The sequence below is a fragment of the Triticum urartu genome, chromosome 2A (assembly GCF_056163025.1).
Source record: "Triticum urartu cultivar PI428250 chromosome 2A, HENAU_Tu73, whole genome shotgun sequence".
Taxonomy (NCBI): domain Eukaryota; kingdom Viridiplantae; phylum Streptophyta; class Magnoliopsida; order Poales; family Poaceae; genus Triticum; species Triticum urartu.
Window position 1 is genome coordinate 723,466,680 of NC_141874.1, and position 72,089 is coordinate 723,538,768.

A 72,089-nucleotide genomic window follows, 5' to 3' on the forward strand; every position below is an offset into this window, starting at 1 on the left:
AGCATCGCTACGATATGATCGAGGTGGATTATGGTGGAGGGGGGCACCGCACACGGCTAAGGGATCAATGATCAACTTGTTTGTTCTAGGGTGCCCCCCTGCCCCCGTATATAAAGGAGCAAGGGGGGAGGCCGGCCGGCCCCTGTAGGGCACGCCAGGAGGAGGAGTCCTCCTCCTAGTAGGAGTAGGACTCCCCTTTCCTACTCCTAGGAGGAGGAAAGGAAGGGGGAAGGGTAGAAGGAAGGAGAGGGAGGAAAGGGGGAAAGGGGGGCCTGCCCCCATAGTCCAATTCGGTTTGGGCTAGGGGGGCGCGCGCCCTACCTCCTCTCTTCCACCACTTGGCCCATTAGGCCCAATACTTCTCCCTCGTATTCCCGTAATTCTCCGGTACTCTGAAAAATACCCGAATCACTCGGAACCTTTCCGATGTCCGAATATAGTCATCCAATATATCGATCTTTACGTCTCAGCCATTTTGAGACTCCTCGTCATGTCCCCGATCTTATCCGGGACTCCGAACTATCTTCGGTACATCAAATCACTTAAACTCATAATACCGATCGTCACCGAACGTTAAGCGTGCGGACCCTACGGGTTCGAGAACTATGTAGACATGACCGAGACATGCCTCCGGTCAATAACCAATAGCGGAACCTGGATGCTCATATTGGTTCCTACATATTCTACGAAGATCTTTATCGGTCAAACCGCATAACAACATACGTTGTTCCCTTTGTCATCGGTATGTTACTTGCCCGAGATTTGATCGTCGGTATCTTAATACCTAGCTCAATCTCGTTATCGGCAAGTCTCTTTACTCGTTCCGTAATGCATCATCCCGCAACTAACTCATTAGTGACATTGCTTGCAAGGCTTATAGTGATGTGCATTACCGAGAGGGTCCAGAGATACCTCTCTGACAATCAGAGTGACAAATACTAATCTTGATCTATGACAACTCAACAAGTACCTTTGGAGACACCTGTAGAGCACCTTTATAATCACCCAGTTATGTTGTGACGTTTGGTATCACACAAAGTGTTCCTCCGATATTCAGGAGTTGCATAATCTCATAGTCATAGGATCATGTATAAGTTATGAAGAAAGCAATAGCAACAAACTAAACGATCAAATGCTAAGCTAACGGAATGGATCAAGTCAATCACATCATTCTCTAATGATGTGATCCCGTTAATCAAATGACAACTCATGTATATGGTTAGGAAACATAACCACCTTTGATTCAACAAGCTAGTCAAGTAGAGGCATACTAGTGATGCTCTGTTTGTCTATGTATTCACACATCACTACTACAAAAACAGCTATAGCCAATATGGACACTAATGGCGCACTGTACATGTGGTGCGCCATTACTAAATACTAATGGCGCACCATGTGTTGGTTCGCCATTAGTGTGCAAATACTAATGGCACACCACATCCACGGTGCGCCAAACTACTAATGGCGCACCACTCCCACGGTGCGCCATTAGTAATTATGTTTCAAAAAAATCAAAAAAATTTTAAACTACTAATGGCGCACCATCCCACGGAGTTAGTAATGACGCACCATCCCACGGTGCGCCATTAATAATTTGGCCCAAACATTCCCCCGAATGCACCCCCCTGGACCGCCTTTTCAGTTTCAAAAAAAATAAAAGAAAATGGTAGAAATGTCAAAAAATAAAAGAAAATAAGATTCCCATGTGATATGTGGTCTAGTTGTTAGCAAAATTTACAAACATGAATTTTCGACTTTTTGCAAAATCTCTCGAGAATTTGTAAAAATGGGCATAACTTTTGCATACGAACTCGGATGAAAAAGTTTTTTATATGAAAAATCATCTACTCAAAAAGTTACATCCAAATTTAACGGGAACCCCGTTAAACATTTTCAAAATCCTCAAAAACCTAACAGAAAAAAGATATGGGGATTTTAAGATCTGGAGAGGCAAAAAATTCAAAAAAAATCAAACTTACTAATGGCGCACCTGCCCATGGTGCGCCATTACTATCTTCCCGCCTTCAAAATTCAAAATAAATCAATAAAATAAAAAAAGTTACTAATGGCGCACCTGCCCATGGTGCGCCATTAGTATCTTCCCGCCTTCAAAATTCAAAATAAATAAAAAAATAAAAAAATAGTAATGGCGCACCTCCCACGGTGCGCCATTACTATGCCGTATATATGGCTGGGCGTGTCCTCTCCTCCTTACCTCTTCATTCTTCTCCTCCACTCCACCTCTCCTCCACTCCATCTCCTCCTCTCCTCCACTCCATCTTCCCTTCTCTCCTCCACCATACTACCCTCCTCCTCTCCGGCGACCTCCTCCTCCTCCTGTCCGGCGACCTCCTCCTCCTCTCCGGCGACATTCTCCTCCCTCCTCTCCTCCCCTTCCCTCCCCTCACGGTTTCTCCTCCCTCCTCTCCGGTGAGCTCCTCCTCCCTCCTCTCCGGTGAGCTCCTCCTCCCTCATCTCCGGTGAGCTCCTCCTCCCTCCTCTCCTCCCATCCCCTCATGGTTTCTCCTTCCTCCTCTCCGATGCTCCGGTGACCTCCTCCTCCTCTCCGGCGATGTAGGCGAGCGCCTCTCCGGTCACCTCCTCCTCCTCCTCTCCGGAGAACTCCTCTCGGGCAAAAGAACGTACAAGATCCAAAAACGGGAACAAAATTTGAAATAATATCGTGCAAAAAAACGAGCAAAAAAACAAGCAAAAAATGGGCAAAAAAATCGCGATCCAGATCCAAATTCAAAATTTAAAAATAACAATGGCGCAGGGTGGGGGTTAGATGGTGCGCCACTACTATTTTCCCGCCTTCAAAATTCAAAAATACTAATGGCGCACCGTGGTCTATACTAATGGCGCACCAGTGGCCTATACTAATGGCGCACTGTGGCCTATACTAATGGCGCACCAGTGGTGCGCCATTAGTATACCAGATACTAATGGCGCACCACTGGTGCGCCATTAGTAAAAAATACTAGTGGCGTGGTACTAGTGGCGCACCAGTAGTGCGCCATTAGTAGGCAAAATTGGTGCACCACTAGTAGGCCTTTTCCTAGTAGTGCATATACTAAGTTTCTGGTTAATACAATTCTAGCATGAATAATAAACATTTATCATGATATAAGGAAATAAATAATAACTTTATTATTGCCTCTAGGGCATATTTCCTTCAGTCTCCCACTTGCACTAGAGTCAATAATCTAGTTCACATCTTTATGTGATTAGTTCACATCTCCATGTGACTAATACCCAAAGGGTTTACTAGAGTCAATAATCTAGTTCACATCGCTATGTGATTAACACCCAAAGAGTGATCATGTTTTTCTTGTGAGAGAATTTTAGTCTGGGTCTGCAACATTCAGATCTGTATGTATTTCGCAAATTTCTATGTCTAGAATGCTCTGCACGGAGCTACTCTACCTAATTTCTCCCACTTTCAATATGTATCCAGATCAAGACTTAGAGTCATCTAGATCGATCTAAAAATCTTGCATCGACGTAACTCTTTACGACGAACTCTTTTTATCACCTCCATAACCGAGAAATATTTCCTTAGTCCTCTAAGGATAATTTTGACTGTTGTCCAGTGATCTATTCCTAGATGACTATTGTACTCCCTTGCCAGAATCATGCTAATGCATACAATAGGATTGTAAATAGCATAGCATACTTTATAGAACCTATGACTGGGGCATAGGGAATGAATTTTCATTCTCTTTCTATTTTCTGTTGTGGTCGGGTTTTGAGTCTTTACTCAACTTCACACCTTGCAACACAAGCAAGAAGTCCTTCTTTGACTGTTCCATTTTGAAATACATCAAAATCTTGTCAAGGTATGTACTCATTGAAAAAACTTATCAAGCGTCTTGATCTATCTCTATAGATCTTGATGCTCAATGTGTAAGCAGCTTCATCGAGGTCTTTCTTTGAAAAACTCTTTTCAAACACTCCTTTATGCTTTCCAAAAAATTCTACATTATTTCCGATCAACAATATGTCAATCACATATACTTATCAGAAATGTTGTAGTGCTCCCACTCACTTTCTTCTAAATACAGGCTTCACCGCAAGTCTGTATAAAACCATATGCTTTGATCACTTTTATCAAAGTATATATTCCAACTCCGAGATGTTTGCACCAGTCCATAGATGGATCGCTGGAGCTTGCACACTTTGTTAGCACCTTTAGGATCGACAAAACCTTCTGGTTGCATCATATACAACTCTTATTTAAGAAATCCATTAAGGAATGTAGTTTTGACATCCATTTGCCAGATTTCATAAAATGCAGCAACTGCTAACATGATTCGGATAGACTTTTAAGCATCGATACGAGTGAGAAAATCTCATCGTAGTCAACACCTTGAACTTGTCGAAAACATTTTGCAACAATTCGAGCTTTGTAGATAGTAACACTACTATCAGCGTCCGTCTTCCTCTTGAAGATCCATTTATTCTTAATGATTCACCGATCATCAGGCAAGTCAATCAAAGTCCATACTTTGTTCTCATACATGGATCCCATCTCAGATTTCATGGCCTCAAGCCATTTCATGGAATCTAGGCTCATCATCGCTCCCTCATAGTTCGTAGGTTCGTCATGGTCTAGTAACATGACTTCCAGAAAGGATTACCGTACTACTCTGGTGCAGACCATACTCTAGTTGTCCTATGAGGTTCGGTAGTAACTTGATCTGAAGTTTCATGATCATCATCATTAGCTTCCTCACTAATTGGTGTAGAGATCACTAGAACCGTTTTCTATGATGAACTACTTTCCAATTCGGGAGAAGGTACAATTACCTTATCAAGTTCTACTTTCCTCCTAGAGAAACTCCTTCTCTAGAAAGGATCCATTCTTAGCAACAAAATATCTTGCCTTCGTATCTGTGATAGAAGGTGTACCCAACTGTCTCCTTTGGGTATCCTATGAAGACACATTTTTTGATTTGGGTTTGAGCTTACCAGGTTGAAACATTTTCACATAAGCATCACAACCCCAAACTTTAAGAAACAGCAGCTTAGGTTTCTTGCCAAACCATAGTTCATACGGTGTCGTCTTAACAGATTAGATGGTGCCTTATTTAATGTGAATGTAGCTGTCTCTAATGCATAACCCCAAAACGATAGCGGCAAATCCGTAAGAGACATCATAGATTGTACTATATCCAATAAAGTACGGTTATGACGTTTGGGCACACCATTATGCTGTGGTGTTCCAGATGGCATGTATTTGTGAAACTATTCCACATTGTTTTGGTTGAAGACCAAACTCGTAACTCAAATATTCGTCTCCGCGGTCAAATCGTAGAAACTTTATTTTCTTGTTACGATGATTTTTCACTTCACTCTGAAATTCTTTGAACTTTTCAAATGTTTCAGACTTTATGTTTCATCAAGTAGATATACCCATATCTGCTCAAATCATCTGTGAAGGTCAGAAAATAACGATACCCGCCGTGAGCCTCAACACTCATCGGATCGCATGCATCAGTATGTATTATTTCCAATAAGTCAGTCGCTCGCTCCATTGTTCTGGAGAACGGAGTCTTAGTCATCTTGCCCATGAGGCATGGTTCGCAAGCATCAAGTGATTCATAATCAAGTGATTCCAAAAGCCCATCGGCATGGAGTTTCTTCATGCGCTTTAAAACAATATAACCTAAACGGCAGTGCCACAAATAAGTTGCACTATCATTATTAACTTTGCATCTTTTGGCTTCAGTATTATAAATATGTGTATCACTATGATCGAGATTCAACAAACCATTCACCTTGGGTGTATGACCACATAAGGTTTTATTCATGTAAACAGAATAACAATTATTCTTTGACTTAAATGAATAACTGTATTGTAATAAACATGATCCAATCATATTATGCTCAATGCAAACACCAAATAACATTTATTTTAGGTTCAACACTAATCCCGAAGGTAAAGGGAGTGTGCGATGGTGATCTTATCAACCTTGGAATTACTTCCAATACACATCGTCACCTCGCCCTCAACTAGTCTTTGTTTATTTTTCAACTCCCGTTTCGAGTTACTACTTTTAGCAACTGAACCAGTATAAAATACTGAGGGGTTTGCTATAAACACTAGTAAGGTACACATCAATAACATGTATATCAAATATACCTCTTTCACTTTGCCATCATTCTTATCCGCCAAGTATCTAGGGCAGTTCCACTTCCAGTGACCATTTCCTTACCAGTAGAAGCACTCAGTTTCAGGCTTGGGTCTAGCTTTGGGCTTCTTCATGGGAGTGGCAACTTGCTTGCCATTATTCTTGAAGTTCCCTTTCTTTCCCTTGCCCTTTTACTTGAAACTAGTGGTCTTGTCAACCATCAACACTTGATGCTTTTCTTGATTTCTACCTTCGTTGATTTCAGCATCACGAAGAGCTTGGGAATCATTTCCGTTATCCCTTACATATTATAGTTCATCATGAAGTTCTAGTAACTTGGTGATAGTGACTAGGGAACTCTGTCAATCACTATCTTATCTAGAAGATTAACTCCCACTTGATTCAAGAGACTGTAGTACCCAGACATTCTGAGCACATGCTCACTACCTGAGCTATTCTCCTCCATCTTGTAGGCAAAGTACTTGTCAGAGGTCTCATACCTATAGACATGGGCATGAGTCTGAAATACCAATTTTAACTCTTGGAATCCCGTTTTTGAAGACATCTCATATGCTCCATGGCGTTCAACATGTTTTTGAAGTCCCGGGTCTAAGCCGTAAAGCATGGTGCACTAAACTACCAAGTAGTCATCATACTAGCTTTGTCAAACGTTCATAACATCTGCATCTGCTCCTGCAATAGGTCTATCACCTAGCGGTGCATCAAAAATAAACGGGGAGCAACATCGCGAGCTATTGATCTACAACATAGTTATGCAAATACTATCAGGACTAAGTTCATGATAAATTAAAGTTCAATTAATCATATTACTTAAGAACTCCCACTTAGATAGACATCCCTCTAATCATCTAAATGACCACGTGATCCAAATCAACTAAACCATGTCCGATCATCACGTGGGATGGAGTAGTTTTCAATGGTGAACATCACTATGTTGATCATATCTACTATATGATTCACGCTCGACCTTTCGGTCTCCAATGTTCCGAGGCCATATCTACATATGCTAGGCTCATCAAGTTTAACCCGAGTATTTCTGCGTGTGCAAAACTGTCTTACACCCATTGTAGATGAACGTTGAGCTTATCACACCCGATCATCACGTGGTGTCTCGGCACGACGAACTTTGGCAACGGTGCATACTCAGGGAGAACACTTTTACCTTGAAATTTAGTGAGAGATCATCTTATAAAGCTACCGTCGAACTAAGCAAAATAAGATGTATAAAAGATAAACATCACATGCAATCAAAATATGTGACATGATATGGCCATCATCATTTTGTGCTTTTGATCTCCATCTCCAAAGTACTGTCATGATCTTCATTGTTACCGGCATGACACCATGATCTCCATTATCTTGATCTTTTATCAACGTGTTGTCACATGGTCGTCTCACCAGCTATTGCTTTTGCAACTATTGATATCGCATAGCGATAAAGTAAAGCAATTACATGGTACTTGCATCTTATGCAATAAAGAGACAACCATAAGGCTCCTGCCAGTTCCTGATAACTTTAACAAAACATGATCATCTCATACAATAATTTATATCTCATCACGTCTTGACCATATCACATCACAACATGCCCTGCAAAAACAAGTTAGACGTCCTCTACTTTGTTGTTGCAAGTTTTACGGGGCTGCTACGGGCTGAGCAAGAACCGTTCTTACCTACGCATCAAAACCACAACGATATTTTGTCAAGTTAGTGCTGTTTTAACCTTCACAAGGACCGGACGTAGCCACACTCGGTTCAACTAAAGTTGGAGAAACTGACACCCGCCAGCCACCTGTGTGCAAAGCATGTCGGTAGAACCAGTCTCGCGTAAGCGTACGCGTAATGTCGGTCCGGGCCACTTCATCCAACAATACCGTCCAACCAAAGTATGACATGCTGGTAAGCAGTATGACTTGTATCGCCCACAACTCATTTGTGTTCTACTCGTGCATATAACATCTACGCATAAACCTGGCTCGGGTGCCACTGTTGGGGAACGTAGTAGTTTCAAAAAAATTCCTACGCACACTCAGGATCATGGTGATGCATAGCAACGAGAGGGCAGAGTGTGTCCATGTACCCTCGTAGACCGAAAGCGGAAGCGTTAGCACAACGTGGTTGATGTAGTCGTACGTCTTCACGATCTGACCGATCCAAGTACCGAATGCACGGCACCTCCGAGTTCAGCACACGTTCAACTCGATGACGTCCTACGAACTTCGATCCAGCAGAGCTTCAAGGGAGAGTTCCATCAGCACGACAGCGTGATGACGGTGATGATGTTGCTACCGACGTAGGGCTTCGCCTAAGCACCGCTACGATATGATCGAGGTGGATTATGGTGGAGGGGGCACCGCACACGCCTAATGGATCAATGATCAACTTGTGTGTTCTAGGGTGCCCCTGCCCCCGTATATAAAGGAGCAAGGGGGGAGGCTGGCCGGCCCCTGTTGGGTGCACCAGGAGGAGGAGTCCTCCTCCTAGTAGGAGTAGGACTCCCCTTTCCTACTCCTACTAGGAGGAGGAAAGGAAGGGGGAAGGGGAGAAGGAAGGAGAGGGAGGAAAGGAGGAAAGGGGGTCGGCCCCCCTAGTCCAATTCGGTTTGGGCTAGGGGCCGCGCGCCCTGCCTCCTCTCTTCCACCACTTGGCCCATTAGGCCCAATACTTCTCCCTCGTATTCCCGTAATTCTCCGGTACTCTGAAAAATACCCGAATCACTCAGAACCTTTCCGATGTCCGAATATAGTCGTCCAATATATCGATCTTTACGTCTCAGCCATTTCGAGACTCCTCGTCATGTCCCCGATCTTATACGGGACTCCAAACTACCTTCGGTACATCAAATCACTTAAACTCATAATACCGATCGTCACCGAACATTAAGCGTGCGGACCCTACGGGTTCGAGAACTATGTAGACATGACCGAGACATGCCTCCGGTCAATAACCAATAGCGGAACCTGAATGCTCATATTGGTTCCTACATATTCTACGAAGATCTTTATCAGTCAAACCGCATAACAACATACGTTGTTCCCTATGTCATCGGTATGTTACTTGCCCGGGATTCGATCGTCGGTATCTTAGTACCTAGCTCAATCTCGTTACCGGCAAGTCTCTTTATTCGTTCCGTAATGCATCATCCCGCAACTAACTCATTAGTCACAATGCTTGCAAGGCTTATAGTGATGTGCATTACCGAGAGGGCCCAGAGATACCTCTCTGACAATCGGAGTGACAAATCATAATCTTGATTTATGCCAACTCAACAAGTACCATTGGAGACACCTGTAGAGAATCTTTATAATCATCCAGTTACATTGTGACGTTTGGTAGCACACAAAGTGTTCCTCCGGTATTCGGAAGTTGCATAATCTCATAGTCATAGGAACATGTATAAGTTATGAAGAAAGCAATAGCAAAAAACTAAACGATCAAATGCTAAGCTAACGGAATGGGTCAAGTCAATCACATCATTCTCTAATGATGTGATCCCGTTAATCAAATGACAACTCATGTCTATGGTTAGGAAACATAACCACCTTTGATTCAACGAGCTAGTCAAGTAGAGGCATACTAGTGACGCTCTGTTTGTCTATGTATTCACACATGTACTAAGTTTCCGGTTAATACAATTCTAGCATGAATAATAAACATTTATCATGATATAAGAAAATAAATAATAACTTTATTATTGCCTCTAGGGCATATTTCCTTTAGCCGGCACTTTCCAACACCCTTGTTTTCAACCTCTAGTTGGGAGGCCTTCTTCTCTTGCCCTTTGCTGGCAAGGCAGTGGCCGAAGATGGTGGCTAATGCATCTCCGGCGAGGTCGCCGGATGTTGCATGACCCGGTTGCATTTTTGTTTCTTTTTCTGGGGTCTTGTATGTAAAACGGGAGGACTTGGTTGTAATTTTATTTTGTGGTCCTCCATGCAGTGTTGTACTAAAACTTTTGTAAGTTACTAGCAAATATGCCCCTGCATTGCAATGGGAGAAAACGGCCCTCACATGCCATTACCCATTGACCGTGGCTAAAGACCTCACCCTCATGCCCATAACATACTAAGCATGACTAATACCTCATCCTCAGGTCCACATCCTCCATTTTAATATAACACCAGACACATGTTTTCGCTTGTCGTCCTCGTCGCCGGTGATAGTAGTACCAGTTATCACCAACCAAGGTTGGCCAGGTCCAATGCTGGATTGTTGAGCTGCCTTTGTGTCCAGCAAAGATCGAGCGTTGAACAAAGTGTTTTTTTTACCATCTAGCTAATATAATAGGGAAAAACACTGCACATTGTACATGTCTGTGCCATCAGGTTAATTGAGTACTTTGTGTCAGATAGACCATGAAATCTTATTTGGATTCTTCATGCATTTTGACGAGAGTCACTGGGCCGAGTGAGACTGGACGTATGTGAAGACGCGACAGAGAAAAAGATACGTTCCATATACCTAGTTTAATAAGTTGAACTAAAACAATGCATCAGGTGGGCATATTTCAAAAATTCGCCAAGTTTTATTAATAGATATAGATTAAAACAATTTAGCTATAGTACCTCCCAATTTCAAAAAAATGTTTACCTTTTCAAATTTAAAGTTCAAAAAATATTTATGTTTTGAAAATGTTTGCAAATTCGAAAAATAATCACAACAGTACCTCCTAGTTTTAATAAATTATTTCTGTTTTAAAAAATACTCAGGTTTCAAAAAAATAAAAAGAGAAATATTGTTCTTAAAAAATGTCCGTGTTTAAATTTTTTTATTAACAACTTTACAAAAAAATTGCGTTCTAAAATATATTCACTTTTTCAAAAAAGTAACTGGTTCTCTTAGTATCTGACGCGATCGTGAGCTTATTTTAAAATTTTGCGCTGCATATTAAACAGCAAGGCTGGTTTGTTCTATTGGCTAGCAGTCTGATCACTCTGGCGTGAGCGGCTGGCTTCAATTCCTTGCGCAGCACTATTTTTTCTTGGATTTTTTTCTTGCGGGCTGTTGGTACGCTAATGGGTCGGCCCATTGCGGCTTTGTGGTACTGTGATTTACGAAAATTATCTGGGTCACAGCGTAAACAAAAAAAAGTGAAGAAACAATCCTCCCTTTAATATTGGAAAAGGCTTACCTTCAACCGACCGATAACGCATGCGCGTCTGTCGGCTCCACGTCCGTCGGATCGTCTGTTCATCAGATGGATGAGAGCGTCCCCCGCCTCCGTGTCACACGCAGTAGTTTTCTGAAACTTACCTATTGTTTCAGAACACACTCATGCAACTGGATAACGCCCCTGCAGCTCAGTTGACTCATGTGGCTAGGACGACTCCGTGGCTGGGAGGGCGACGACGTTGGGATCTGGGAGGGCGCAGGGGTGGCGGTGGTGCAGGGTGTGGGGCGACCGGAGCGCATCCACCGCGGTGGCGACGACGACGACTTCGGCATCGGCAGTGGCTGGCGGCGACACAAGCAGGTACGACCACATGTGCGAGGCAACGATGTTGCAGAATCAGAAATCAATTGTTCGACCCCCTCGACGAATCTAGCACCTACTCACTTGTTTTCTTGCCTTTTATCCCCTCGATCTCGTCTCTCTCCCCACGATGCTCTAGCACTTCCTCCCTTCAACCTGCTTCTAAAATAATCCACGACCCAAGCTCCAGCCATGGCGGATGGGGATGTCAATTTGCTTCCCAAATCATCCACAGCCCAAGCTTCAATCATAGCGAACGGTGGTGTTGATCTGTTTCTCAAATCATCCACGGGCCAAGCTCCAGCGATGGTGAACGGTGGTGTCAATTTGCTTCCCAGATTATCCACAATCCAAGCTCTAGCCATGACGGAAGGAGAAGGTAGAAGATATTTGTTTCTTCAACAAAGCTCTTTTGCAAAAGGGCCCTATTGCAGCATAAAAAACTCATAAAAATGGTTCTATAACAATACCTTTGTCGCAAAAATGTTCTACAACGAGACCCTTTTAGAAAAAATCGAAAAAATGAGCTTTTCTGCAACAAGATCTTTGTTGCGAAAAAAATTATACAACGAGCCCTTTGTTCGCAGAAAAACTCGTAAAAATGATTCTTCAACAAGACCTTTATTGTGAAAATTTCCTACAACGAGACCTTTGTTGCAAAAAAACTCATAAAGATGATTCTACAACAAGACCTTTGTTGTGAAAAAATACTGAAACAAGACCTCTCTTGCAAAAAAAAAATCTGTAACAAGACCTCAGCTGCAGAAAATACCGTAACAACGCACTTGTTGCAAAGATGACTTGTCACGTAGGTAGATCAGACGGCATACACAGCTCCATCCAATGGTCAGGAAGCCGGCGGATCTTTTTATATTATCTGCCGGTGGACGCTACGCCCATAAATTATAGTCTAGACACAGGGTAATAGTTGGATAACAGAAGAAACAGTTGGGCATCTTAGATAACTGATGGATACACAAACACTTACACTATATAAGTTAATAGCCCTCTACACTGGGGTAACATACCCCTCCAGCACAAGATCCAGCTTATCCATGGCAAGAAGGGACCAAGCAACAACGATCTGAACCGTCGAGTTACCAACTGTACATAAACACTTGGTTGTTTGGCATTGCTTCACAGGGAAGTCAACCTCAACATTATGTAGATATTCAAGGCCAGATTCTGAGTAGGCTTGAATGACCACTTTCAGCGTTTGCTCTAGTTGCACTGAAACAACATTTCTTGACAGATTTACGTAACCATCAGACTGTTTCTCCATTTCCTCAACCTTACAGTTAACTAACACGACTTCCGTAGGTGTAGTTGGAACAAGATCTTCATCAGGAGATAAGTAGCAAGAAACCCGGCATCCATATTGAAAAGGCCACTCCCCTTCAACAACACGGACACCCACGATAGTGGCCTGGACCGCTCTAGTAAGGCGCCCAACACTTAACTCTAACATACCACAGCAGCTGCTGATCCTGGGGTTGGCATACTGCTGCATGGAATAGTAATTATAGGTAGAAGAGAACAATACTGTATCTTTGGTATCTGCTCCAGCATACATAATTCTAAGCTCAACTTCAAATTTAACCGTGTCCGCAGCCACAATTGCACGAGAAGGGCCAGTCAAGAGCAAAAAAGGATCCTGCAAGCATTGTTATCATCATTATCATTATCATTACTCTACTTAATCAAAACAGACTAATCAACAAGATAACATGCATGACGAGAAAGCAAAGGAGGATGAAGATACTAGCAGATTCAAATTTACATGTCAAGGCTAGCTGCTAGACGTATCAATCTGGGATGATGAGTTATGTAAACTTTGATGTGTATTATAGATAGAGGTTGCTAGACTGACAGGTTTGTGTAAACAAGAAGTAGAAGGCACGAAGAAACAGATTCATCAAGGAAAAACAACCAGGCGATGGCTGCACCACATGCTGTAACTCACTACTGATCAGTTGATCGAAAAGTCTCACTACAGATATATGCCACGTATGAACAAACAGCAAGCCTTCTCAATTCTCTGTTTAAAAAGAAGAGGACAGAGGTAGATTTATTAATACTTCAAATTACCACAGTTTCGGGAATACTCCTGTTTGTTTAACTATGGTTTTCCTTGGATCCCAAGATCTCAAAGTATTTCAAACTATAGTTTTTTCAGAAACCATGGTATTCTCAGAAAAACTCAAAAAATACTTTGTATCCAAACAGGGCCTTAGTGTTATTAATGCATACCGCTTCAGTGACTTCTTGGCAGTTTGCCCTTGACCGGGAGAAGAGAAGGTTGCGGTTGCAGTCCACGGTGTCTCGTGCAGCAACCACCCCGTACACACGGAGCGGCCAGCGCAAGTTGGCATGCACATTCACAATTTTGATGGAGAAGATCTGCAGGGCTGGACCGGCAACAGCAGCGTGTGGAAAGATACCAGGCGTGGAGTGCGTAAATTGCATAGGGCTCAACGTGGCTGCAGAACCAAATTAAGTCAAATGAATTACTAAACTAAGTCAAGTAAAATATTTGATTATACAAGGAAAAGCTGGGAATGTTCTGATTGCACTGATTGAGATATGTGTAGTCAATTGAACTACCTAAGGTAAGCACAGCTAGCTAGAAGAAAGAAACTTACTTATGTCATCAAACGAACCACATCCTGCTATCTGACTGCCCCATATAGATTTCCAGGCGGCATGGTAAGAACTAAGATCATCCAAATTCACTCGCTTAGCAACAATTGGATCATCTACAATCTCTTTCTGTAAGGGTTCACATGAACGCTTTATATAATCCGAGATAGCCACAAATGTTTCGGATAAAATACGGAGCTTCTTGAGCTTGTCCAACCTGATGGGGATACTGGATTTCCTCAGTATAGATGCAAAAGATTGTATCCGATATGCATATTCGTGACACTCATGCAAAAGAAAATGAAGTGCTTCCTTCTGGCTGAGAACAAGATAGGGCAAGCTTACCCCGAGCAAGTTGATTGCATCTGAGTCAATGTTCTGGACAGACAACTTGGACATCTCTATCATCTCGGGTGGCAACTGCTGTGGAGCGTAAATCCCTCCTTTTTTCCTTTGCCTCTCTAGATAAGCCTTCTTTCCGGCGATCGTCTCCAACCCTCGTGATTCGATCTGTCTCTCCAGGGCGGTGATCTCCCTCCTCTGGATAATAATATGGCGACAAAGAGCGTCGGCAAGGCTTTCATTATCTATGCTATGGAACGTGGCCTCCCTCCTTTTGATCTCGGTTTTGGTACTGCTGGGGAACGTGACCTCCCTCTTATTGCGGACAACGTACATGGTCCGCCCCATATCCTTCTTCGACCGGATCTCCATCTCCTCCCTATATTTCCTCTCCATCGTCCGAAATCTCCGAACCAAATTCATATCTCCCGAATTCACTATCTCTTCCCCGAAGTCCCCATCCAGCTTCTGAAATTTCCGAACCCAATCCATCTCCTTTCCGGATTCCATCTTCAACTTCATCTCCTTCTCGTATACTCTCTCTATCTTCCGGAGTTCCCCGACCAGAATCATCTCCCTCACCTTCTCCTTGCCGGATCCCTTCCCCTTCTCCTTGCCGGATGCCCTCTCTATCTCCCCGAATTCCATCTCCGTCTCCTTGCAACCGGCCGTCGTTCTCGGGTTGAGATGGGGTCTGAGGCTAAACAGGCAGGGAAACTCGCCGCCGCCGCCGCCTAGATTTTCTCTTTTTGTTGAGGTGGTTGAGGGGAGCCGCCGTCTAGGTTTTATCCGAACGCCCGCCCGGGTAAGGGTACCTATTATACTCTCGACTCACGCTCGGCCCGGGACAGCCCAATAGATCCGGACGCACCTCCAATCGCACTACTTTTTTTCTTTCAAACCCCTCAAAAAAAATACTTTTTTCTTTCAAACATGGGAAGAGACCGGAAAGTCCCAGAGCTGCCATTATCTTTATTTTTATCTTTACCTAATATTAAGGGAAAAGATTAGCATCAACCGACTAATCAAGGCGCTGCATCCGCCGCTTGATGCGCCATTGGATCAATTAAAATAACCAACCTTATCTTTTCCAGCGTCGTTCTCCTCCTCACACATATTCCTTCCCAAAATCAAGCTCCCTCTCTCTCTTCCCAAGTCAGCTTCTAGCAACAGCATCACCCAGTCCTAGGATGGCCTCGCGGCTCACACGGGCACCGGTGGCCGGAGCGCCGAGGACGAGACGGTAGTTGTGCCTCTTGCAACATCAATCTCGCCGCTGTCCTGAGACAAGTTTCTGCAACAACCGCGTTGTTGCGGAACAATGGCGAACGACGACTGTGCAGTGCGGAACGCACTAAGAGAAGTTGCAATTTTTTAAACATGAGTCTTGTTGCAGAAAATTAGCCGCGGCGGTAGATGTTGTTGCAATTTTTGTAACAAGGATCATGTTGCAGAAATTAGGGAAGAAAGGGTTTTGCAACATGGGTCTTGTCGCAAGAAATTAGAGAGAAGTTTTTGCAACAAGTGTCTTGTTACAGAAAATTATATAAGTGGAGATTTTGCAACAAGAGTCTTGTTGCAGAAATACAAGGTTCATCGGATGGCTCATGAGACGGTGGATTTTGCGCCGAAGGACTAGTTCGCCCCGCAGACCGGGGAATCTGTTTCCGAAACCGAGGTGTTGTTGCAGGACGTAAGGAGGTGGTCATGCGCGCACGGTGGTTAGATCCGACGGCTATCGGGACGCTGATCCAATGAAGCTTCATGCGACGGATGTTTTCGCCGGCCGACGCGTAGCGGCTCCCATAATTTATAGGTTGTTGTGTTATGTGGAATATTTAAATTGTGATATGGTCCCCCCCCCCCCCCTTGTGCATGCATTCTCGTTAATGGGACAGCTATTTCCCATTGCTTGATAAAAGAAATCGAAGTTATTTTGAATTATTTTTTGTCCCGTTGGCCCCTTTGTTGCTTTCGGATGCCATCAAATTTGGTGCTTATCAGGAAGATGTTTCTGAAACCAACAAACACAGTTATCTGTGTCATGTAAAATGGACTGGAATAGGAACATACATACATAAATATGCTCTTTTCTTAGGTGATTATTTTGAGGAAAGCATGATTATTATGTAAAATATTGTTCAGGGCAGTCTTGTAAAAATTGCACCAAATTTTGAATCGTCTTTTTCTTGTACAACTTTTCTATTACCATTGTCATGAGCCAAACAAACAGCGATGTGTACATGTCTGTCTAACATACATGCCTCCATGATCTCAACTGCTCTGAGTTGCGAGAAGCGTGAGCCATCAGCCATATCACCAAGCATAGGCAAGCCTAAATGCAGAAAGGGAGACGCTTGTTATGATGTGCATTGTTTTTTTTAGATCTCAATTTGAGGATCACTTGATTGGCGGCGGCCACACCCCGATCCCCTTTCTCTATTCTTCTCCTACCTTTGTCCCTGGGCTCTGTCTCCTGTGATTCTCGCCCTGTACCTGAAATTGCTACTACCTGAGAGTGTAATCGGAAGGAAGTAAGGTGTTAACAGGGTTCCAGTGGAAGGGAAATCTATGGAGCGGCGCATGACTCCTAGGAAGAAGACGAAAGGACGACGTTTTGGCAAGGGTAGACTCCAGGTTCTCTCTACTCTCTATAGTGGTGGTGTTGGCCGGTCTCTGGTTCAGCAGAGTTGTAATTGTAACTTCAGGAGGGTGAAGAAGTCACCCTGTTTTGTTTTTTTTTGCGGGAAAGGACACCCTGCCTTCTGAACGCACTAGAGCAAGAAAAAAAATAATGTCACCCCTTGTTCTGCTGTGAATCGAATAGTGTGGGATGCTTCACACACACAGCTTCAGAACCTAGATGGACGTGGCACCAAGCAGCGATCGATCGGTTGAAGACATTGTCAAAAACGAAACAAGGCCTTGATCCACTCGCCTCATCATGTATACGTAGGCGTCCACGCGTGAGGAGGTCCCATGGTGGGATGTGTGGACATCCTGCCCAGTTGTCAATAAAAAAGAAACAGAAAAAACAGTAGCACGCCTTCGCCTGTCGCTAGAAGCACGCCTCTGTGACAGGCCTGACTATGGGATTCAGGGAACGAGCACACAGGGAAACTCAGCATGACACAGCGATTAGCTAATCCCGGAGGAATGCTTTACTCGAATTGAGAGATTACAGAAGAAAGTTATGCCGGCCAGAGATAAGATGCTTCTGCCATTCTACACACACGAACTCGCTCCCAGCTATTCTCTCAGGAGCTCGTGTAGGAGCGCATCCATGAACGAGAGGATGAGCTCGTCTCCCGGCGACGGCGGAGCGGGCGCGGCGGTCGAGCGCCAGCGGCGGAGAGGCCCTCATCTCCTCGGCCACCGAGGTCCCTGCGCGAGACCCGCTGCCGATCGACGCCGATGAGGGATCGGCTACGCGGAGACCGCGGAGGAGATTTCCGGTGGCGGGGAGGTTTTGGGAGGGACAGAGTGAGGAATCGGATGAGGAAGAGGGGGGATTGAGGAAGGGTTCGGTAGAGATTCTGGAGAAGAGGCGCGGCGCTTCGGTGAGGGTGAGACTGCCTTTTGTGCCGCCGGTTCCCATCACGGAGGTGCGATGGCGCCATCGGGTCAAGCGATGGGCGCCAGGGGCGGTGACCTCGTCACCACGGCCGCGTCCACAACCATTCAGGTCAGGGGCGCGCTACAGAGAACCATCAATTCCTAATCCGCCAACACTTGCGGGCTTTATTTTGCAGGGGTTTCTGCAGCGGGATTCCGCCATTGATGACGTCACAGGTGAAGCGGGGGACGAGTTTTTTTTCGAAAACTACTGGGCCTAGTGCTATTTCTCCCCACTGGGCCTCGAGGGAAGCCAAGCCCAAGCCACTTTGCTCGCTACAGTCGATACTTCAAGGACGACACAGTGCAGAACCGCGCAATAGCACCGGTTCGTAACGCCCTTTAGTCCTGGTTCATTAACCGGCACTAAAGTGTGGGCACTAAAGGTCCTTCTTTAGTACCGGTTCAGCATGAACCAATGCTAAAGGGCAACCATGTGGCACGAGCCAGCTCCGCGGGCAGGGAGCCCTTTAGTACCGGTTGGTGACACCAACCGGTATTAAAAGGTTGGGGGTTTTGGGTTTACAATTTCTTTTTCATTTAATTTTGTGTTTTCCATTTAATTCTTTTTTGTTTGCTGGTATTTTACGATACTACATATTGTACACGTTATGCATATATATAAATAGAATTTCTAGTAGAATCGATCGTGTGTGTGTATATATATATATATGTATATATGTATATACACTAGTACAAATTCCCGTGCGTTGCATCGGGCGAAATATTAAGTATAAATTGCTCCACGTGCCATTATGCAATATTTTTGTAATAGAATTTTTGCAAACTTCAAAAATAAGGTCAATGTAACCACTGAGTGTAGCAATTAGATCTTGACACACCGCGGTCTAGCAGTGTTCGTGCAACAAAACTGTAATGACTCAAATTACTATCTTTCTCTAAAAGAAACAGAACAAGGCAACTTGCAAAAAGTAAGGCTTGACAATGTTTTTATCTGTGGGAATGACCGGCCCTGTTTGTCCTTTCTAGGTTGCGACACCGGGACGACCCACTACAAATTATGGAATGCTGCTAGTAATTACAAATACTTTTTAACAGAAATTCTGTCTCATAAGACCACACGTAGCTGAGTGCCTGAGTCAAGCATAAAAGGACATCTCAAACCAGGTCTGTCCAAAATGTCCATTCATGCCCATGTAGCCATATCACACATCAACAAAAGTTCATCCAAATAGAGCTCAGCAAGAAATGCACATATAATGGCAAACATGGAAACATGAAACGGAAGTACATGACTATAGAATCTATCAAAGAAAAGAAAATACAGCCCTGATGGGGAAACCAGTTCATACTGTTGCACTCCAAAAAAATATTGAAGAAAACCGAGAAGGTCAGCCTCTAGCAAACTTTTAAAGATAAATCAGACTAAAGAGTTATCACTTAGACTCTATCCAAATTGGAGATAAAAGATGTAGTGAACAGTAAGGAAATTTTGTGGTGTGTGCGATTAGACATGCCTAACTTTAAGCTTAAATTAGAATTCATGCATGCGAAATAACATCTCTATGCAACATGCACGTACTATTTCTGATACCTTGCTCTAAAGTGTATTAAATTAGCAACGGACAATGGCTGCACATGTATTGGTTAGGGGTCATCACAGATTGGAAGGAGGTCTACAACAGTACCTTGCTCTGAAGTGTATTTGCTAGGATTTTGATTTGGATCTGAAGTGTATTTGCTAGGATTTTGATTTGGATAGGTACAAGATCAAGGAGGTCCTTACAGGGGCAGTGGAGAGGTGGATGAATACCTGCGCTGGACCGAGCTGGGTACCCAAACATGGCGAGTGGACTTGGACCGAGCTGGGTACCCAAACATGGCGAGTGGACTGGGACCAAAGCAGCGCGCCGTCCGGGATCCGGGTCCTCTCCTCCGACTTAACCTCTTCATGAAAGAAAGAAAGAAAGAAAATACCTTGGACCCAAAGAAGCTGAGTATGCACGGCAAGATGTATAGCAATCCCTGAGAAGATACGAAACCTCGCCCATTGCTTAATCTCGTGCCAACCAGACGTACAAACAGAGTACACGGAACCAGCATACACATACGCTCTTCATAGCATACAAAAACAGAAGTACCAATTCCAAGAAAATCTTGTAGTACAGTCTATCAGAACACAACATATACACGCATGTAGACCATGATCATCACTAAAAACAGGCCACTCCGGCTGGCAAAGAAGTGGCAGCAAAGCTCCCGACAGTACACTTGTCGTCGTCAGGCTTTTCTTTCTATACTTAACATGTAGACCTCAGAGTCATTTACTTATCCATAAGGTACAGTCTCTTGCGATCATCATATGCGTATCCAGAGTAGCTATTTTGCTGATGAGAGAGCCCCCGCCATCTAGGGTAGGACGCAAGAAGACATCTACCTCTGTCACGGACTCACGGTATCTTTTTCTTCGTCGTCATACACCAGAGCTTGGCTGAAAGACTGCAGTGCAGCGATGAGGACAGAGGAAGCTTCTTCTGTGTCCATGGGATCATCATCTTCAGTTTCTGATTCATCCTGTGACAAAGAGGATTTCAGTGCATGCAAGAAAAACTATGCAAGGCTCCAGATTCTGATGATACAACATCAATTTACTTAAGCTCTTACACGGGCAGTGAAGGTCAAGGTGAACCTAAGGAAATATCATAGTCGGCAAAAAAAAGTTGAAAGAAGACGATCAAATTAAAATCATGTAACTAAATACATAGAAGAATCTTCTTATAAATAAATCACGAAACCAATATTTTGTCCGATATTCAAAGAGCTATGTTTGATTGACTCTTCTATATTGTACAATGCTCTATGGCAACAGATAAATGAGAGCCAAAAGAGTATTATTAAAATTGCATGCATGCCTTATCATTCTTGAGAAAATTTGTAGCTCATGCCTCATGACATTTAGAAGAAAATTTTGGATAACATGTAGGTGCTATCACTTTGCAGAAGGTACCACAAAACATATAATCGCACAACAATGGTTCACATGATTACAGAAAAATTGAGAGAGAGAGAGAGAAGCAGCAACTGGTTGGAGTTTGAGAAGAACTGCAGCAACGGGTTTGAGAAGAGCTTCAGAAGAAGTGCAGCAGCAGCAGCTCTAGGAGAGATGGGACAGCCACAGCCAGCAATGAGCAGAGAGGAGAGGCAGCAGAGCCAAGGCAAGACTACTACGGAACCTACGACTAAGTCGAACTATATACTTTTACGATTGATGGGCATACTCGCGACTTCACCCATAATAATTCAAAAAAAGTTGAATCCTTCATTTTTCAAATTTGAGCATTGGCGCATATCCACTGTATGGATTAGTCATATTATCAGGTTGGATCAGTATATTACTCAACCTTCATGAATATTTTCCTTTTGCTTTCTTTTCGGTGTTTTCTTTCTATCTCTCCCACAACCCCCTGCATCCTCTTTTATGTCTCCGCTACAGTTGAGTAATACATGGTTCAGGCCGGCGTAAGCCCGCCGTAGACGAGTCAAAAAAATTAGTAAATTTGTCACATATACACAGTTTGTCGAACCAATTCCAATAATGATCAATAGACATGCATATATCTGGAAAAAAAAGGAACACACATGCGTACAGTGGAAGTGTCTCAAGGGCCAAACTATTGTGGAAACTATCATAGCAGAAATCATATTTTTCTTAATTTGGACTAAAAGGGGATGTACAAATTCTTAAATCTGTAGAAAATTATAGATTCATAAAATTCACTAAGTGATTATGTAGAGAATTATAGATTCATCAAATTCTTAAATCAGTATTTTCATAAAACAACATCTGTTAATTTGGAACTATTTGATGTTGATTGTTCGTAAGCCCATTTAGTTAGAGAAGGTTCTCAATCGGATACCATCCCGCTTTCATTCAATTAGGTTCAGCAAATTCCTGTTATTACCTTGACAGTGCCCACTGCTGGACAGAGTTAATATTTTTGGCAAGAAATCTCTGTCATAAATGAGTCCAAATTTATCTATATGTATTATGTATGTCCCCAATAATAGAAAAACATTCTGGTCCTCTTCCTCTCTAGCAAATCTTCATCAGTGACGGGGATATGCCAATAACCTTTCTCCGATTTCTAAGTTTCAGAGGTAAAGGGTGAAACAATTAGAAAGTCAACAAAGGGCTAGATGAATCTGATTGAAGAACAAAAGACAACAGAATATCTTGTTGTGCATAAATCATCAATTATATGTCCAATTAGTACTGTCCAGTTAAAGGTCCAAGCAAGAATCATAGATCTTACAACTGTACTTCCGAAAAGAACCATTCAATGTCAGATTTTTATCATTGATAAATGTCAGAATCTCATATCATACAGTGATAATCCTCCTAGATTAGGATTATACCAAATTAGTGAATGAATAAAATAACTACAATTTGGAGCTTCAAGTAAAACAAACAGTTAACTTAATTCTCTAGTCGACGGCTATGTTGGTACCTGAAGAATCATTCTGCCCCTGCTGTTAGTTCAGCACCTTGGTCCCTCATTCTTGGCGCAGCATCCGATCCCAAATCTCCAACCTGGTAGCGAATTCTGGTCAACAAATAGTAGCATGGAATACTTCTACAACTAACTTAGAATCAGACAAGACATGCTTACCATGTTGGCGTATATGACACTGGAACCACTCATGCAACCATTGTCTAGATGCGTCTCTTTAGGTTCAAAACTCTGAATTTTAGAGATGCACTTCTCTGAAAGCATAAAGATGCCATATCAGACTCAACACTTGGCTCAACAAATCATACAGTTCGGTGCAAATATTTATACTACTTTCATGTGCAAATCAAAGTGAGAGTAGTATATTGGCAATCCATATTTCAGATGGAAACGGGGAAAACAGAAGTGTGATTTTAGAGGTGAATACCTTATCCTCCAGCTCATGGATAAAATAGCCGCAGTCAGATGCGTGCTAGGCGACAGCCTCCTGCTCAGAGGTCGTGGCTCTTCTTCCACCTCCCTCTGCGCCCGTTGATCTAGATGGAACAGGGAGTGCCGCATCCTCGTGCGACAGATCGATTGACCCGACTCCCGCCTCTTCCTCGACCTCTTTGCTGCGTGGGCGGCAAGACGACGACGTGCAAGAGAGGAGTTGGGGAAGAAAGAAAGAAGGAGCGGCAGAGGAGGCATGCGGCTCCCGAGCTCAGCGCCGCCTCCCCGCCATGGCCACCGCCCCCTGCAAGCTTGCAGCGCCGTGGTCCGTGGCTTCGACGCCGGCGAACTCCTCGCCCCGGCCGACTCTCCATTTTCTCCTCCTTCATCTCCATGTGCGCCTCCCGCCTCGCTGCTGCCGCTTGATGCCGCGCCCGAGCGCAGCGCTGCCTCGACGCCTCGCTGCTGCATCCCGGGAGCGCAGCGCCGCATCCCCGCCTCGCTGCCGCGAACTGATGCGGCGCCCTCGCGGCCGCATCTCCCAAGCCCAGCGCCGTCTCCCGCGAGCCCACTCGGAGTTGTCGCCGCCGTGAAGGGCGCCGCCCGCCGCGCTGGAAAGGAACGTATGGATAAGATAGAAGAAAGGACTGCGGGTTGATTTCTTACAAACGTAGTTTTTTTTTTGTAAAATCAAAATGTTTTCTCAGATCCACTTAAAAATAGGGACCGCGGGTTGAATTCCCGAAAACAAAAGGACTTTTCTACAAAATTGCTAACAACGTACGACTTTATTACTCGGGAAATATATATAAATATATATATATATATAGGACACCAGTTTGGGACACCTAGGTGCCTGGGCATCTTGCCTATCCATCGTTAGATCGTGTTTAGCGACAGATTTGGAAATCAATGTAAATGATTTAATTACTAGTTAATTTGGCAGGCTTTAATTCTTTAACTGTCCCATGCATGCATATCACATCATAGAAAAGGAAGGTGATTAAAATACCATAGTGAATAAAAATCAACATTTATTACCTTCTTATATATCACTTATTAATTCGTAGAATAAATCACTACGTATGTAAAATACACATGTATATTACGTAACTTCAGCAGTAGGTATACACATATCCACCATCTAATTGGGTATACACATACACATACCCGTACATGTACCTTTTTTTCAAGACAGGCACATATATACATAATTTTGTTAGTTGATATATGCATACCTGCGTATGTACATAATTTCGTTACGGGTATATGCATACCCGCATCTGTACATAATTTCTTTGGTAGGTATACGCATACCCGCGTATGTATATAATTTCCTTTTTTGCAGGGGTATGTATATAATTTTGTTCGTAGGTATATGTATACCCATGTATGTACATAATTTTGTTAGTTGGTATATACATATCTGCTACGTATATAATTTCTTTAATACCTAAAAACCTAGAATAAATCATTGGATATATACGTATCCGTGTATATACATAATTTCATTAGTAGGTATATATACCATGGGTATATTTATATTATTTGGAGTCGGCGCACAATTTGTTGATATAGATAATAAAAAAAAATTGTCATGAATATCTCAGAATAGTATCAACTTTTATGTATACATTTATTCATATGTGCGTAGAAAAAATGCACAGGCCGACGAGTCACATTGTGCGTACATATTATATCTGTTTCCTTTTTATTCTGCCATTCTCTCTCCATCAATTAATGTGTGTTTTAATTCTATTCAAATCAATAAATACAAATGGGTGGACATGCGAGCTATTAAATGCTAGGTGCCTGGGCACCTAGGTGCCCCAACAATTTACCTATATATATATATATATATATATATATATATATATATATATATATATAGGACAGGGCTATTCTGTTACTAGTAACAGAATATTATTCTGTTACCATCAGGCCCTTATAGAGGCCGATCCATTTTGCACAATCTGGTGCTTCTATGATGTGGCACGAAACAGAGAAAAAGCCCACCCACTCCCCACAGCCTCCCCGCCACTTCCACCCACCGCTGGCTCCACCCCCTACTCCCACCCGCCGCCGGGCCCAGCCTCCCTGCTTCCACGCGCCGCCAACTTCGCCCCTGCTTCTACCCGTCGTTGGCGTCGCCCCTCTGCTTCCACCGTGCCACCAGCCTGCCTCCGCGCTGCTCCCACCGGAGCGCCGCCCCCGTGCTTCCACCACGCCGCCTGGCCAACCTCCCCGCTGCTTCCACCGTGCTGCCGCCCCGCACACAACCTCCTGGTTGCCGGCCGCATTGGCGTCGCCGCTGCTTCACAAGCCTCTGTCGCCCCCATCTCCTCTTGATCTCGTCATCAATCCCCAACCACTCTCTGCAGTCACTGGCTCTAGCCGCCACCCTGTTTCCCATCTCCCCCGGCTCCAGTCTACCAGCAAACCACCTACACGCACAGCCGCAGGTCGCCGGTGTGACCCACTTCTTCTGCCGCAGCGTCCCTGATGTCCATCTCCAGCGTGACAACCACCAACCAGACTTGCCCTCCGTTCACCGCTGCCACCCCGGATCGTTCAACAACACAGTGCCAAGCCGTTCGATGCCGCAGCTCGGGAGGTGCCCATCTCAACCTTTCCACACCTCCCCCTGGATGTTCATGCTCCTCTGGTATATATTCAGTTCATATTGTAGCTATGGTCATTCTATTATGATTTTTAGCTCATCTTATGTGATTTCTTTCTTCAGTCCCAAGTGGCAAATTTGTTCTGCAGCATATGGTATCATTGAGCTGCACTTGTTTGTACTGTCCCTCTTCCCCTGCTCCTCAAGCGGCACTGCTGTATTGTGCTTGTTGTTCGACAGGTATTTGTCTTAATGCCTAGAGAAGAGACTTGTTTTCTGTACTAAACTCATTATTAGTTTGGTTTGTGTTATTTTGTAAATTCATGAAAAAACATAAGATAGTTGGGTGCGTGCGCAAAAATATCATCAGTACATGTTTCAAAATTATGTAAGTTTAGATATATCACCTAAAAAAGTTCAAAGAAAAATTATGCAAGTTCAATTTGTGTGCTGCTACAAATTTGCACTTCTTGTCCAGTCGTACTAGTACTGATGAATAACAAGTTACTGACAGTTATTAATGAATGAAAAATGTAGGGGTTGAAGTAAACCCTCTCGATATAACTATTACTAATATATGTGCTCTGCCTGCACATTTTTCAATACCGAAGAATAACCCTAGGGAGAAGTTCATGTTTAGAAAGTTGGTAGGTTCATACATAGAAACTTAACAAATATTGTCCATTTTAGTATTGATCGAGTATCATATATGCGTCAGTTCTAAATACTTTGTTCATTGTGATTAGAGATAATACAAAAAGCATATCCTTCAGTTCTGCAGATATTTTACAACTTCTCCGAACATGCGTCCACCGACATGCTCGGCGCCGTCCACAACTTCATCGTGTGAGAGCTTCTGCTCTAGATCATCTTCCTCCATGGTCCCTGCACGCCGTGACGACCAGGTCTGCAACCGGAACTACAACATAGTGTTCTTGGAACCAAACTGAAGCAATGCAATGAGAAGTACAAAAATTTGGGCTGATGTACCTTGTCCTATACCCACTTCTTTGCCTGGATGTAGGAATCTGATAGACAAAACAAGGTGTGTCCCTCTACATATTCAAGAGGAAAATTTGATTGCTGAAAATGCTTGTGTTTATACAATCTAATTTTGCTATATGTTTCTTATTTTAATTCAGTCCAGTATCTAATTTTAGTTCAGTTCAATTATCATTTTGGTTTAAGTTCAAGCCAATTCTTATTTTATTTTATCTTCTTGTGCTTCCATCGATTCCGTGGTCTAGGGCGGCTATCGTGGTGTTAATTTGTGTCTTCTAACTTGTGCAATTTGATTTCTTGGCACTCTGTCTTGTCCATGTGTGGCATTAATCAACCGTCTAAAGGAGAAAGGTGTTCTACATGAAATTCATCCATTTGTCAGTGCGAGTTTATTTTTTTTTCAGGTCTAAGTTCAACTATGGTTTTGTTTGGACTTGCAAGATTCAGTTGACAACCACTACTGTGCAATGATATTATGGTACTATCAACATAAACATAGAGCCTCCACCTATGGCGACGCGCCATGGCTCCTCCTCCCACCTCCCACGACGCGCTGCAGGGGGGTCACCGGCGGAGGGCGGAGCGTCAGCAACAACCACTTCTGCCCCATCCTGCTCCTCCTCATCGCATGACCGTCTCCTTCGGCGCCCTGCACCTCGACGTCGAGCACTGCCCTCACATGAGAGATCGGATGGACAAGGTGCTCCTGCCACCTTCTTCCCCGTTGATCCAGCTCCTGTTCCCCGCCGACAGCAGGAGACAGGAGGTCACCTCCAGCGTTGCTGGTGGCGTGAAGGCCGTCAAATGGTAAATTTCTGACCCTTGTAACCTCAGGTACTACTACAAAGCAGAAAGGATCTCTGTAAGTTAGTTAATAGCACCATGCCGTGCCTCTTGTGCTGCAAGACTTCTAGTTCTTCAACTAAAAAAGTAAACGTTTCGCTTGGCATGCTTTCTGGATGAGGTATTACATGATATCAGTCCCAAAAAAGTATAGATTTCTTCTATTGTCAGTTCAATTTTCTCTAGTATGCATGTTTGTTTGCTTTTTATCATGATATATAGGAAGATGCTGGTAGCTCTAGTACCTATACTACAACAGTTCATTGACAAAAAATATATCAGTTCAACACATACTTGGAAAAAAGCTCAATACTAAGTGTTCTCTGCCTATCCTTACATTTGCTAGTCTTCACCATGTTCAGATAGTGCCTAGAAGAAGTTAACTCATGCATTTCCATAAAACTGTGTACTGATAAATCAGAACTCGTGCATTTCCATCAAATTCTGTAAGTTTCGTGTGTGCGCTTCTACAAATCTGAAATACTTTTCCAATTATACTAGTACCGATGCAATTACCTAAAAACGTTGAAGAAAAATTCTATAAGTTTGGTGTGTGTGCTGCTACAAATCTAAACTTCTTGTCCAGTCATTCTAGTACTGATGAAGATCGAGTTGACTGAAATAATGTAGTCGATTCCTGAGACCCTTACTAGTCCTATATATATAAGTTGTGCCTGATAGCCATACATGAATTTTCTCTTTGTTGCCCACTTGTTTTTGTAAAATTCTTTGAACTTATTTAGGCGATATATTTGGACCTTTGCCTCGTCAGTACAACAGCATGCTACCCAGCCGGTCATGAGAAGAGCTACGTGCAGGCCCCTTGTGCTCTGTCCTCGATCCGCCTCAGTCATCTCCCTCTCATCCTCTCTCTGCTCTGTGTGTGTGCAGGGAGTGGGAGCAGATAGAGCGGGGGAGTGGGATGCCCTTCCATGGTGAATTCATAGGCATCTTCCATGGAGATTGTGAGCTTTGCTTGAGGATTTATGTTGTTGGTCTGTCCACTATAGTTCGATATTACTCTGTAATTTCAGATATATCACCTAAATAAGTAATGATTTGCAGCGAATTTCTTCAAAATCCTTTAAAGTTTAGATATATCACCTAAATATCGTCAGTGCAAGTTTCAAAATTCCGCAAGTTTCTATATATCATAAAGAAAAATCGATGAGTCACCATCCGCTTTATATTCATGTTCTCTGTAGCACAAGTAGCAATGGGGCTGACTGAGAGTGATCCCTGAACCATTTCATTAAAGGCCATGGTTTCCAATAATGCCAATGCTAATCCCTCAACCATCCTGTCCTCTATACAGATTGAGAGATTAACATATCAATGGAAGTTTGTTCTCAAAACTGAAATTGTTCTGCATGTACTAACAAATTAGTTGTTAATTATTGGAGTGTTTCGTTCTTGCAGAATAAAAATATTATGTATGCATTGCTTCTTGGCCCAGCTGAGAGAACCCTCGTGTTAAAAAGTATAAAAGTAGTTTTGAAGCAATTCCCAGTGTCTTTAGAAGCATTCATGGTTAAAAAGCAATGACTACCTCCTCCGTTCGAGTTGAGCACTGTTCATCGTCCAAGTTGAGCACTAGGTGTCGTCCAAGTTCAAAGAGGGTTGTATGCAAGTACAGAATTTTGTTTTAGTGAGAAAATGCGGCGTGTTCACAATATTCTGTATGATTCATTTGTTCAATCTTAGAACTTAGCGATATTCAGTATATTTTTCTATGATGAAGGCACACATGAAGTCATGTGCAATGGTTATACCCCTAGTGTTTGAAAGATTCGTATTTTGTTTCTTCAAATGTGTTGTGCGCCTGTTTGATGAGGTAAAACAAAGTAAAATAGTGAAAATGGCATTAAAGACACTTGGAAGTACAAATGTAAAAATAAATAAGTTCTAATTCTCGACAGGTAGGAAGTTTGGAGAAGAAAACATATAAGTTTTAAAAAGAAGGGAATGGTAAAAATGTAAGTCCGTTCAACTATATAAACCATAAAGGTACGATGGTGATTACACCGTCAGTAAAGATAAGGATGAGAAAGAAAATTAAAAAATAAAACTAAAAGAACATCGAGTGATTATTTTTTAAGAAGTACAAACTCTCTAGTACCATAAGTACCATAAAATTAAAATTAAAAATTGCATTTGTTCTTACTCAAGGGACAATAAATTTGCAAAAAAAAATTGTACCAGTAAATGTTCGGAGGAAAAAAGCAACTTAATAAATGGAAAAAACGATAAGTTCACCACTACAAAAGTTGTATGTTCAAACATGACGTCTCAGATAAGTTTGGAAAAAAGCTCAAACAAAAGAAAAACCCACGGAAATTCAAATGGTAAAAGTCCAAGTTGCAAAACGCGAGAAGTTCAAAACATCATTGCAAAAAAAATGAGTTCAAAAAAAGAAACACACAAAACATATTGTTTTAAAATAAATATCATTCAGCTCAATGATATAAACCATGCAAGTTCGAGGACTATGATACCGTAAACCATCGAAAAGTTACGAGAAAAAGGCGTACCCAAAAAAGTGTAAATTTTAGTCTACGAAACACGCTCAGCACAAACACATATGGACATCAGTTCCAGTACTCTGTTTTTTCTGACAGGAAAGCAACACGAAGGGTCTCACCATATTTCAAATTAGTCTTCACCAGTTGCGAATTTGAGGAAACCTTCAACATGACTAAGTTTCATATTTCGATAGCTCTGTGTAGACGTTGAACTGAAATCTTTGACCTCTATGAAAGTTTTGCATTTGACAATTCTTTGTGAAATTTTGTTGCACACCTACCATGAAAGTTTCCCTGAATATGAGCTGCCATTTTATAGCTCGTATGGTGCTCAGTCTCATGTCAAATACAGTAGTAACTACCGTTAGCCCCTGATCAAATAATACTACTATAGTAGCTCCACCAGCAACAACATAGTGCGGGATAATTAATTAGCAACGGAATCTGCTCAGCTCCCATTTCATGTTCCATTTTAGGTTCATGAATTTTGGAACAGTCCTTCCTGTAAATTGCACTTTAAGCACAGAAGATTCAGCTTCAGCCGCTCTTTAGATTCTGCCATATGTTGCCAACTCTATGGTTCCTGCTAGCAACACTAGCCTAGAACCTCGTCTTGGCATCTTACATAAGATAAATGAACAAATTCAGACATGCCGTGAGATGGCCAAGATTATGGTGCAGGCTCTAGTTCATGCAGAACTAGATGACCTTTCCTGTATTGTGCAAAAAAGACAGAGCATAGAGACTGATCTTTGAGAGACGTCAAGGATGGGCACATGGGCAACATGGCTACAGTTGCCGCCGACTGAGGTGAACCTGGACGGACGGTGGTGGTGGTGGCCACCGCCCCCTCCCACTCCGGCGGGACCTGCTCTGCCCTTCCCTTCCTAAGATGGCAAGGTAAACGAAATCAGTTGAGTGGTCACTCAATCCTTTCAACCACATCACAGATCGGCGCCTTGCCACTAGTACAAAGGGGAAGGAGGAGGAGGAGGGGAGCGGAACACGGCGACTCCACCAGCAGCTCGACCCGCCCCCCGGCTGGAGATGGCGGCCTCCCCCTCCACCCTCGCGCTCTCCCCCACCACGCGGGTATTCCTTGTGCCTTCGCTTGAGTTCTCTCTGCTGATTTCTCGCTTGGTGCTACTTGTAGGTGGTAGCTTCTTCGTCCGTGCTGCTGGCGCTGAGGCGGACGCCGGCGCCGCGCGTGGCCGCCTTCTCCTCCGGCCAGCTCTGCGCGTGCTCTTGGGGCGCGCTGCGCCCTCTACGGCCGGAGCTCGCCGCGAACCCTCCTCGCCCCGGCGCCGCCCGCTGCAGGGCGCCTCTGCTCCAGCTTAGCGCATGTACGCACCCACGCCACACTTCTCTCCACCATACGAGCTCCAGTGGCAGCGCCGCCGCCGTCGCCCGCGCCCCGGCGCCCATCACCGCGACTGGGGTATGGCCTGGGTTGCCAGGAGGGAGGCAGGCGGGTGGAGGGATCCGCCACAAGTAGCTGGCTCAACAGGGAGAGAGAGAGGAGGGGGCTCTTATTTGCTCTTTTAATAAAAAATGATCAGTTCAACGAAATGACGGAATCAGTACAACCGCTCGGATTCATCAGTTCAAGAAGGGTAACAGAATAGCCCAGATATATATATATATATATATATATATATATATATATATATATATATATATATATATATATATATATATATATTAGATCACTTTCCAAAGTTTTTATGCATGCATGAGATCATCCACGACAATTTATTGCTTGCCATAAACATCACACGACATTTGCTCATTGTCAATTGATTCATTTCCTAAAGAAGATGCATGTTACATCATCCATGTGCGCATTCTTTTATAGGCTACTTTGAATCTCCGTAAACTGCCAACATAAAATTAAATACATGAGCATTGTTATGTGTATGGCGTATTATTGTATGATTTTGGTATGACGGTTAAAATCAATCATCATTTTTTCTATTTCCAAGGTATTGAATACGCACAAATATATCTAAATACAGTGGGTATGTCATATCCAAGGCATTGGAAACTACAAAATTAAGGAAATGTAACATACCCATATATCACATTCCAAAAATCGCATACCCATTTTTTGTTAAAAACATATAGCCATGAACGTGACATACTCAAGTCCCTGCGAAAGAAGGTTATTTTTTTAAAGATATGCCAAATTTGACAGTAACCAATATATATTTGTAAGTGCATACTCAAGTCGTCGAAAAAAATGCATATACAAAAAAAATAACTTGTTGTTCCCTCTATAGTTTTGCACGCTATTTTAGGTTCGTTCAAAAACATTTTGAACACTTATACCTCCTGTTAACTCCCTCTATAGAAAAATCGTGTCTACATATATACCCTAGAAATTTTTGACTACATATACATACCTAGTGATTTATTCAAGGTATCAGATACCGGTGAATTACATGACCCTAGGTGCCTATATAACACTCTATTGGTATACCCTATGTACGTTCTTACGTAGTTTCTAATGATTTACTTTTCAAGGTATCTGAACATGTCACATTTTCCAAGACTAATTTCCCTTTACAAATTAAGGTGACCAAATAATACGAAACATCAACCTAATATTATTTTTAGTTTTTGGGTATGTACGATGCATGCAGATATCCACACTCGATATTTTTTACGTACATACACCTAAGATATCATGCTCACACACTCTTTTTGAATACACATATATGCTTTGGAGAGATACCCATAAATGATATACTTTGAATTGGTACATGCCCAAAATAATTATACTATTTTTTAATACAAGTATATGCCTTAAACACATACTCGTAAACGATATTGGAGACATACCCAAAAATGATATACTTTAAATAAGGACACGCTCAAAATATACATGAGTATTTTCCATGAAACCATACCAATTGGAAACATACCTTTATATCCACAATTATGATATACCTATTAGTACACTGTTCTGGCAAGAAATGACTTTCTACTGTAGCCAAAAAAGTGCACACACCATGGGACGTGCATGGCATTCAAAACATTGAATATTATTGAATGATTTTCTCTATCGTCTCTAATGTGAGCATTAATTGTCTAGCAATAATTCTTTCCTAATAAAAAGTGTGTCCATATTAGGTAATAATCAGCTATTATTCTTTCCTAGTAAAAAGGTCACCAATAAATTCTAGCATTGTTTCACCTGCACACATCTCATTGTAATCCAACGGTTTTTAGGCAAGGTGCCCAGGCACCTAGGTGTCCCAAATGGACGTCCTATATATATACAATAACCACCATTAATTAATTCACACATATATACACACATGTATATATATACAATTAGCTAGCTATATACAATTTCTCCTAATTGGTGCCTTCGGAGCCAGTGGCATTAGCCTAATTGATGCCTTCGGAGCACGATGACAATTGGAAGTGGTTCATGGGGGCGGTAGCGGGTAATAGTATTCTCCTTTGGGATCTATGACCTGGTCGAGCAAAAATCCCGTTATTTTCTCTTGAATTGCTTCTATGCGCTCCTCTGCTAGGAGCTGCTCCCGCACCTCTTTGAACTGTTAAAAAGGAGATCAATATGCATGTGTATTAGTTGTGTGACTAGATATCGATAATGGTGTAAAAATTGTGAATACTATTCTGACAAACGTACCCACTCCTGTCTTTGGGATCTGCTCCTTTCGGACGCCATCATGCGAATGTTCTCGCAAACATAGGCACACAGATTATTCCCCGGCGTCTGCTTCAGGGCCTTTACGAGAATGGAATTTGATCAGATAGTAATTAATCAAGCATGATAATTAAAGAGATGGCAGCTAGCTAGCTAGTACTACTTAATTACTCACCTTAGGTCGATACCATTTCAGCTTTCGTTTCCATTAGCCTGGAGTGACTCTGATGAACTTTGCCCAAGCCCTGCCCGCCGACAAAGAAAATGAATAAAGGGGTTATTAAATAGTTCATATCAGGAAATGACGAACTAAATAGGCCAAGATATAGTTAATAATGATTGAAATTACCTGTTGACTATCCCAAACAAGATGATGTAGTCACTTTTTTAAGTAGTGAGTCCAGTATTTCAACTGTTCCTTCCTTAACTTTAATGATTAACAAGATCCAGTGAAATCTGCATGCACACATGTTTGCATGTCTTAATTAAGCGGGCATATGTAAGCAAAAACATGTAGCTAGCTAGTAGGCAAAAATAGAATTTGTAGTACAAGACGGTGTGACTCACTCGAAGTTGTAAGGAAGTAGTATATCTTCATTGGTATTGAGGCGCTTGAAGAACTCTAGCATGCTTTCCTCTACACTTTTTTCATAATATGGATCTAATTTCCATGTGTATTCATTAATGGTATTTGGGTCAATGAACCCAATGCCATAGCGTCCACCTTTTTTCATTTCATAAATCTTCATCCTGCATAATACCATAGAAAAGAATATAGTGAGGATAATTACAGGTAATGATTGATCAAAATGATCACTACAGCTAGCTTGAGACTTAAATTACAGAAAGAAATCACTTACAGACAATAGCAAGTAGATTTGTCGAGTGCGTCTTGATTGTATAACTGAAATAGTTCTGAATACTCAACGGACACAGCTTTCTCATGGTAGTAATGATCCTTCTTGACATTCCCATGAGGGACTCTCGATTGGAAATCTTGGTAATGTCCATGTACGATTGATGCAATTCATACATTCTCGTTGGGAGCTTCTTGACCTCGTCTGGCTCGACCAAAGGTTGGCCCCGAACATATTTCCGTTTTATTTCCTCCTCTCTAAGCTGAGACATGGGCTCGATGTTGAGGAGTTGTCCAACAGTGATCATGAGCCTTTCAGCCTGCTCAATATGCTCCTCGGTTATTACCACATCTCCCAGCCCGAGAACGTTAATGGTTTGCCCACAATAATATTGGGCGCGCGTACTCTCATGTGTTGTTGGCACAACAAGCGGGGGGGGGGGGGGGGGTTGATTGCGCCGCCTGTTCTCCCAGCTGGGGAACGGTTTTACCGCTCCTTTTGCCAGCTGATTTGCTCGAGCTCGAGCTCGCCTCTTTCTGTAGATGTGCTCGATTTAACTTCCTGAGGTGGCGCTCATAGTCTGTGTCAACAGGCTTGGGAGCTGGTGGTCTAGCCATACGAATGAAGTGGTCAATCTTTTACTCAGGCACTTTCTCCCTTGGCGGCGGTTGCGGTTTCGGTGCAAAATGGGCTTCCACCTCAGCCTTCGATATGGCTGCGTTTTCCTCCTCGGACTTGTCGTAAGGCCTCTGCGGAAGAGGAGCGAGGCTGCTTGGACCATATTGAAATCGCTTGCCTCCGCCTGTAACTCTAGTACTACCTTGACTTGTACCGCTACGCACCATAGCTAAGGCGGCTCTCTTCCGTGATTGCCGAGGCGGCAAAGACGGCTGACGTGGCTGAGTTGGAGGAGGAGGAGTGGCCTGAAGTTGTGCCGGACTTGGAGGAGGAGTGGCCTGACGCTTTGCCAGACTTGGAGGAGGAGGAGTGGCCTGAAGCTGTGCCGGACTTGGAGGAGGAGTGGCCTGACGCGTTGGTGGACTTGGAGGAGCGGGAGTCTGCTGACTCGGTGGCAGACTTCGACGAGGAGTCGGATGACGCGGTGTCGGTGGCCTTCGAAAGATGATGCAATCCTTTCTCCATAGGATGATATGATGGTTGGCCTCTCCCAGTGTGTGCTCCTCGTCACCTCCAGGAATGTCAAGCTCTAGCCCCGAATATTGGTCCACCACCTCATCAACCAAGACACGAGCATGGCCCGCTGGAATCGGGTTGCAATGGAAGGTTGCCTCGGGGGGATTTGTAAAAGCAACGGCGTCCACCACCTTCATGGATATGTTCTTCATTTTGAAGTGTAGCTCGCAGTTACTGTTCTCCATGATGTCATCCACTGGGTATCTATCCAGCATTGCGTCGCCCGGGGCGGAACCCACGCTGCTTCTCGGCATGGATGGGACGGTGCTATCCAATGCTGGATCATCCGCTAGCTGCTGCAGCTGCTGAGACCCCCTTTGCTGGCTAAGTGAGTCGATCTGCTCCTGCTGCTGCTAGAATTTGACTGCCAAGTCCGCATGCACTGATTCTAGGCCTTGAAGGCGTTCATAGTCCAGCTTCCTTTGCTCCTCCTCCATCTTCCTATTCTTCTCCTCTGCAATCTTCTTTCTCGCACGGGTTCTGTAGTCGGCGTTCCAGTCCGAAAACCCCTCATACCACGGAATAGCGCCCTTGCCTCGTGTTCTTCCCGGGTGTTCAGGATTTCCAAAGGCACACGTAAGCTCGTCGTTCTCTCTGTTGGGCTCGAACACCCCCGATCGAGCCTCTTCTATTGCAACAAGTAGCTTATCTTCTACTTCGTCCAGACATGCCTTCTTCGAAACTTTGCCTTTCTTCGGGTCCAACTCCCCCCATGCGCATAGAACCAAGTCCTGCACCTGGGGGCCAGCTCAATGTTTCTGGAGTGACACCTGCATCCTCCATCTCTTTCTCAGACTTATCCCACTTAGGCATTGCCACCGCGTAGCCACCTGGCCCCAGCTTATGGAACTTATCCTTTTTTGCGGCATTGGCCTTGTTTATTCTCGACCGTTCCTTAGATGATTCTGATTCCTTGAATTTCATGAAATCGTCCCAATGAGCACTTTTCTTCTCTAGTGTTCCCTTGAATACTAGAGTCTTCTTTCCTCCCTTGACGTACTTGTCCCATACACGATTCTTGTGGTTGTTGAATGCAACCGCCATCTTCCTAAGAGCAGCGTCCTTGACTTTCTCCACATCTGCATCTGTGAAATGATCTGGTAGGGTGAAATGTTCCATGAGCGTTTCCCAAAGCAGAAGTTTTTGTCGACGTCGACAAAAGTCAGATCTGGACGTGGCTTTGCTAGCTCTCTCCATGCTTGAAGGGAGACCGGGAGTTGGTCCTTCACAAGAACTCCGCACTGACGAATGAACTTGTTCGCAATCTTCTTAGGCGCTAATGGTTCGCCATTAGGTTTGATGGCCTCGATATTGTACTTTATGCCCTCCTTCAACTTTTTTGTTCGGGCCTCGTTTCCTGTTGCCTGAAGATTTGCTCGATCCGGATGGCTGAAAGAAGAAAGATCGATTCGTTAATATATCTTCAAGTCATTTAAAACATGTGATGATCACCAGATGCCTGCTTATATAAATATATATACCTCGCTAGTCTTTGTTGTTTCAAGATCAACATTTTCTTCGTCAACATCATAATCATAGTTCATGACTTCATCAATTCGGTCGTCGCGATCGAATATCATATCACCCTCCCTGGTGTTGTTTAGAAATTTGGAGCCGTCATAATCTTCTTCATTCTGATCATCATCTAGCCCGCGAGGATGGCGTATGATATCGAACAGGGTCTCTTCTCCCTCTCTGCCGGTATTGTCCGCCATAGCTTTTATTTAACTAATCCACAAGAAATATAAAACAATTTAGTATTCAAATTACAATGCATGGATGCAATCAATTAATAAGGAAAAACTGAATCAATCATAGTACATAATAAACATAATCGAATATAATCTCAAATACATCTTCTCGAATAATAGATATAATATCGAATACATCGTCTCGAATAATATATATAATCTCGAATAAATCATCTCGAATATTATATATCGAATACATCACTAGCTAGCTAGCTATCTAGCAGCTAATAAAGATTGAATACTAAAGAGTAATCTAGGCCACTCGCGGTTCCTGAGGCACGGGCGGTGGACAACCAAAGTGAAGGAACCATCAGTGGATCATAGCTTGGGTGATCTCCCCAAAGAACCTGCCAGGTATTGGAGAACCTGACGTCCATAGCAGCCATGTAGCGATGGACGTGCTCGTCCTCCTCCCTGACACGGCGACGTACCACCTCCGGCGGGGCCGGCTCCCTCCACACCAAAAGTGGCCCACGCGGACGCCACCAAAGGAGATGAGGGTCGACGACGGGACCCGGGGCCAGGTTCCTCACCAAGCGTCGCGCCCCTGAAGGTAGCACCTCCCAGTGCCAGCCCGGCGGAGCCCCGTCCTAGACATGGGTCCTCTGAAGCAGGACGTCGTCGCGAACGGGTCGACGGCGAGGATGCGGGCCGGGCATCATCGACAACAAATACTATATGCAAATGTAACACTAATTATGCTATCATTGCATATGTCAAAATTCTATATGCTATTTCATACTAATTAAGCATCTAACACTAAAAACAAAAAAACAACTTCTATACATCCATTAAAAAACAGAAAAACAACATTATATAAAAAATTCCATACTAATTAAACACCAATTATATCCATCTAACATGCATTCATACATATATACTAGTGAAAAAATAATAATCTAAGAAATCTAAACTAATTAAACATACAAAATAAGTATATACTAATTAACTTAAGGAAATGTGTGTGTGTGTGTGTGTCTGTGTTCATCATGCTTGTGTGTGTATGGGCTCGGGGAGGGCAGCGCCCATGGTGGCCGCCGGGGGCGAGGGAGAGGGGTTAGAGGGGGAGAGCTCACAGAGGGGCGACGACGACGGCGAGGCGACGCCCGGGGCGGCGACGGGCCGGGGTGTGACGGGGGCGGCGACGCGGGGACGGGCCCGGGGTGGCGACGGGGACGGGGACGGCGACGGGGATGAGGGCGGCGACGGGGATGGGGGCGACGACGACAACGGCGCGCGACGGGGGCGGCGCAGGACGGGGGCGGCGACGGCGTCGATCGATCGGGGCGGGCGATGCTTCAATGGGGAAATAGAGGAAGAAGCAGAGGAAGAATGAAATTTTTCGAAGTGATATATATATATAGAAGGCACCTTTAGTACCAGTTGGAGCCACCAACTGGTACTATAGGCCTGTTTTGGCCAGGCCAAGCGGCGGGAAGGGCAGGCATTTACTACCGGGTGGTGGCTCCAACCGGTACTAAAGACCCCCCCTTTAGTACCGGTTGATGCCACGACCCGGTACTAAAGGGGTGCGCTGCCAGGCGAGGGGCGCAGAAGTTTAGTCCCACCTCGCTAGCCGAAGGGCGCTCGCACCTGCTTATAAGCCCCGCCGCCGCTGCTGTCTCGAGCTCCTCTCTAAAGCAGGCCTTCTGGGCCTACCTCTGCTACTCTGCCCTATGGGGCCTATTGGGCTTGTGGTCCTGCATCCTGGCCCAACAACAGGTTGGGTTTCTTGTCGTATGTAGGCCGCTGTGGCCCGGTAGGCGGGCTTTTTTTCATTTAGTTTTTTCTTTTCTGCTTTATTTATTTTGTTTTATTTATTTTTAGTTGTTTTTTTCTGTATTTAGAGTTTCTTTGTGAATATTTTTGATAGTTTTTAGAAACTTTCAGTTAGTGCCGGTAGTTTTTAAATTTGAATAGTTTAAATTTTGAATTATTTGAAATTTGTGTGAATCACTAGTTTGTGAATAACTTAACTTTAAAAATACATTTTCAGTGATTCTTTTTTATTATGTTTAATATTAGTGTGTTTTATCATTATATTCAATTTGGTAATGCTTAGGTTATTTAAAAAATGAAATGCCTTTTTAGCTGAAAAAATCAGTAAAGGCATGAAAGAATTTGTTTGCACATAAAATTTCTTCGCGTTTCAAATGCCAAAACATATAACTACCTTAACTATTACAGAGATTCCCTCCTGGGTGTGAAACACAGAAGAAAGTGATGATAGTGAAGCCGATCACATCCCAGATCTTTGGGTGTGAAACTTTTTCTTCGCATGTGTCCCTTTGCGCCGTAACCATGGAAAATCTTCATCATTTAACGGGATGCTCGGGTCAATATTCACTGTGAATGGAGCAATTTCATCAAACTTTTCATAACCTCCTGACATGTCTGTCTTGTCATCCACTCCCACGATGTTTCTCTTCCCAGAAAGAACTATGTGCCGCTTTGGCTCATCGTACGATGCATTCGCTTCCTTATCTTTTCTTTTTTTCGGCTTGGTGGATATGTCCTTCACATAGAAAACCTGTGCCACATCATTGGCTAGGACGAATGGTTCGTCTGCATACGCAAGATTGTTGAGATCCACTGTTGTCATTCCGTACTGCGGGTCTTCCGTTACCCCGCCTCGTTTCATATTGACCCATTTGCACCGAAACAAAGGGACCTTCAAACCACGTCGACAGTCAAGTTCCCATATGTCCTGTATATAACCATAATATGTTTCCTTTCCCGTCTTGGTTTCTGCATCAAAGCGGACACCACTGTTTTGTTTGGTGCTCTTCTTATCTTGGGCGATCGTGTAAAATGTATTACCATTTATCTCGTACCCTTTGAAAGTCATTATATTCGAAGATGGTAACTGGGACAGCAAGTACAAGTCATCTTCAATAGAGGCGTCATGCATGGTACGTGTCTGCAACCAGCTGGCGAAACTCCTGGTTTGTTCATGTGTAATCCAGTCATCAGACCACTCCGGGTGTTTGGAGCGTAGCAAATTCTTGTGTTCATTGATATACGGAGCCACCAAGGCGGAATTCTGTAGAACTGTGTAGTGTGATTCAGTGAGAGAATGTCCGTCCATACATATTATTTGTTCCCCTCCTAGCGTGCCTTTTCCATCCAGTCTGCCCTTATGCCGCGATTCAGGAACACCAATCGGCTTAAGGTCAGGAATAAAGTCAATACAAAACTCAATGACCTCCTCATTTTCATGGCCCTTGGAGATGCCTCCTTCTGGCCTAGCACGGTTATGAACATATTTCTTTAAGACTCCCATGAACCTCTCAAAGGGGAACATATTGTGTAGAAATACAGGACCCAAAACGTTAATCTCTTCGCATAGGTGAACTAGGACGTGCGTCATGATGTTGAAGAAGGATGGTGGGAACACCAACTCGAAACTGACAAGACATTGCACCAAATCATTCTCTAACCTTGGTATGATTTCTGGATCGATTACCTTCTGAGAGATTGCATTAAGGAATGCACATAGCTTCACAATGGCTAATAGAACGTTTTCCGGTAGAAGCCCCCTCAATGCAACTGGAAGCAGTTGCGTCATAATCACGTGGCAGTCATGAGACTTTAGGTTCTGGAACTTTTTCTCTGCCATGTTTATTATTCCCTTTATATTCGACGAGAAGCCAGACGGTACCTTAATACTGAGCAGGCATTCAAAGAAGATTTCCTTGTCTTCTTTGGTAAGAGCATAGCTTGCATGACCCTGATGTATGCCGTCTTTTCCGTGCATACGTTGCTGGTCCTCCCGTGCCTCAGGTGTATCTTTTGTCTTCCCATACACGCCCAAGAAGCCAAGCAGGGTCACACAAAGATTCTTCGTCACGTGCATCACGTCGATTGCGGGGCGGACCTCTAGGTCTTTCCAATAGGGCAGGTCCCAAAATATATATTTCTTCTTCCACATGGGTGCGCGTCCGTCAGTGTCATTCGGAACAGGTTGTCCACCAGGACCCTTTCCAAAGACCACCTTCAAATCCTTGACCATATCATGTACATCAGCACCAGTACGGTGGCGAGGCTTCATCCGGTGATCCGCCTCACCTTTGAAATGCTTGCCTTTCTTTCTTACGGGATGCCTGCTCGGAAGAAATCGACGACGTCCCAGGTACACATTCTTCTTACAATTAGCCAAATATATACTGTCGGTATCGTCCAAACAGTGCGTGCATGCTCGGTATCCCTTGTTTGTCTGTCCTGAAAGGTTACTGAGAGCAGGCCAATCATTGATGGTCATGAACAGCAACGCCTTTAGGTTAAATTCTTCCCCCACGTGCTCATCCCACGCACGTACACCTGTTCCATTCCACAGTTGTAAGAGTTCTTCAACTAATGGCCTTAGGTACACATCAATGTCGTTGCCGGGTTGCTTAGGGCCTTGGATGAGCACTGGTGTCGGTGTGAAAACCGGAAGATCTCGGGTAGGTGGTCCCGAACTGTGCGTCTAAGGCGGATGGTAACAGGAGGCAGGGGACACAATGTTTTACCCAGGTTCGGGCCCTCTTAATGGAGGTAAAACACTACGTCCTGCTTGATTAATATTGATGATATGGGTAGTACAAGAGTAGATCTACCACGAGATCAGAGAGGCTAAACCCTAGAAGCTAGCCTATGGTATGATTGTATGTTGTCCTACGGACTAAAACCCTCCGGTTTATATAAACACCGGAGAAGTTAGGGTTACACAAGGTAGGTTACAAAGGAGGAGATATACATATCCGTATTGCCTAGCTTGCCTTCCATGCCAAGTAGAGTCCCATCCGGACACGAGACAAAGTCTTCAATCTTGTATCTTCATAGTCTAACAGTCCGGCCAATGGATATAGTCCGGCTGTCCGGAGACCCCCTAATCCAGGACTCCCTCAGTAGCCCCTGAACCAGGCTTTCAATGACGATGAGTCCGGCGCGCAGTGTTGTCTTCGGCATTGCAAGGCGGGTTCCTCCTCCGAATACACCACGGAAGAATTTGAATATAAGGATAGTGTCCAACCCTGCAAAATAAGTTCCACATACCACCGTAGAGAGAATAATATTTCCACAAATCCAATTTGCTGACTTGTTTTGGCAACACGACATTATGTCATGGCCCAGTGATTATTCGACCCGTTTCTTTTAACTAGCCCCACACATAACTCGAGGAAGTTTTCTGACACGTCTTGTCAAAGCAGAGATCGTGTCCCCTTATCACAGGATTCTCATCAATACGGGTGTGGGTAACCCAACCGCGTCTAGGACTCCTAGATTATAGGCAAGTCCCAAACGGCCACGGAGAGGACGCTTGATATTCACCCTCTTTATAAAGGGCCAAGGCTTTCACTTTTTTCCCTCCCGTGCTCAATCGAATCCTTCCCCCGCCTCGAGTTCTAACACCCAAAGCTCAGGTCAGGTGCTCCGGATCTTCAACCATGTCCGGATCCAGCCTTCAAGGCCAATGGATGCCCTCCTCCATTACGGAAGAGGATATCAAGAAGTTGAGGGAGGCCAGATACCTGACCGCCGAGGTTTCACATCGGTTGCCTGCCCGAGGGCAGGTCGTCCCTACTCCTGAACCCAACGAGGACGTTGTGTTCATCTCCCACTTCCTCCGAGGTCTAGGCCTCGCTCTGGATCCCTTCGTAAGGGGTTTGATGTTCTATTACGGACTAGACTTCCATGATGTCGCCCCGGACTCCTTTCTTCACATCTCGGCATTTATTGTCGTGTGTGAGGCTTTCCTCCGCATTACCCCTCACTTCGGTTTGTGGCTCAAGACCTTCGATATGAAGCCAAAGACAATCGAGGGACAGTACGCAGTGTGTGGAGGCGCTTTAATAAGCAAGATTGCAGGAGCTCCGTGGCCAAAGGGTTCCTTTCCAGAGATGTCCGGATTATGGCAACGGGAGTGGTTTTACATCACAACTCCCAGAAGTGCCAAGTGGGTGGCTCCCCCCGCTTTCCGCTCGGGCCCCCCCACCACAACTGATGTCATGGATTAGCAGATGGCTGAGCTGGGGTCCGGCCAAGGACGTGCCTACACTACAAAGCCGCATTCAAGATCTCTTCGAGGGAGATTTTAATTTGGTTATGGTAATGCAAGTCATGCTGGTTCGTCGAGTCCTGCCTTGCAAACGCCGGCCCCTTCGCTTGTGGGAGTTCAACCCAGAAGGACCACGTGCTATTCAAAGTTTCCTCGGCCTGACGCACGAGGAAATGCACAAGTCATTCTTCAGACCTCAAACAGAGTGTCCGGACACCACCGAGGATGCGGGTCTGAGTAGTTACCGCGCCGCTGAACAAGTAAGTAATCCTCTAGACGAACACACTGTATTTTATTTATCATGACATCATTTCTGAGAGATCGTCCTTTGACCAGGATTGGCTAACAAAGGAGAAGATGATTCGGTGTCTGGCCCCCCTCCCCGAGGGTTTGGAAAATCTGGTACTGGAAAAGATGCTAGAGCTCGCACCTTGCCCGGAGCCCACGAAGGGAGATACAAGGAGAAGACTCCGACCTTCTCCCGCCATGGGGGAGGAAGAGGACTGCCTCTGAGGGTCTGGAAACCGAGGCTTCCAAATGGGAGAAGAAGTCTCCAACAGAGGGTCCTGTCTCGGGGGCTGCTCTTGCCGCACAAAGTCCGCGCGGGGATATGCCCTCCAACAAGTCGTAAGTAATCAAAAAATACTTTAATAGTGAAGATATATTACCTTTCCTCTGAGAAAAATAACCGAAGCATATATCTTGCAGTTCGGATCTTAGCCCTTCTCAGCTGAGCTCGTCTCGGGGGATCTTCTTCTGGAGATGATGGAGAGCGAAACGCCTCCCCCGGACTCCCCCGCTCAAGAAGCGGGCGACCCTGAAGTGTCGTCACGGAAGGCCTCTCCGGATCCGGTGAGGCCAAAAGATAATCCCATAGTCACCCGAAGTCCCCTAGCAGAAAAAGGGTCAAATGTTCACCCCTTTAGCCCCGGTTTGTATTTGAGCCGGCACTAATGTGACCATTAGTGCCGGTTCGAATGGCTATGCATTAGTGCCGGTTCGTAATGAACCTTTAGTACCGGTTCGTGCCACGAACCGGTACTAAAGGGGTGGTGGCAGGCTGGCGTCAGGCCAGGGCCCCACGAGCCCCTTTAGTGACAGTTTGTGACACAAACCGGTACTAAAGGTCTAACCTATAGTACCGGTTTGTGTCACCAACTGGCACTAAAGAGTCTTAACCTATAGTCCCAGTTGAAGACACAAACCGGCACTATAGGGCAATTTTCAAACTCTACCCCCCCGTGTATCGCCATTTCAGTTTTGAAAAAATCAAAATAAAATGATAAAAACTTCAAAAAATAAAATCCTTCGAGAGGTTGTTATATTACTACATTTACTAGTTAGAAAAATTTGAAAACTTAAATTTGGACATGTTTTGCAAAAAGTGTAGGGAAAATGTAGAACGGCTATAACTTTTGCATACGATGTCGGAAAACAACGTATAATATATCAAAAAATTCAGCACGAAAATCCGCATCCGATGGAGACTGCCTACGGCCTGTTTGCGATTTTTTAGAACCCCAAATTCCAAAAGTAAAAAAAGATATGGTCAAATTTCAGTTTTTTTAAAAAAAATTTGGTTAAATCTGGTCAACCTACTTATTCAAGAAGTATTAATGTTACTACATAATTATTCAAGAATATTAGTGTTACTAAATAATTATTTCAATTTTTTGAATTTTGGTCAAATCTGGTCAAACTATGGTCAAACTTATTCAAGAAATATTAGTGTTACTAAATAATTACTATTTTTTTAGAATAATAGTTTCAAACTCAAACAGTGAAATGTGTGACTTCATGCTCAAGCTAAACTCATGAGGGTTAATAGGATTGACATCTTACTATTGTTAGGAAAACAACAAGTGCAGACTTGAAAACGAAGGAGAATAGAACCCGAAAGTTAAGCGTGCTCGGGCTGGAGTAGTGAGAGGGATGGGTGACCGGTCGGGAAGTTAGATGATTTGGAATGAGTGATCCACACTTGAGCAGTTAAGAGAGGTGATTAGAGACTAAATCACCAAATAATTCAGAAAAATTAAAAATCGAAAAAAAAATAAAAAAAATTCCAAAATTTTCAAAAAAAAATTCAAAAAAACCCGGTACTAAAGGTCCCACATACCAGGGCGCGAGCTCACGCCACGTGGTGGAACTTTAGCGCCGGTTCGTGCCGAACCGGTACTAAAGGGGGGGGCCTTTAGTGCCCACCCTTTAGTGCCGGTTATGGAACCGGCACTAAAGGCCCTTACGAACCGGTTTTAAAGCTCCGTTTTCTACTAGTGGTCCCCAGCGTCCGGCTCTCGAAGAGGGCAAAGAAAAGAGTCCGACAGCATCTGGGATGCGGTCAGACATACTGAGGGAGCTGTTGGAGCGAGCGGCCATCTCAGAAGAACACCGTACGTTGATGGGTACGGTGATGGAAAGAATTTCATCTGCCGAAAGCGGATTACATGAAGCCTTTACGAGTCTACTGACGGGCTTTGAGGTACGTGAGATGATATACGTTTTGATAGTACCGCACATGTTAGGTGTGCCCTGTGTAGATAGTAGCCCCTGAGACTCTGGTTGTCGTCAAGAACGGCGGCGAACAGAGGATCATAGTCCCAGGAAATAACCAGACCGCCTTTATGTGCAGGTGGTGGAAGCTCCGGTGGCTAGCCGGACTAATGAGTTTGACGAACTAAAGCGGCAACTAAATGCGGCAGACACTGACATCGAGCTTGTTAACAAGCGGCTTGATGAGTCACAGGGTAAGGAATGTTTTCTGGTGAATGTCACATAATAAGAGCAGCATGATGCCAGTATCTTTAATATGTTGTGACTGCAGACGGAGCTGCCACCGTGGAGACCCTTCGGGCGGAACTTGCCCGAGCCAAGGAACAAGCAAGAGTTAGTAATGCGGCTGCTTTGAAGGCGGCCGAAGAGTTAAGAGCCAAGAAGGCCGCGCATTGCGAAAGAAAAGAGAAGAGGGCCAAGATGGCCGTGAAATTAAAAGACACTGCCAACCGTTGCCAGTTCCTTGAAGAAGAGAACCGAGTGAAGGCAGTGGACCTTGAAAAGGCCACGATTGCGACCAAAAACACCCGCTCTGCTATGAGGGCGAAGAAGGAGGAGCTGCGTGAAGCTGGGTATATTGCGGTTGGGAAGCCCTTTCTGCTGCAGAGGAAGTTCGGAGATCCGCGGTATGCCCCTCTGGATCGGCTATGGAGTTCGGCAGACGCGTATATGGACTTGACAGCGAGCGCTGTCGATGCGGTCGAATACTTCCAAGATCAGACAAATCGTGAAGTGGACAAGCTATTCTGGTCGCAATTTAACGTTCCAGAGCGTCCGCTTCCCTTGACTGATCAGCTAGCCGAATGGGCCGAACTTAATAGATTGTACGGACTTGCCATGAGGTCCGTCGTAGATCATCTGTGGCCGGAGAAGCCGAAGCCGAACAACTATTTCAGCTTAGTGCAGTAGTTCCTTGGTGCGGTGCCGCGCATCAATGCGATGAAGAGGTCGGCGTGCATAGAAGGCTCGCGGATGGCCTTTGCCCGTGTCAAAGCATACTAGGCGGAGATGGATGCTACCACTGTTGCGGCGCAGGGTTCGTGTTGGGGAACGTAGTAATTTCAAAAAAATTCCTACGCACACGCAAGATCATGGTGATGCATAGCAATGAGAGGAGAGAGTGTTGTCTACGTACCCTCGTAGACCGTTCGCGGAAGCGTTATATCAACGCGGTTGATGTAGTCGTACATCTTCACGTCCGACCGATCCAAGTACCAAAAACACGGCACCTCCGAGTTTTGCCCACGTTCGGCTCGGTGACGTCCTCGCCTTCTCGATCCAGCAAGAGGGGCGAAGTAGTAGATGAGTTCCGGCAGCACGACGGCGTGGTGATGGTGTTGGTGAAGAACAATCTCCGCAGGGCTTCGCCTAAGCACTACGAAAACTATGACGGAGGATAAACTAGAGGGGACGGGGTTGCCGGCACACGGCTTGGTGTTTCTTGATGTGTCTTTGGTGCTAGCCCTACCCCTCTATTTATATGTTGAGCCCTCGGGTCGAAACTTGGAGTAAAAGCCTCCTCAAAGTCGGTTTCACCCGAAAGGCAAGAGTCCTTCTCGGACTCCAGGGCTAGACGCCAGGGTTCCCGGCGTCTACCCCCTAGACGCCAGGGTTCCTGGCGTCTAGCCTCTGGTCTCCGCAAAACTTCCTTTTGCACTTTCCAAAAGCCTCGTGGGCTTTCCCCTTTGGCCCAGATAAAGTGTTCTCGTGCCCAAACATTTCGGGAAAGATCCAGAACCCCTTCCGGTGAATTCCGGAACCCTTCCGGAGATCAAACACTACTATCCCATATATCAAACTTTATCTCCGGACCATTCCGGAGTTCCTCGCCATGTCCGTGATCTCATCCAGGACTCCGAACAACATTCGGTCATCAACATACATAACTCATATAGTACTATATCGTCAACGAACATTAAATGTACGGACCCTACGGGTTCGAGAACTATGTAGACATGACCGAGACACCTCTCTGGTCAATAACCAATAGCGGGACCTGGATGCCCATATTGGCTCCTACATATTCTACGAAGATCTTTATCAGTCAGACCGCATAACAACATACGTTGTTCCCTTTGTCATCGGTATGTTACTTGCCCGAGATTCGATCGTCGGTATCTCAATACCTAGTTCAATCTCGTTACCGGCAAGTCTCTTTACTCATTCCACAATACATCATCCCGCAACTAACTCATTAGTTGCAATGCTTGCAAGGCTTATAGTGATGTGCATTACCGAGTGGGCCCAGAGATACCTCTCCGACAATCGGAGTGACAAATCCTAATCTCGAAATACGCCAACCCAACAAGTACCTTTGGAGACACCTGTAGAGCACCTTTATAATCACCCAGTTACGTTGTGACGTTTGGTGGCACACAAAGTGTTCCTCCGGTAAACGGGAGTTGCATAATCTCATAGTCATAGGAACATGTATAAGTCATGAAGAAAGCAATAGCAACAAACTAAACGATCAAGTGCTAAGCTAACGGAATGGGTCAAGTCAATCACATCATTCTCCTAATGATGTGATCCCGTTAATCAAATGACAACTCATGTATATGGTTAGGAAACTTAACCATCTTTGATCAACGAGCTAGTCAAGTAGAGGCATACTAGTGACACTCTGTTTGTCTATGTATTCACACATGTATTATGTTTCCGGTTGATACAATTCTAGCATGAATAATAAACATTTATCATGAAATAAGGAAATAAATAATAACTTTATTATTGCCTCTAGGGCATATTTCCTTCAGTCTCCCACTTGCACTAGAGTCAATAATCTAGATTACACAGTAATGATTCTAACACCCATGGAGCCTTGGTGCTGATCATGTTTTGCTCGTGGAAGAGGCTTAGTCAACGGGTCTGCAACATTCAGATCCGTATGTATCTTGAAAATTTCTATGTCTCCCACCTGGACTAAATCCCGGATGGAATTGAAGCGTCTCTTGATGTGCTTGGTTCTCTTGTGAAATCTGGATTCCTTTGCCAAGGCAATTGCACCAGTATTGTCACAAAAGATTTTCATTGGACCCGATGCACTAGGTATGACACCTAGATCGGATATGAATTCCTTCATCCAGACTCCTTCATTTGCTACTTCCGAAGCAGCTATGTACTCCGCTTCACACGTAGATCCCGCCACGACGCTTTGTTTAAAACTGCACCAACTGACAGCTCCACCGTTTAATATAAACACGTATCCGGTTTGTGATTTAGAATCGTCCGGATCAGTGTCAAAGCTTGCATCAACGTACCCATTTACGATGAGCTCTTTGTCACCTCCATTTTGAACCTTTTCAAAACTTTGTCAAGGTATGTGCTTTGTGAAAGTCCAATTAAGCGTCTTGATCTATCTCTATAGATCTTGATGCCCAATATGTAAGCAGCTTCACCGAGGTCTTTCATAGAAAAACTTTTATTCAAGTATCCCTTTATGCTATCCAGAAATTCTATATCATTTCCAATTAGTAATATGTCATCCACATATAATATCAGAAATGCTACAGAGCTCCCACTCACTTTCTTGAAAATACAGGCTTCTCCAAAAGTCTGTACAAAACCAAATGCTTTGATCACACTATCAAAGCGTTTATTCCAACTCTGAGAGGCTTGCACCAGTCCATAAATGGATCGCTGGAGCTTGCACACTTTGTTAGCTCCCTTTGGATCGACAAAACCTTCCGGTTGCATCATATACAACTCTTCTTCCAGAAATCCATTCAAGAATGCAGTTTTGACATCCATCTGCCAAATTTCATAATCATGAAATGCGGCAATCGCTAACATGATTCGGACAGACTTAAGCATCGCTACGGGTGAGAAGGTCTCATCGTAGTCAATCCCTTGAACTTGTCAAAAACCTTTTGCAACAAGTCGAGCTTTGTAGACAGTAACATTACCGTCAACATCGGTCTTCTTCTTGAAGATCCATTTATTATCAATTGCTTGCCGATAAACGGGCAAGTCAACAAAATTCCACACTTTGTTCTCATACATGGATCCCATCTCAGATTTCATGGCTTCTAACCATTTTGCGGAATCTGGGCTCACCATCGCTTCTTCATAGTTCGTAGGTTCATCATGATCTAGTAGCATGACTTCCAGAACTGGATTACCGTACCACTCTGGTGCGGATCTTACTCTGGTTGATCTTTGAGGTTCAGTAATAACTTGATCTGAAGTTCCATGATCATCATCATTAACTTCCTCACTAATTGGTGTAGGTGTCACAGAAACCGGTTTCTGTGATGAACTACTTTCCAATAAGGGAGCAGGTACTATTACCTCATCAAGTTCTACTTTCCTCCCACTCACTTCTTTCGAGAGAAACTCCTTCTCTAGAAAGGATCCATTCTTGGCAACGAATGTCTTGCCTTCGGATCTGTGATAGAAGGTGTACCCAACAGTCTCCTTTGGGTATCCTATGAAGACACATTTCTCCGTTTTGGGTTCGAGCTTATCAGGTTGAAGCTTTTTCACATAAGCACCGCAGCCCCAAATTTTAAGAAACAACAACTTTGGTTTCTTGCCAAACCACAGTTCATAAGGCGTCGTTTCGACGGATTTCGATGGTGCCCTATTTAATGTGAATGCGGCCGTCTCTAAAGCATAACTCCAAAACGATAGCGGTAAATCAGTAAGAGACATCATAGATCGCACCATATCTAGTAAGGTATGATTACGATGTTCAGACACACCATTACGCTGTGGTGTTCCGGGTGGTGTGAGTTGCGAAACTATTCCGCTTTGTTTCAAATGTAGACCAAACTCGTAACTCAAATATTCTCCTCCACGATCAGATCGTAGAAATTTTATTTTCTTGTTACGATGATTTTCAACTTCACTCTGAAATTCTTTGAACTTTTCAAATGTTTCAGATTTATGTTTCATTAAGTAGATATACCCATATCTGCTTAAATCATCTGTGAAGGTGAGAAAATAACGATATCCGCCATGAGCCTCAACATTCATCGGACCACATACATCTGTATGTATGTTTTCCAACAAATCCGTTGCTCTCTCCATAGTACCGGAGAACGGTGTTTTGGTCATCTTGCCCATGAGGCACGGTTCGCAAGCACCAAGTGATTCATAATCAAGTGATTCCAAAAGTCCATTAGTATGGAGTTTCTTCATGCGCTTTACACCTATATGACCTAAATGGCAGTGCCACAAATAAGTTGCACTATCATTATCAACTCTGCATCTTTTGGCTTCAACATTATGAATATGTGTATCACTACTATCGAGTTCATCAAAAATAGACCACTCTTCAAGGGTGCATGACCATAAAAGATATTACTCATATAAATAGAACAACCATTATTCTCTGATTTAAATGAATAACTATCTCGCATCAAACAAGATCCAGATATAATGTTCATGCTCAACGCTGGCACCAAATAACAATTATTTAGGTCTAAAACTAATCCCGAAGGTAGATGTAGAGGTAGCGTGCCGACCGCGATCACATCGACTTTTGAACCATCTCCCACGCGCATCGTCACCTCGTCCTTTGCCAGTGTTCGCTTAATCCGTAGTCCCTGTTTCGAGTTGCAAATATTAGCAACAGAACCAGTATCAAATACCCAGGTGCTACTGCGAGCTCTAGTAAGGTACACATCAATAACATGTATATCACATATACCTTTGTTCACCTTGCCATCCTTCTTATCCGCCAAATACTTGGGGCAGTTCTGCTTCCAGTGTCCAGTCTGCCTGCAGTAGAAGCACTCAGTTTCAGGCTTAGGTCCAGATTTGGGTTTCTTCTCCTGAGCAACAACTTGTTTGCTGTTCTTCTTGAAGTTCCCCTTCTTCTTCCCTTTGCCCTTTTTCTTGAAACTAGCGGTCTTATTGACCATCAACACTTGATGCTCCTTCTTGATTTCTACCTCCGCAGCCTTTAGCATTGCGAAGAGCTCAGGAATCGTCTTATCCATCCCTTGCACGTTATAGTTCATCACGAAGCTCTTGTAGCTTGGTGGCAGTGATTGAAGAACTCTGTCAATGACACTATCAACAGGAAGATTAACCCCCAGTTGAGTCAAGTGATTATGATACCCAGACATTTTGAGTATATGTTCACTGACAGAACTATTCTCCTCCATCTTGTAGCTATAGAACTTATTGGAGACTTCATATCTTTGATCCCGGGCATTTGCTTGAAATATTAACTTCAACTCTTGAAACATCTCATATGCTCCATGACGTTCAAAACATCGTTGAAGACCCGGTTCTAAGCCGTAAAGCATGGCACACTGAACTATCGAGTAGTCATCAGCTTTGCTCTGCCAGATGTTCATAACATCTGGTGTTGCTCCTGCAGCAGGCTTGGCACTTAGCGGTGCTTCCAGGATGTAATTCTTCTATGCAACAATGAGGATAATCCTCAAGTTACGGACCCAGTCCGTGTAATTGCTACCATCATCTTTAAACTTTGCTTTCTCAAGGAACGCATTAAAATTCAATGGAACAACAGCACGGGCCATCTATCTACAATCAACATAGACAAGCAAAATACTATCAGGTACTAAGTTCATGATAAATTTAAGTTCAATTAATCATATTACTTAAGAACTCCCACTTAGAAAGACATCCCTCTAATATTCTAAGTGATCACGTGATCCAAATCAACTAAACCATAACCGATCATCACGTGAAATGGTGTAGCTTTCAATGGTGAACATCAATATGTTGATCATATGTACTATATGATTCATGCTCGACCTTTCGGTCTCAGTGTTCCGAGGCCATATCTGCATATGCTAGGCTCGTCAAGTTTAACCTGATTATTCCGCATGTGCAAAAACTGGCTTGCACCCATTGTAGATGGACATAGAGCTTATCACACCCGATCATCACGTGGTGTCTGGGCACGACGAACTTTGGCAACGGTGCATACTCAGGGAGAACACTTTTATCTTGAAATTTAGTGAGAGATCATCTTATAATGCTACCGTCAATCAAAGCAAGATAAGATGCATAAAAGATAAACATCACATGCAATCAATATAAGTGATATGATATGGCCATCATCATCTTGTGCTTGTGATCTCCATCTCCGAAGCACCGTCATGATCACCATCGTCACTGGCGCGGCACATTGATCTCCATCGTAGCATCGTTGTTGTCTCACCAATCTTATGTTTCCACGACTATCGCTACCGCTTAGTGATAAAGTAAAGCATTACATCGCAATTGCATTGCATACAATAAATCGACAACCATATGGCTCCTGCCAGTTGCCGATAACTCGGTTACAAAACATGATCATCACATACAACAAAATTTAGCATCATGTCTTGACCATATCACAACACAACATGCCCTGCAAAAACAAGTTAGACGTCCTCTACTTTGTTGTTGCAAGTTTTACGTGGCTGCTACGGGCTTAAGCAAGAACCGTTCTTACCTACGCATCAAAACCACAATGATAGTTTGTCAAGTTGGTGCTGTTTTAACCTTCGCAAGGACCGGGTGTAGCCACACTTGGTTCAACTAAAGTTGGCGAAACTGACACCCGCCAGCCACCTGTGTGCAAAGCACGTCGGTAGAACCAGTCTCGCGTAAGCGTACGCATAATGTCGGTCCGGGCCGCTTCATCCAACAATACTGCCGAACCAAAGTATGACATGCTGGTAAGCAGTATGACTTATATCGCCCACAACTCACTTGTGTTCTACTCGTGCACAACATCAACGCATAAAACCTAGGCTCAGATGCCACTTTGGGGAACGTAGTAATTTCAAAAAATTTCCTACGCACACGCAAGATCATGGTGATGCATAGCAATGAGAGGGGAGAGTGTTGTCTACGTACCCTCATAGACCATTCGTGGAAGCGTTATATCAACGCGGTTGATGTAGTCGTACGTCTTCACGTCCGACCGATCCAAGTACCGAAAGCACGGCACCTCCGAGTTCTGCACACGTTCGGCTCGGTGACGTCCTCGCCTTCTCGATCCAGCAAGAGGGGCGAAGTAGTATATGAGTTCCGGCAGCACGACGGCGTGGTGACGGTGTTGGTGAAGAACAATCTCCGCAGGGCTTCGCCTAAGCACTACGAAAACTATGACGGAGGATAAACTAGAGGGGACGGGGTTGCCGGCACACGGCTTGGTGTTTCTTGATGTGTCTTTGGTGCTAGCCCTATCCCTCTATTTATATGTTGAGCCCTGGGGTCGAAACTTGGAGTAAAAGCCTCCTCAAAGTCGGTTTCACCCGAAATGCAAGAGTCCTTCTCGGACTCCAGGGCTAGACGCCAGGGTTCCCGGCGTCTACCCCCTAGACGCCAGGGTTCCTGGCGTCTAGCCTCTGGTCTCCGCAAAACTTCCTTTTGCACTTTCCAAAAGCCTCGTGGGCTTTTCCCTTTGGCCCAGATAAAGTGTTCTTGTGCCCAAACATTTCGGGAAACATCCGGAACCCCTTTCGGTGAATTCCGGAACCCTTCCGGAGATCAAACACTACTATCCCATATATCAAACTTTATCTCCGGACCATTCCAGAGTTCCTCGTCATGTCCGTGATCTCATCCTGGACTCCGAACAACATTCGGTCATCAACATACATAACTCATACAGTACTATATCATCAACGAACGTTAAGCGTGCGGACCCTACGGGTTCGAGAACTATGTAGACACGACCGAGACACCTCTCTGGTCAGTAACCAATAGCGGGACCTGGATGCCCATATTGGCTCCTACATATTCTACGAAGATCTTTATCGGTCAGACCGCATAACAACATACGTTGTTCCCTTTGTCATCGGTATGTTACTTGCCCGAGATTCGATCGTCGGTATATCAATACCTAGTTCAATCTCGTTACCGGCAAGTCTCTTTACTCATTCCACAATACATCATCCCGCAACTAACTCATTAGTTGCAATGCTTGCAAGGCTTATAGTGATGTGCATTACCGAGTGGGCCCAGAGATACCTCTCCGACAATCGGAGTGACAAATCCTAATCTCGAAATACGCCAACCCAACAAGTACCTTTGGAGACACCTGTAGAGCACCTTTATAATCACCCAGTTACGTTGTGACGTTTGGTGGCACACAAAGTGTTCCTCCAGTAAACGGGAGTTGCATAATCTCATAGTCATAGGAACATGTATAAGTCATGAAGAAAGCAATAGCAACAAACTAAACGATCAAGTGCTAAGCTAACGGAATGGGTCAAGTCAATCACATCATTCTCCTAATGATGTGATCCTGTTAATCAAATGACAACTCATGTATATGGTTAGGAAACTTAACCATCTTTGATCAACGAGCTAGTCAAGTAGAGGCATACTAGTGACACTCTGTTTGTCTATGTATTCACACATGTATTATGTTTCCGGTTAATACAATTCTAGCATGAATAATAAACATTTATCATGAAATAAGGAAATAAATAATAACTTTATTATTGCCTCTAGGGCATATTTCCTTTAGTTCGGCCATAGGCTGAGTGGCTGCCGAGCACTATTTTGAAGAAGTTCTTGAGGGTGCTCGTTTAATAGAGGCCCAGTGCTCGAAGAATATTATGTTTGAGTGACATGTATTTCCATTGTAAACACAATGTTTTCATGAAATGTAGTAAGGCTGTGTTTATACTTTTGCCGGAAAGTAAGATGATGCCTCCTGTGCGGCCGTTTATGTATATATGTATATAACCAGAAAGATTGCAGTCGTCGGCTTCAACCCCCACACATATAATGCGAAGGTGCTCGCAAAAGACACATGTTCACACTTAACCCAATGTCTTGGTCCTGATAAGGAGGTGATAGCGCAGCGAACAAGGCAACCGGACTATGATGCTTTGACACTTTCACTTAGCCATAGGAGTTTGATGGTGGGGCTACTATATAGCCCCTGGTGGCTCCGCACTCTCCCGAACTCGGGGTGCGTATATGCCTAGCCGGGAAACAACCCCTCATTAAAGCGGAGGAATTCTAACATTCCGATAGGTCATCGAGTGGTTGACCAGTCTCACGCTATATGATGACAGTCAGTTTTCGGCTTTCTCTACTGAGGTGCTCGTCCGGATGAATCAGGGCACAATCGCAGTAGTTCTCCTGGTGCTGCCTTAGCTGATAAAGCAAAACGTAAGGCACCAAAACACAGGAGCCGGGCAAACCCAACATTTGACCAAAGACATGACTCGGAGCTGATGCATATAAGGCCAAACTCGCGACGCCGAACACTCCCTAAGGTATTCGGTCTTTTGTGGTATAAACCGGGCCTGAATAGTGCCCTTTGTAGGAAGCCCCTTGTGTCCAGGTACGTGCATTATTCTAACGTGGCCACATGCCAAGACGTCAGCATCCTTCTCAGTTGTACTGAGGATTCGAGGGATGTGTATCAACAAGAGACAGTAAAAAAGGTTTACGCAGGGTCTTAATCTAAAAAGAATCCTTGGAGCGGGTCCCTGCTGCACGTCTGTGCCTGTGTCTCCATTGTGCCGTATCCTGGACGGGTGTAGCACGATGATCATCTGGAAAAGAGATGAACTTAGGTGAAAATTTGTCATGCAAAAGGTAGTTTTTAAACAAAGCATGTGTAATTAAAGATGAGTAAAAATTGCCACTTGTCTGCGCGTGTTGAGCCCCTTGTATTTGTAATAGGGGTGTGGCCGTCGATCCGGTATGAATTACATATAGCTGCGCCGGACTCGTCTAACCGTGTCCGTGGTCTTGAAGACCTATAAAATGCTTTTGTTGGTGAGGCCATTTTTAGTATGCGGCTGCCAAGGCAGTCGCATTCTCTTCGGCGCGCAAAGATCGCTCAATGTTTCCATTCACTGTAATGATGCCACATGGACCGGGCATCCTGAGCGTGAGGGAAGCGTAATGCGGTATTGCATTAAAACGAGCGAAAGCTTCGCATCCAAGTAGTGCTTGGTAGCCACTTTGGAACGGAGCAATGTGGAAGGTTAAATGTTCGCTACGGAAGTTATCGGGGAAGCCGAATGTAACCTTTAGTAGTAGGGAGCCCGTACAGTGAGCCCCTGGGCCTGGCGTTACTCCTTTAAAGGTAGTGTTGCCATGGCAAATTTTCGTTGGGTCTATCCCCATTTCGCGGAATGTATCCTGGTATATCAGGTTTAGGCTGCTACCACCGTCCATCAGGACTCGTGTGAAGTGGTATCCGTCAATTATTGGGTCTAATACCAAGTCAGCCCAACCTGCACGCCGGATACTTGCTGAGTAATCCCGATGGTCGAAAGTGATCGGTTGAGACGACCAGTGGCAGGACTCCGTGGTGATAGGCCCTTGGGCATATTTCTCTGGGAGTGCCGCTTTGTTTCTCCCCTTGATCACGTGTAACACGTTTACTGTTTTGACTTCTGGTGGAAATTTCTTTTGTTCCCCAGTGTCTTGCTTGAGAGGCTCATCCTCATATTCGCATGGTGTATCCTCCCCCTTGTGTACGGCGTTGAGCTTGCCGGACTGCTTGAAGACCCAACATTCTCTGTGGGTATGATTAGCGGGTTTACCAGGGGTGCTATGGATCTGACATATTTGGTCCAGAATTTTGTTTAGGCTGGACAGTTCATCTCTGGCGCCCTTAGAGGGCGGCTTTTGCTGATTTGGCCGAGAGCTTTTGAATCCGGCGTTTACTGCCGTGCTCTTCGTGCTGTCTTCTTTATTCCGGCGTTTGTTATTGTTGTTGCGCCGTGATTTCCCGTTTCCATCTCTAACTTCGGATGTACTGGGATCGCTGGTGCCGCATCTGGCCAGCCAGCTATCCTCACCCGTGCAAAAGCGGGTCATGAGGCTTGTTAATGCTGCCATTGTTCTCGGCTTTTCTTGGCCGAGGTGTCTGGTCAGCCATTCATCACGGATGCTATGCTTAAAAGCTGCCAAGGCTTCGGCGTCCGGACAGTCGACTATTTGGTTCTTTTTAGTAAGAAACCTGTTCCAAAGCTTTCGGGCTGACTCTCCGGGCTGTTGAGTTATATGACTCAAATTATCCGCGTCCGGAGGTCGGACATAAGTCCCTTGGAAATTTGCCCGAAAGGCGTCTTCGAGCTCTTCCCAGCTTCCAATGGAGCTTTCGCGGAGGCTTTTAAGCCAGTGCCGAGCTGGCCCTTTGAGTTTGAGGGGTAAATACTTAATGGCGTGGAGGTCATCTCCTCGAGCCATATGGATATGGAGGATATAATCCTCAATCCAGACACCAGGGTCTGTAGTTCCGTCGTATGCCTCTATATTTACGGGTTTGAATCCCTCTGGAAATTCATGATCCAACACCTCATCAGTGAAACATAGGGGGTGTGCGACACCCCTATATCCGGGTGTACCGCGTTCTTCGGATGTTTGTTGTGTTGCGTTGTATGCTGAGGCGTGCTTACGTGGTCCATAGATGGATCTGGGTTCGCCGTCCTTTTGATGCGAGCCCTCGCGTGGATCGTGTATTGGCTTATGTGCGGTGTTTGCCGCTCTATGTTGGCCATGAGGTCGTCTATCCGGCCAGATGGATGTTTTAATTTTTGGTTGTGGGGGATCGAAGGCCTCCTCATCGAATTCAGGTAGCAACTTCCGCTTCGGGTAGCTCTTGGTGGGGCGATTACCACCGTACTTCGCTGCTGTGTTGAGTACTTTACTCCATTTGATTTGGAGTGTATCTTGCGCAGCCTTGAGCCTTTGCTTTTGCTTTTTTAGACTCCTCGCGGTGGCAGCGAGCCTTTGATGGGCATTCTGTTGTTCCGGGTGTTTGTCTGGTGTAATGTCCTCTGGACTATGATCTTTGACAAAGCCGGGTTGTTCGGCTTGATTCTCCGTGTTGCCGTGGTCCGGCAATGGTTCCCCCTGCTCTAACGCTGGGTCTGTATGATCGTTGTTTCTGTCGAGGCGGGATTTGGGGTGGCGCTTACGCCGCCGTTTTGACTGCTTCTCGAGGGAACAACCCTTCGCTGCATCCTTCTGTTCCTCGTTGTTGTTTTCCTTTGGTGTCTCCACCATGTATACATCATGTGGTGAAGTGGGCGTCCAGTGCCCTATGGGCAGTGGTTCCTCTTCGCCTCCCGCGTCGTCATCCATACCATCGATATCTTTGGAGTCGAAGTCGAGCATGTCCATTAAGTCGTCGACAGTGGCTACCAAGTGGGTGGTGGGTGGGCTGCGAATTTCTTCATCGTCCGCATCCCAGTCCTGTTGGACTTAGTTCGGCCAGGATCCTCCTGACAAGGAGAGTGACCTTAATGAGTTCAGTATATCACCGAGGGGTGAGTGCTGAAAGATATCCGCGGAGGTAAACTCCAAGATCGGCGCCCAATCAGATTCGATAGGAACGGGCGCAGGCGGCTCGGAGTCCATGGCTGGAGAAGAATTCGGCAGTTTAACAACATGGCTCGATCGCCGCTGAGGGTAACGCCTCTGTGGCGGGGTCCATCCACCCGTCCATGGACGGCGCAACTGGCTCCGAATCGAGGGTCGGAGCGGCTGCCTGTGCGATCTCCTGAACACTGTCTGATGGTAGAGCTAAGTCGTGCTCATCGTGACCGCGTGACGCACAAGGCAGAGGCTCGAATCCGTCGAAGATCAAGTCTCCACGGATGTCGGCCGTGTAGTTTAAGCTTCCAAACCTGACCTGGTGGCCAGGGGCGTAACTTTCAATCTGCTCCAGATGGCCAAGCGAATTGGCCTGCAGTGCAAAGCCGCCGAACACGAAGATCTGTCCGGGGAGAAAAGTCTCACCCTGGACTGCATCGCCATCGATGATAGTGGGAGCCATCAAGCCTAACAGCGACGACACAGAGGAACTCTCAATGAAAGCACCAATGTCGGTGTCAAAACCGGCGGATGTCGGTTAGGGGGTCCTGAACTGTGCGTCTAAGGCGGATGGTAACAGGAGGCAGGGGACACAATGTTTTACCCAGGTTCAGACCCTCTTGATGGAGGTAAAACCCTACGTCCTACTTGATTAATATTGATGATATGGGTAGTACAATAGTAGATCTACCACGAGATCAGAGAGGCTAAACCCTAGAAGCTAGCCTATGGTATGATTGTATGTTGTCCTACGAACTAAAACCCCCCAGTTTATATAGACACCGGAGAAGTTAGGGTTACACAAGGTCGGTTACAAAGGAGGAGATATACATATACGTATTGCCTAGCTTGCCTTCCACGCCAAGTAGAGTCCCATCCGGACACGAGACTAAGTCTTCAATCTTGTATCTTCATAGTCTAACAGTCCGGCTGTCCGGAGACCCCCTAATCCAGGACTCCCTCAACTGGCATCATAATGAACTTCCGCTTCATGCACAACCAAGGAGGAAGGTTATACAAACATAGAGTCACAGGCCAGGTGCTATGGTTGCTGCTCTGCTCCCCAAAAGGATTAATGCCATCTGCGCTTAGACCAAACCATACGTTCCTTGCGTCATCTGCAAACTCCTTCCCGTACTTTATTTTGATTTTTCTCCACTGCGATCCGTCAGCGGGTACTCTCAACTTTCCATCTTTCTTACGGTTTTCTCTGTGCCATCGCATCGCCTTGGCATGCTCTTTGTTTTGGAACAAACGTTTCAACTATGGTATTATAGGAGCATACCACATCACCTTGGCAGGAATCTTCTTCCTAGGGCGCTCGCCCTCGACATCACCAGGGTCATCGCGGCTGATCTTATAGCGCAATGCACCGCATACCGGGCAAGCATTCAAATCCTCGTACTCATCGCGGTAGAGGATGCAATCATTAGGGCATGCATGTATCTTCTGCACCTCTAACCCTAGAGGGCAGACATCCTTCTTTGCTTCGTACGTACTCTCGGGCAATTCGTTGTCCTTTGGAAGCATATTGTTTATCATTACCAGCAACTTTCCAAATCCCTTGTCAGATACACCATTCTCTGCCTTCCATTGCAACAATTCCAGTGTGGTGCCCAGCTTTTTCTTGTCACCTACGCAATTCGGGTACAACAATTTTTTGTGATCCTCTAACACGCGCTGCAACTTCTTCTTCTCCAAATAACTTGCGCAGTTTCTCTTTGCATTGGCAATGGCCCGACCTAGATCATCAACGGGCTCATCTGATGCCTCTTCTTCAGCTTCTTCCCGCATTGCCAGCTCAGCTTCTTCCCCCATTGTTGTATCATCGTATTCAGGGAACCCATGGCCAGGATAGCTGTCGTCATCCTCTTCTTATTCATTGTCTTCCATCATAACCCCTCTTTCTCCGTGCTTGGTCCAAACATTATAGTGGGGCATGAAACCAGACTCAAACAGGTGGACGTGAATGGTTCTTGACGTAGAGTAATTGTGACAATTCTTACAACCAACACATGGACAAGGCATAAAACCATCCGCCCGCTTGTTTGCCTCAGGCGCAAGCAGAAAAGTATGCATGCCATTAATGAACTCGGGAGAGCATCGGTCATCGTACATCCATTGCCGGGTCATCTTCAATACACAACACCAAAAACACCAAATTAATACAATACATAAAGTTCATACAACACTTAAATTCAACAAACAAATAACTCTCTAGCTAAAGAATTTAAATGCAACAAAAATGCGATCAAGATTGCAACTAAGGTAACAATTGATCCAACAGCATAATGATACCAAGCCTCACTATGAATGGCATATTTTCTAATCTTTCTAATCTTCAAGCGCATTTTCTCCATCTTAATCTTGTGATCATTGATGACATCGGCAACATGCAACTCCAATTCCATCTTCTCCCCCTCAATTCTTTTCAATTTTTCTTTCAAATCCTTGTTTTCTCTTTCAACTAAATTTAACCTCTCGACAATAGGGTCGGTTGGAATTTCTGGTTCAACTACCTCCTACATACAAATATCTATGTCAGCTTGATGGGCATAATTTGTCATAAACACGAAATGCAACAAATAGTTTTAAAAGAGAATATACCACATCCGAATCATAACAAGGACGAGGGCCGACGGGGACGGATATCAAAACCATGGCACTATGTATAACAAACAACGTACGGGTAAGATAATTATACGAGTAACTATATATCCAAATCACACAAACATCAATTTTTTATATAAAATTTCATGAACAAGAGGCTCACCACAAGGTGGTGCCGACGACGGGACGGTGCTGGCGATCGACGGTGGTTACGACGGAGATTTAGAAGGCACTAAGTAAACCACACCTACATATGCAAACTAAGTGTTATTTTGACCTCAGTTTGCATATAAATCAAATACTACCACATATAATTCCTCCCAAATTACTAAAACCCACAATTAATCACTATATAAACCAATGAAGAGCTAATCTAGCAATGAGAGATGAAAGGACAAAGTTGCTAACCTTTGTGATCATTTGAATGGATGGTGGCCTGCAAATCTTGACAAATTTTGGGCAAAATTTGTGATGAACTCGAGAGGAAGAAGGGAAGAACAGAGGAGAGGGAGAGGGGAAAGGGGGAACAACAGAGTGCGGGTGGACGAAGGGTTTATATAGGACGACCTTTAGTACCGGTTCATGCCACGAACCGGTACTAAAGGTGCTGGAGGGGCCCTACTCTAACAACATCCTGCCACCACTTTCTTTAGTACCAGTTCATGGCACGAACCGGTGCTAAAGGTTTGCCATGAACCGGTACTAAAGAGCTCCTCCCGCCTAGCCATTCGAACTGGCACTAATGGACACATTAGTGCCGGTTCTGTTACAAACCGGGACTAATGTGTCGCACATTTGACCCTTCTTCTACTAGTGGGAAGCATCCCGAAAGGCAACAGGTCGGGAGAGGGCGGCGGCAACCACTGAAGCACAGCAGATGGCTTCGATGGAGGGCGATCCAACTAGAGGGGGCGCGGCGGGGCATGGGGAGAGGAGCGGGGCGGCCAATTTGGCCCGCCGGCCAACTACGCCCCACATGCGCCGTCTCCGGGGGGATTCCTGCTGCCAGGATTCGCACCACCACCGGGGAACGGTGCGCCTCCGTCCGGGGGGGGGGGATTGGCGTGAGCACCAGAGTGGCTTCGATGGAGGGCGATCCAACTGGAGGGGGCGCGGCGGGGCATGGGGAGAGGAGCGGGGCGGCCAATTTGGCCCGCCGGCCAACTACGCCCCACATACGCCGTCTCCGGGGGGATTCCTGCTGCCAGGATTCGCACCACCACCGGGGAACGGTGCGCCTCCGTCAGGCTTCCCTGGTGGATCTTTAGGCTTCAACACGTACCCGCAGTTTGTGCCGTATCAGTTCCCGCGGGCGCCGCCTCCCCAAGGTATGTTCATGCCCAGCTCGCAGCAGTGGAGTGGCCCTAGAGCAGAGCAGGAAAAAATTAGGAAGAAAGGGAATGGATAGAGAGAAGTGATGCCGCAGAATATGGGATCGTTTAAGGGAGATAGGAATGCTGGGAAGTTGGCTCAGCAAGAAGCAGATTAGAAAACTAGCAGTGTTGGCTCGGATGGGAGTACTCGGGCAGGAAAAAGTGATGCCAAACCTACTGAACAAGCTGAATCAAAGGGACAGGAATGCTTTAGATGTGGAGGGACCGATCATCTGGTTAGAGACTGTAAAACACAATTAACCTGCATCAATTGTGGATTCAATCATCTGTCTGAAAGATGTGTAATGCTGAATAGACCACACCCTGTTCTAAAGATGGCTGGTTGTGGAGCGGATGGTTTGCAAATGATGATTTCCCAAACAGGGAAGAAGAAAAAGTTTGATAAAAGTGCTCAGAATGTAGGATTGGTGCATATTCTGAAAGGGAACATAAACTGCAGTGCGCTTGTTGTTGCTTTTGGAGCTCAATTTCCTTGGGGAGGGGAGTGGAAAATCAAAGAGTACGGTGACAATGCTTATCTTGCCAAATTTCCTTCAGCTGCTAGATTGCAAGAGATGATAGAATACCCTAAGTTTGGCCTGAAAGGTACAAAAGTGACTATGAAAGTAAGCAAATGGAATTCTGCCTCGGCTGCTAGATTCAAGCTGTCTTCAGTTTGGGTGAGGATTTTTGGTATCCCTGATACTTTGCTACACAAAGACAGTTTTGAGGAAATTGCCTCATTCTTGGGAACTGTTTAGGATGTGGATATGCAAGCTTACAGAGATACTGATATTGTCAGGGTGAAAGTTGGGGTGAAAGATCCAAGCAAAATACCAGAGGTGGTGGAACTAACTATAGACCCATACATATATTACATCTTTTTTGAGGTGGAGGAGATTGTAGAACGTGGAGGGGCTCTAAGAGATGGTGGGCTTATTGCAGAAGAAGACGATGAGAACCAGATCGATAGACAGTACAATAGGGGAGCAAAAAAGTATAGGAACGATACACATGAAGTCGTGCAGGGGTCTGGCGAGAATGAAGATGAGATAATGCATGATAGATTGGAGATGCAGAAGACTGAACTAGCAAGGGAAGAGAAAATCAGACAGGAAATGTTGGAGAGGAAAAAAGCACAAGACGAAGAGGAAATTGTAGCACAGTCAAAAGGCCTGGAGGAGATTAACCGAGAATTCGCCACAGATGCTGAGAGAATGGATTTCAGGAATGATGATTACGTTCAAGAGCAGATAGATTATGGAGAAGACATGGTGGAGAGTACACAAGTCATACATGATAGAGTGTTGAAGGAGTATGGCAACTATTTGGAGGAAGTTCTAGATTCCCAACCTGAAAAAGTCACCAGTAAAGTGGGCATTGTGACTGATGCTAGATAGGTAAATAGGCAAGTCCTAGGGGAAAAACTTAAAGATGTGAACAAAAGCAGAGATGGGGTGGTAGATGAGGAAAGAAGGAGGACTCAAAGAGATATTGGCAATATGCATACAATGGATAAAGCTGTAGGAAGGGTGAAAGTCAGAAACCTGGAGACTGCCCCAGGTATGAAAACTCAATTTTCTTCTAAAGAAACTGAAAGTTCTAGTTCTAGTCTACCTACTGTTTTGGATACTGCCCATGGAAAGTTAGTGCAGATAGCTGTTGGTCTGGATTTTAAATTAGGAGGAGATGATGTAGAGATAGTAAATAATGTCCAACATTTGAAAGACTTAGAGGCTTCTAGACTTTCTGTTTATAATGCTAGTGTTAACAAACACAAGGAAAGTATTATTATTAATAATAATATTGCAGAAGGTTTTAGTATCGAAGAAATAGAGGATTTGATTACTGACGATGAAGGTAAAGAACAAGACAATGAGGAATTGGATAGTATGATTAGAAACATTGCCGGATTAGGCACTGTTTTACAGAGGAAGAAACATAGTAGAGAATTTCATAAGGGGGTAGTAGTTGGAAAGTTTAGAAGCAGAAGTGAAGATAGTAATATAAAATGCACGAAACTTTTCTGATGGCTGGTTTGTTCTAGAATGCCACGGGACTGGGTGACCCTGAGAAAATTACCTTTATTAAAAATGCTTTGGTAGAGTTCCAACTTAGATTCATTTGTATCCAGGAAACTAAAAAAACTACTTATAACTTGGCATGGCTTGAGAATGTTAGTGGAAATTGCCCTTTCTCCTGGTGCTTTGTTCCTGCTGTTGGACAGTCAGGTGGTCTTTTGAGTGGTATTAATACTGATTTTTATGATATCTTAGATTCTGAAAAAGGATGTCATCATATTAGATTCCTTGTCCGAGATAGGAAAAATGGAGAGAAGTTAAATATAGTAAATGTTTACGGAGCTTCGCATAATAAGGATAAAGAGTACTTCCTAGTTGAATTAGTTCATATATGTAATTCTAACGCTTTTCCTATTATTGTTGGGGGAGATTTCAATATCATAAGGAAAAGGGGGAGTCTAATAGGAATAAACCTTTAAATAAGTGGTCTACTCTGTTTAATGCAATTATTGAGAATGGGATATGAAAGAAGTAGAACTAAATGGTAGAGCTTTTACTTGGTCAAATAATCAAGAAAATCCTGTTTTTGAGAAATTAGACAGAATTTTAATGTCTCTATCTTGTGAGAGTTTGTTTCCTCTAATGTTTCTTCAAGCTCTTCCTAGAGTCCTCTCTGACCACGCCCCTCTTTTGCTTGATTTGGGGATGAACTTACCTAAGGTAGTGAGACCTTTTAAATTTGAACTCTGCTGGTTCCTAAGAGAAGATTTAGATACTCTAGTATATAATGTTTTGTGTGATGCTTATTATGGTAAAAGTTATCAGTGGCAAAATAGAGCTAGGATACTTAGAAAAACACTCAAAGGGTGGAATATCAACTATGTTTGGTTTTACAAAAAGAAAAAAGTTTTCCTGATTAGAGCTATAGATGAGATAGACAGAGAGAGTGAATTAATTGGTTTGACTAAATAAAAGTATATGTTAAGGAAAAAGTTAGAGGAGGAACTTTCAAAGATTAATAAAGAGGAGGGGTTGATGTGGTTGCAGAAATCTAAAGAGAAGGAACTATTAGAGGGTGACCCTTTAACTTCTTATTTTTATATCTAAAGCTAGTAGTAGAAAAAGGAAAAAACAGAATTACCTCTATTAAGACTGCTGCTAATGATGTGATCGAGGGGGACAAAGATTTATTGCTTTTTGCCACTTCCTTTTACAAAAAATTACTTGGCCCTGCTATAGGTATGAATAATATTTCCCTTGATATTAATTTACCTATGGTATTGAGTGATGTCGATAGAAAAAAATTGGATTTACTTTAGAAGAGATTAAGATTGTTGTTTTTGATATGAAACCTAACAAAGCACCTAGACCTGACGGATTTCCTATAGAATTTTATTAGAAATACTGGCGTATAATTGGAGTGGACATTTGGAGCTTTTTGGTGATTTTTATGAAGGAAAGTTAGATTTAGCTAGATTTAATTATGGTGTCCTTGCGTTAATTCCAAAATGTGCCGACGCTCAAACTTTACAACAATATAGACCAATCTGTTTGTTGAATGTAATTTTCAAGATTTTTACAAAAGTTTTAAATAATAGAGCAATTACTGTAGCTGATAAGATTATAGCTCCTGTGCAAACAACTTTTATTAGAGGAAGGTATATACTAGATGGGGTTATTGTGCTGCATGAAGTTCTGCATGAAGTTCATAGGAAAAAAGAGAGTGATGTTTGATACGTCTCCAACGTATCTATAATTTTTGATTGTTCCATGCTATTATATTATCAACCTTGGATGTTTTATATGCATTTATATGCTATTTTATATTATTTTTGGGACTAACCTATTACCCTAGAGCCCAGTGCCAGTTTTTTTCCTTGTTTTAGAGTATTGCAGAAAAGGAAAATCAAACGGAGTCCAATTGACCTGAAACTTCACGGAACTTATTTTTGGAACATAAGCAATCCAGAAGACTTGGGGTGTATGTAAGGGAAGCAACGAGGAAGGCACGAGGCAGGGGGGCGCGCCCTCCACCCTCGTGGGCCCCTCGTGGCTCCCCTGACGTACTTCTTCCTCACATATATATATATATCCATATACCCTAAAAACTTCGGGGAGCACAATAGATCGGGAGTTCCGCCGCCAGAAGCCTCCGTAGCCACCGAAAGCCAATCTAGACCCATTCCGGCACCCTGCCGGAGGGAGAATCCCTCTCCGGTGGACATCTTCATCATCCCGGTGCTCTCCATGACAAGGAGGGAGTAGTTCTCCCTCGGGGCTGAGGGTATGTACTAGTAGCTATGTGTTTGATCTCTCTCTCTCTCTCTCTCGTGTTCTTGAGGTGGTACGATCTTGATGTATCGCGAGCTTTGCTATTATAGTTGGATTTTATGATGTTTCTCCCCCTCTACTCTCTTGTAATGGATTGAGTTTTCCCTTTGAAGATATCTTATCGGACTGAGTCTTTAAGGATTTGAAAACACTTGATGTATGTCTTGCGTGGGATAACCGTGGTGACAATGGGGTATTCTATTGATACACTTGATGTATGTTTTGGTGATCAACTTGCAGGTTCCACCCATGAACCTATGCATAGGGGTTGGCACACGTTTTCGTCTTGACTCTCCGGTAGAATCTTTGGGGCACTCTTTGAAGTACTTTTGTTGGTTTGAATAGATGAATCTGAGATTGTGTGATGCATATCGTATAATCATACCCACAGATACTTGAGGTGATATTGGAGTATCTAGGTGACATTAGGTTTTTGGTTGATTTGTGTCTTAAGGTGTTATTCTAGTACGAACTCTATGATAGATTGAACGGAAAGAATAGTTTAATGTTATTTTACTACGGACTCTTGAATAGATCGATCAGAAAGAATAACTTTGAGGTGGTTTCGTACCCTACCATAATCTCTTCGCTTGTTCTCCGCTATTAGTGACTTCGGAGTGACTCTTTCTTGCATGTTGAGGGATAGTTATGTGATCCAATTATGTTATTATTGTTGAGAGAACTTGCACTAGTGAAAGTATGAACCCTAGGCCTTGTTTCAATGCATTGCAATACCGTTTGTGCTCACTTTTATCATTAGTTACCTTGCTGTTTTTATATTTTCATATTACAAAAACGTTTATCTACCATCCATATACCACTTGTATCACCATCTCTTTGCCGAACTAGTGCACCTATACAATTTACCATTGTATTGGGTGTGTTGGGGACACAAGAGACTCTTTGTTATTTCGTTGCAGGGTTGCTTGAGAGAGACATCTTCATCCTATGCCTCCTATGGATTGATAAACCTTAGGTCATCCACTTGAGGGAAATTTGCTACTGTCCTACAAACCTCTGCACTTGGAAGCCCAACAATGTCTACAAGAAGAAGGTTGTGTAGTAGACATCAAGCTCTTTTCTGGCGCCGTTGCCGGGGAGGTTAGCGCTTGAAGGTATATCTTTAGATCTTGCAATCGTATCTTTTTGTTTCTTGTTTTAGCACTAGTTTAGTTTATAAAAGAAAACTAAAAAGCTAGAATTGAGTTTACCTCATACGCTTCATCTTTTTAATATCTTTCGTGAGTATGATGGGAAGGAGAATTGTGCCAAAGTGTTAGAAGAAGAATGCATTAAAATGTTTGGCACTAAATCTTTGAATGATGAGCATGATTATTGCAATGTTGTTAGTATGAACTCCTTGAATATCCATAGTACTAATGATGATTGCACTAGTTATGATGAAAATGTCTCCTATAAACATGTCCATTTTTGTGGAGTGCATTGGGTTTGCAAGTACACACCAAATAGGGAAGATAGATATTGCAAGAGGCATAAGCATTTAGAAACTAAATGGTTGCAAGAAAGGCTAGATGTTTGTGCTGAAAATTTAAATTTTCTTAGCCATACTTGTGAACTTTGCAATGAACATGGTCATTTTAGTACCCAATGCGAATTGTTTCATGATCGTATCATGTCCAAAAATTGTGATGACTTGATTTCCCTTGCACATCATAACGAACTTAGTTTGTTCTTGGGTTATGAAGAAATGAAACGTATAACTATGGTTATTCCAGAATTTACCCTTGATAGAGTTCTTCATTTTGATCTAGAGGAAATTTATATGTATTGCGCAGTGAATTGCATTGAAAATCCTTATATTGCCAACTACATAAAGAAAAGAAAACAAATAGAGGATGAAGAGAATACTAATGAAAGGGAAGAGACTTCCCAATATCCTCCTATTATTTCTTATGATGAATCAGGTAACGAGGAGGCGCCTCCTATTCAACCAATCTCATTAATAAGGAGCTCCGAAAAGAGGGTTAAACCCACACATGATGTGAAGAAGAAAAATAAAAGATGGAGAAGCAAAGGTAAAAAGGGTATCCCGCCCAAATTATGTTGCACCTATTACTCATTGTGATGATGATAATTCCTGTACTATCAGTGCTATCCATACTATTAATGATGAATGTGATTATGCTTATGATATGAAAAGGCCCAAGCTTGGGGATGCTTGTTTGATGAAGATGATGTTTTTGAGAATATATTTGCTGCAATTAATGTTAGTCCCAAGCTTGGGGAAGCTATGTTTAATGAAGATGATATTTGTAGTCTCCCAAGTTTTGATATGCAAATTTATTATGATGATAGCATGCCTCCTACTTATGATGATTATATTGATGAAAGTGGGTTTGGAAGAGTGTCAACTTAGGAAGTAATGATCCCGCTATTTTGGAGGATGTTGCATCTTATTGTGATAATTATGAAAGTGGATTTGGAGAGGTCATGACTTTATTTAGTAACGATTTCACTATCTTGGAAGAGGTTTCAATCGATTATGATGAGAACAAAGTTGCTACTTGTGATAATTATTGTGATGATACATATGATATAAAAAGTAGTGATGATTATATTTATAAAACTTGTCATGATTATGATTACCCTTTTTCTGAACATTACTCTTTTAATGTGGAAACAATTTATAGTATTCGAGTCTCTTATGATACTCCCACTATTCCGATTAAGAAGAATTTTGCTTATGTAGAGAATAATAAATTCTCTATGCTTGTTGAGGGAGTCCTGGGTTAGGGGGTCTCCGGACAGCCGGACAATATCTTTTGGCCGGACTGTTGGACTATGAAGATACAGGATTGAAGACTTCGTCCCGTGTCCGGATGGGACTCTACTTGGCGTGGAAGGCAAGCTAGGCAATACAGATATGTGTATCTCCTCCTTTGTAACCGACCTTGTGTAACCCTAGCCCCCTCCGGTGTCTATATAAACCGGAGGGTTTTAGTCCGTAGGACAACATACAATCATACCATAGGCTAGCTTCTAGGGTTTAGCCTCTCCGATCTCATGGTAGATCAACTCTTGTAATACTCATATCATCAAGAATAAATCAAGCAGGACGTTGGGTTTTACCTCCATCAAGAGGGCTCGAACCTGGTTAAAACATCGTGTCCCCTGCCTCCTGTTACCATCCGCCTTAGACGCATAGTTCGGGACCCCCTACCCGAGATCCGCCAGTTTTGACACCGACATTGGTGCTTTCAATGAGAGTTCCTCTGTGATGTCGCCGTAAGGAAGGATGCCTCATCTCGTTGTTAAAAACAACATTACCGCCAGGGGAGCCCTGGCTGTCAACCAAACTCTCCGGCTAGGCAGTTTCATCATGACCGCCTGTTCAGCTGCTGCACCGACGATGACTTCTTGGGTCATCGAAAATAGCCTCCACGCCGGCTCGGAGTTCGCCGAGCAGATGGATCTAATGGAGCTCTCTTCCCTAAACGAGCTCTTGGATCGCATCGCCGCCTTGGGAGTCGCTACGGACTATGATCGGATTGGGCTTAAACCTGATCAAAGGGAGATTAACTCTCCACCGGTCACCCATCATGTTGCGGTGGTGGAGGTACAATGCGGCGATTCTTCCTCTATCTTGAGGACTAGCTATGTCCGAATTCCTGAGCTCTCCGAGCCGGATACCCATTTATGGGAGGACATCACCCAAACCCTAAACCTGGAGTCAGGCAGCGGGCCAGACTCATCGGGAAACATACCGGAATCGAACTTCCAAGATCGGAAACCCCTCGGCCCCTGGGTCTCAGATCGGGTAGGGGGTCCGGACTTAAATCCACCCACCCACCCACACATAAACGATCTTTCCCACGTCAGGCAAGATCCCCATGAAACAGTACATCTTTATTGGTCCATATTCCTCCTTGTGATGAACAAGGTTAAGGGCTGCCGCGAGGAAGACGCAGTCTCACTTTTTTGCAATAACTGCACGGACAAGGGAATCCTTAACGCCATAAGTTGCCGTGACATATCATGCTTCGTCGACTTGCCATCCATAGTACGAAAGTACTGTGCGATGGAAAGTTCCTGGAAAACCGAAACGAAATTTTGGGATAATCCGGCTCCGAATATGCACCCAGTCCAAGGCAAAAGGGTGCACTATCATAAGACACCTGAGTTCATTACAAAGAAGCAAAAACCCTCTATAGGGCACGGAACCGTATTGGAGGGATGGCTTAACGGACCCTGCAAAATTCATAGCACAACGGATACAATACCAACGCACAGCCTTAGAGCATGTTGGATACTCCGGCAGGTGGCCAAATGTGGTGAGG

The 72,089-nt window shown here is 44.1% G+C and overlaps 1 protein-coding gene and 1 long non-coding RNA gene across 3 annotated transcripts; both read right to left on the reverse strand.

The window, feature by feature from the left end:
* Positions 1–12,165: 12,165 nt before the first annotated feature.
* LOC125534343 (uncharacterized) lies at positions 12,166–15,411 on the reverse strand. 2 transcript variants are annotated; one of them, XM_048697595.2, is made up of 4 exons: positions 14,614–14,782; positions 14,271–14,485; positions 13,879–14,108; positions 12,166–13,282 (listed from the first exon to the last, which is right to left on the reverse strand). In XM_048697595.2, the coding sequence occupies exons 1-4, from the start codon at positions 14,631–14,633 to the stop codon at positions 12,638–12,640; spliced, it is 1,110 nt and encodes a 369-aa protein (XP_048553552.2). In that variant the 5' UTR covers positions 14,634–14,782; the 3' UTR covers positions 12,166–12,637. The 2 variants fall into 2 exon arrangements, with proteins under 2 accessions (XP_048553552.2, XP_048553551.2); XM_048697594.2 differs by having other exon boundaries at positions 12,169–13,282; positions 14,271–15,411.
* Positions 15,412–20,273: 4,862 nt separating this feature from the next.
* On the reverse strand, positions 20,274–23,792 carry LOC125540107 (uncharacterized). The gene is made up of 4 exons (XR_007297187.2): positions 23,125–23,792; positions 22,857–22,951; positions 22,695–22,777; positions 20,274–20,760 (listed from the first exon to the last, which is right to left on the reverse strand). It is a non-coding gene; the product is annotated as an uncharacterized LOC125540107 (long non-coding RNA).
* Between the last annotated feature and the right edge of the window lie 48,297 nt (positions 23,793–72,089).

Bases quoted from the DNA above. Each gene is read 5' to 3' on its own strand.
- LOC125534343 (XM_048697594.2), bottom strand. From the start codon at position 15,258: ATGGAATTCGGGGAGATAGAGAGGGCATCCGGCAAGGAGAAGGGGAAG. The intron at 14,109-14,270 runs GTAAGTTTCTTT...TTGGTTCTGCAG, and splicing joins TGGTTCGTTTGATGACATAA to CCACGTTGAGCCCTATGCAA. The intron at 13,283-13,878 runs GTATGCATTAAT...CAATGCTTGCAG, and splicing joins GCCAAGAAGTCACTGAAGCG to GATCCTTTTTTGCTCTTGAC.